Raw genomic sequence first — 72,089 nt, 5'->3', positions numbered from 1 at the left:
CATCACGGAGCCATTGACACTACGGGTCAGAGCTCTTCACTCGGAGCTTCGCCTACACACCCCGGTTCTAGACTGGAGTTCCGGAGAAATTCTTCAATGGGGTCCCAGATGCCATAGCCATTGCCAGTCACAAGTTCGTCCCGTTATGCCCCCTCTGCCTCAGTCACTCTCCGATCTACCATCTCAGTATGCCAGTTTTGCGGATGTCTTCAGCAAGTGAGAGGCTGAGACGTTGCCTCCACATCGGAATTAGGACTGTCCCATTGAATTGGTTCACGACGCTTCTCTTCCCCGTGGACGGGTATATCCTCTCTCCTTGCCAGAGACTTTATCCATGTCAGCCTATATCAAGGAGAATTTGGAGAGGGGTTTTATATGAAAATCTTCCTCCCCGGCCGGGTTCTTCTTCATTAAGAAGAGAGACGGATCTTTTCGACCCTGCATTGACTACCATGGTCTCAACCAGATCAAGGTCAAGAACAAATACCCGTTGCCACTTATATCCGAGCTGTTTGACCGTATACAAGGAGCCAGTATTTTTTCAAAATTAGACTTGCGTGGGGCTTATAATTTGATTCGAATCCGTCACGGGGACGAGTGGAAGACGGCGTTCAATACCCGAGATGGGCAGTACGAATACCTGTTGATGTCCTTCGGACTGTGTAACGCTCCCGCAGTCTTTCAGGAATTCGTTAATGATAAGATCCGAGATCTCCTCTTTATCTGTGTTGTCGTTTATCTCGATATTTTGATTTTCTCCTCAGATCTGATTACCCATCGGAGGCATGTCCGTCAGGTTCTACTGCGACTAAGGGAGAATCGCTTATATGCCAAGTTGGAGAAGTGCGTCTTTGAAAATAAGTCTTTGCCCTTTCTGGGTTACATCATCTCGGCTCAAGGTCTTAAGATGGATCCTGAGAAACTAAAGTCTGTCCTGGAATAGCCACATCCTCAAGGCCTGAGGGCCATACAGCGGTTCCTGGGATTCGCCAATTTCTACCGGCAGTTTATTCCAAACTTCTCATCTCTGACGGCTCCCATCTCTACCCTTACCAAGAAGGGTGTGAACTCCAAGGTGTGGACTCCAGAGGCAGGTGCACTTCTGTTCCAGAGGAGATCCAAAGGAAAGGCAGTAGTATGTGTCTATTACGCAAGACTTTTTTCTTCTGCAGAGCGCAATTACTCTATTGGGGATCGGGAGCTACTGGTCATCAAATTGGCTCTGGAGGAGTGGAGACATCTTCTAGAGGGCGCAGCTCACCCCATCTTGCTCTACACCGATCACAAGAACCTTGCCTATCTTCAGTCCGCTCAACGACTAAATCCCCATCAAGCCAGGTGGTCGCTGTTCTTCACCCGTTTCCAATTTGTGCTCCACTACCATCCCGCTGATAAGAACGTAAGGGCCGATGCCCTGTCCAGGTCATTTGAGACGGATGACATGGTGGAGTCCCTTTAAAGTATCATAGACCCGTCCTGAATTGTCACTGCTAATCATTTGCGGGTTAGAGACATCCCTCCGGGGTTGGCAGACAGGAGAAGAATTCTCCGCTGGGGACATAGTTCTAAACTGTCTGGGCACGCTGGTGTTCGTAGAACCCGAGACCTGATTGCTCGTCACTTTTGGTGGCCCACGTTACCCAAAGATGTTGTGGACTTTGTCTCTTCTTGCACGGTGTGTGCTTCTAACAAAGTTTCTAACTTCAAGCCTGCCGGCCTTCTTCGACCTCTGCCTGTACCCAATGCCCCCTGGCAGCACATTGTGATGGACTTTGTCACAGACCTTCCTCCCTCAGCAGGATGCAACACTGTCTGGGTGGTGGTGGACTGGTTCTCGAAAATGGCACATTTTATCCCGCTGACCGGCCTACCTCTGCTCCCCGACTGGCGAGTCTCTTCATTCAGCATATATTCCGCTTGCATGGCTTGTCCCTTCACATTGTGTACGATCGGGGGGTTCAATTTACCTCAAAGTTCTGGAGAGCCCTCTGTAAACTCCTGGATGTGAGATTGGACTTTTCCTCAGCCTATCACCCCCAGTCTAATGGGCAAGTCGAGAGGATTAACCAGATCATGGAGAATTATCTCCGCCACTTCATCTATCAGCATGATAACTGGGTACAGCTTCTTCCATGGGCCGAGTTCTCGTACAACAACCACACAAGTGAGTCCACCACTTCCACTCCGTTTTACATTGTGTACAGTCAACATCCTAGAGTCCCTCTTCCTGTCTCGACTACATCCCAGGTACCAGCTGCTGACTCTGCATTTGGGGACTTTCTGCAAATCTGGCAACAGACCCGGTCCTCTATTTTGCTGGCAGTCGATCGCATGAAGCGAAAGGCGGATACAAAAAGAAGAGAGCCGCCTCACTATCTTCTAGGTACCAAAGTCTGGCTGTCCTCTCGGAACATTCATTTGAAGGTGCCTTCATACAAGTTTGCTCCCAGGTTCCTCGGTTCTTTTGAGATTCTGCAACAGATAAACCCTGTCTCCTATAAGCTGCGGCTGCCTCCTACCTTCAGAATCCCCAACTCCTTCCATGTGTCCCTCCTGAAACCAGTGGTCCTGAACAACTATATCAAGACTTCCAGTTCCACAGTTGCTCCCAGCGGTTCTTCTGATGTGTTCGAGATGAGGGGGATCCTGGACTGCAAAAGGGTAGGAGGAAGGACTTTCTATTTGGTGGACTGGCGAGGGTTTGGTCCTGAGGAGATGTCCTGGGAGCCAGAAGAGAACCTCAGTGCCCCTGCTCTCATTAAGAAATTCCGCTCTGGCCCCAAAAAGAGGGGCGTAAGAGGGGGGATACTGTAGCGTCCATGGCCACGGGCCGTCGGGTTTACTCACCTCCTGATGCCCGCAGCCATGGATCTGTGAGCGCTGGCCTCCATCTCCTTCCTTGGAGATGCCAGCGGTCACTTCCGCTCCGGTCTGCTGTGTACCATAGGGTGCGCACACACGCTCGTGCCCGCTCTTAAAAGGCCAGCGTGCGCACATGAAAACAATCATCATCATCAACTCACATGATTTCCTGGACTATAAGAAGATCCCTGCCTTTCTGGTCCTTGCCTGAGGGTTAGTATATCCCAATGCTGACTTGCAAATGGTCCCTTCGTGTTTTCCCATTCCAGTTGTTACCCGTGCCCTGTTACCCGTATCCTGTATTCCGTGCTGTGTCCTACTGCACCTTTGCAACATCCAGTGTCTTCTGCCACGTCCAGTATCGTTTGCCACTTCCAGGGTCTTCTGCTATGTCCAGAGTCTTCTGCCATGTCCAGTGTCTTCTGCAACATCTTGTACTGTCCGCCACATCTGGCGCAACCTGCTGCACCTACCTCCATCTGTGCTGAAGCCACAGCCACTGTCTGGACTAGTTCAGGTACCCGTGTGTTACGAACTGCTATAGACTTTTGTATAGTCTCTGACTAGGCCAGCTGCCTCTCCGCTACGGCGGAGCGGCCTAGTGGGTCCACATACCCTGTGATCGTGTCAATAATGTTATTTGTCCCGCACAGTGAACACCAAAAAAAAAAAACAATGGCAGAATCGCTATTTTTTTATCACCACCCCTCCCAAAATATAGAATAAAAAAAGTGATCAAAAAGTCGCATGTACCCCAAAATACTAGCAATAAAAACTACAACCCGTGCCACAAAAAACACAGCTTACACAGCTTTTTTGACTGAAAAATAAAAAAAGTTATGGCTCTCAGAATATGGTGACAAATAAAATAGTCGCAATAAGAGTGATTTTATTGTCCAAACGCTGCAAAACAAAAAAAAACTATATACATATGGTATCGCCGTAATCGTATCAACCCGCAGAATAAAGTAAAATTTCATTTATAGCGCACGGTGAAAGCTGTAAGAAGTAAAGAACTGCTGTTTTTGGTTATTTTAGCACTAAAAACGTTTTAATAAAAAGCGATCAAAAGGTGGTATGTACAAAAAAATAGTAGCAATAAAAGCTACAGCTTGTCCCGAGAAAAATAAGCCCTAACACCACTCAATCGACCAAAAAATAAAAAAGTTATGGCTCTCAGAATGTGGTGTTTCACATATATTTTTTTTTTACAAATAGTTTTTTTTTGTAAAAGTAGTATAATATTAAAAAATGATATACATTTGGTATTACCGTAATCATATTGAACCGCAGAATAAAGTTAAGGTTTCATTCACATCTGTGTTGGGGTCCCGTTTTGACGTTCCGTCTGAAGTTTCCGTCAGAACGGGGCCCTGAGCAGACACAAACTGACACCGATTGGAACACAAGACCTCTTCAAACCTGAAATGGTGCCTAAAATATATTCTAAAAAAATGAAGGCCCCAAAATCCACTAGGTTCTCCTTTGCTTTTGACACCTGTGCTTCAGTCCATAAGCACACTAGGGCCACATGTGAAATATTACTAAAAACGGCAGAATCTGGGCAATAAATGTTGAGTTGCATTTCTCTGGTAAAATCTTCTGTGTTACAGAAAAAATTGTATTACAAATGAATTTTGGGAAAAGAAAGGCTGATGAAAAAATCCCATTAACCCCTTCTCGACATCTGCTGTATATATACGGTGGGAGTATGGAGTGTGCTCACGTGCTGAGCCAGCTCCATAGAACGGGCATGATGACTGTATGTTACAGCCGACACTTTAGTATAACGAGCCCGCTCATTTAACCCCTTAGATCCCACTGTCAATAGCCGGCAGATCTCAATAGAAGCCTGTGAAATTTACAATATACTGCAATACATTAGTATTGCAATATATGGTGCAGGCAATCCAATGATCACTTGTTCAAGTCCCCAAAGGAGACTAACAAAAACTTTATTTAAGTGTTTTTATTAATGTACCAAAAAATAAAATGTAATTTTTTTAAAAATAATTTGCATTTTTTCCAATAAAGCAATGTTAAAAATAACAATACTTAATGTAACTGGTATCGATGCATCCGTAAAAGTCCAAAATATCACAATATACGTTATTTCACCCGCACAGTGAACTTTGTAAAACGAATAACACCAGAATTGCTGTATTTTGGCCACCCCATCTCCAAAAAAAATAAAATTATAAAAAGTGATCAAAAAGCTGGCTGTACCCCAAAATAGTACCAATAAAAACTACAGCTTGCCTTGCAAAAAATAAGCTCAACAGAAAAATAAAAAAGTCATGGCTCTCAGAATGTGGCAACACAAAGCAATTATTTTTTAACAAATGGTTTTTTATTTGTAAGGGCATGGCCCCACGTGGCGGTTTTCCTCCGCAGCTGTCCGCATTCAAGAGCAATTCCGCCACGTGGGGCTTTGCCCTAAAAGTGCTAAAACATAAAAAAACTATATCAATTTGGTATCACCGTAATCATATCAACCCGTACAATTAAGTTAACATGTTTTACTTCATGACGAACACTGTAAAAACAAAATCCAAAAAACAATGCCGGAATTGCTGTTCTTTGCCCATTTCACCCCACCAAGAATTTTTTCCAATTTCCCAGTACATTATATGGTATATTAAATGGTGCCATGAAAAACTAGAAATTGTCCCGCAAAAAACAAGCCCTCATACGGCCATGTTGACGGAAAAAATAAAAAAGTTACAATTTAAAAGGCGGGAAGGAACAAACAAAAATTAAAAACCCAAAAAATTGGCCTGGTTGTTAAGGGGGTTAAAGAAGACAACCCCTTTTCTAAAAGCGGCTGCCCCAGCAATCAGCTCATTGCCCTGAATGCAGCTTCTGGAACCTCCAGCCATTCCCTGCCGGCCATTTTAATAAATGTAATTATTTAGCAGCTCTGCACTCCTCCTATATGACGTTCATGTTCTCTATTATGGCAGAAATTTCATATAGACAACCAATTTAGCATTACTTAGTCCCTTTGGGACCCATTCACAAACTTTTATTGGAATTCTCAAAAACTTTCAGCAAAAATTCAGCCTTCTTCCTGTCCAAATACAAATTAAGCTCCTCTCAATTTAATTGTTTGTCTTTTTTCCTGACCCACATGCCTGCTTTAATTTCCAACAAACCTTCTTTCACAGTTCCTTTCATTGTTTATCCAATATAGCATTTTGCCCCTACCAGAAGACGCCCATGGCCTGTTATCTGACACGCCTCATTGCATTTCTCCCTTCCAATTAATCTGCACAAATGGGGAATTTATCAACTTTTGTATGCTAGGTTTAGGGTGTAGAAAAGAGCCAAATGGTTCAAAAGTCGGAATAATTCAGACTTTCGGGCCGTTCCAGCTGCTTTTCTAAAACGTAGTGGGGCAGGAACATTTTCAGCCCGACGCATTTGCTATAATTTATGCCAAAAACTAGCACAAATTTCACTCAGTGGTGCATGGAGAGCCGAAGATACAACAAATTTATTTAGAGGCATGTGTGTAATGGATCTGCCAGGCACAGCTTCAGGGTTAACGCCTATAGATAATCAGTCTGCACCTGCTTCTATGTCTGTGAGACTGACTCCATCTTCCACCACTCAGGGTGGCAGGCTTAGGAGTGGGAGAACCTATCACAGCCTGGCCAGACGGAGCTAGCTCCCGCCCTCTGTCTATTTATACCTGCCTTTCCTGTTCCTCCTTTGCTTGTGATTCTTCTCGTTTGGTTTCCTGGCCTTGCTGCAGCTTCTTGTACCATTGTCCTTGCTTCATATTGACCCCGGCTTGCTGACTACTCTCCTGCTCTGCGTTTGGTACCTCGTACACTCCTGGTTTGACTCGGCTTGTTTTCTACTCTTCTGCTCTGCGTTTGGCACCTCGTACTCTCCTGGTTTGACTCGGCTTGTTCACTTCTCTTGTTGCTCACGGTTTTGCCGTGGGCAACTGCCCCTTTCTCCCCCTAGCTCTGTGTACCCTTGTCTGTTTGTCTGTCGTGCACTTATTGAGCGTAGGGACCGTCGCCTAGTTGTACCCCGTTGCCTAGGGCGGGTCGTTGCAAGTAGGCAGGGACTGAGTGGTGGGTAGATTAGGGCTCACTTGTCTGTCTCCCCACCCCCGTCATTACAATGTGCCTCTTAATAAATGTCTTGTGTCTTACTCCAGCTTGTTTCCTATTAAGACTGGCATATGAAATGCCAGTCTAAAGTGTAGCTAAATCTTTGACAAACGTCTGACATGTCAGTCACATGCCAGAAGTTTGGATTGGTGGAGGTCCGAGCATTGAGACCCCTACCAATTGCTAGAATGAAGCAGCTGAAGCGCTCCGTGTCTGTTCGGCTTTTTCCGGAAAGCCGATGTATCGGAGTACAAGCTCATAGACTTTCTATTGAGTCCGTACACCGATACATTTATTTCCAGAAAAAGCTGAACAGACACGAAGCTGCTGAGCGCTCACACGAGCGTTTCAGCTGCTTCGTTCTAGCGATTGGTGGGGGTCTCAGTGCTCGGACCCCCACCAATCCATGTCAGAAGTTTGTCAAACGTTTAGCTACACTATAAATAATTCCCCCCTACAAATCTAAACCCTTTGGACCAAAACAGTACATTATTACCAACCATTTACTTCCTAAATTCATGTTCTGGTAGCACATCTTTCCACCATCTCTCCCCCAACTATTGTTTCACCGAATACACAACCATTTTACCTTTTAAAAAAAAAAAAGATTAGATCCGCCGGGTCCCCTACCTCCCATTACGGACAACCGGGCCTTCCCTGCCGGCTAGGCTCGCCTCTACCTCCTCGGTAGATTATCCCGCAACCCCATGTTCTTTACCCATGTTCTTTCTGACTCTTCCTTACATTCACTAACCACAATTCTTCCATCAGACCCTCCTTCTGCACATAGCCTTTATGAATATCACCAATTGAAACATTTCTATAGTACGATTAAACGCCAAGCACACCTTCACTGCACTTTATCGGACTTTGAGCACTTGTGTGTCGCTGCCCAACCTCCCACACACACCATCTTTATATTATACAAGTTGCTCCTTTACCAATGCTCACAACACTTACCACCTCTCTGCAAGGCCTGGGAAAGAGAACTAGGCAAACAATTTACAGAAGTAGAATGGAAAAAAATGTTTCCTCCTTTCTCAGAAGGCCTCCATTGCAATAAGGGCACAAGAAGCTAGTTATAAGCTCATATCTAGGTGGTATAGAGTCCCTACTTCTCTACATAAATGGTACCCCTCTGTGCCAGATAACTGCTGGCGCTGCAGGTGGGTCCATGTCTCATATTTGGTAAAGTTGTCCCTCCTTTTTGGAAAGCAGTAATTCAAATAATATCAGAGGTCACTGGGGTCTTAATCCCCGACTCTCCTGAGGCGACACTACTATTTATGTTCTCTATGCCGTTCTCCACATATAAATGCTCCCTAATTAGGCATCTCCTTCAAGCTGCCAAAACAGTTATCCCACTTAAATGGAAATCGATGGATCCCCGGCTCTTGACGAGTGGTTCCAGGAAATTGCTTTAATTCAGAGAATGGAAAACTTGTTGCCACAATCTCTCACTGCCTCCGCACGATACATATCCATCTGGTCCCCTTGGATCACGTTCCTCTCTTCATCTACGTACCTTACCCTGGTAGGGTGATACGTAGTTTTCCTTTAGGGGTAGCCAACATGACGATAGGGAGATTCACCCGCTTTCACATATTCATGCCATGTGAATTGCTGCTCTCGAGTTTCTCTTTTTTCATTATATTATTCCGGATCTGGAGCCCAGGCTCACCGCGCAGACCACCCACCAGGTACCCTTTCCTCCCTTGTTTTGTCTCCCTCTTGTTTTCCTCCCTTTTAGGTGGTGTTTTATGTCCTGTAACTCATTGCAATTTAATATTGTTGTTTATAAAAGGATGTAATTCTCACCTTCCGGTTGGGGTTATGCCCCTATTCTGGTTTCCTTCTTTTAAGGAAAAATTTACTTCCTCTGTATTTTGCTTTTTGTCTGTTTTAAAAATCAATAAAAACTTTGAATAAAAAAAAAAAAAAGATTATAATTATTGTAATGGCCACGGTCGCGGACTGCCAGCATCACTTACCCTCCAGCTGCCGCGACCACAGACCAATGAACTCTAGCCGGGGTCTCTCTCCACCCGGAGATGCCAGTACACACGGCTGCACTGCTCCACTGCCTCTCCTAGGGTGCGCACGCGCTCGTTCCCGGCCTCATAGGGCCAGCACGCGCATCTGTATAATGCTCCCTACCCAATCCCAATGCACCCTGGATTGTAAAAAGGACTCTGTGCTCTTCCTCCTTGCCTGGGCGCGTTGTTGTGTCATCCCATGTTCGTTTGCAAATGGTCCCTTAGTTGTATCCTGTGTTTTCTTGTATCCCGTATCCAGTAATTGTGTTTATTCCAGTGCGGTTTAGTGTCAGAGACGTGTTCACCATCTGTGTCAAGAGTCATCTGTGCCAAGTGTCTGTCACGCCTGGTGTCTGGCAAATCTTCTATCCAGGTACACTTGTCCTAAAGACTACCATTGACTGTTGTTTGGCCAGCTGCTAATCCGCTACGGAGGAGTGGCCTAGTGGGTCCACGTACGCCATAACCGTGACACTTATCCAGATTTCTCTGGGTCCAGCCCGGACTCCAGGGATGATGTTTCATCCCACGTGACTGCTGCAGCGGTTACATAGGATGAAACGTCACCCCAGGAGGCCGGGCTGCAGAACGTCAGAGGGATGTGTCGCAATGACGACGGTAAGTATAGGCTTTTTTTTACCTGCTGTTTTCTGCAGCGGACATTCCGGGCAAAAAACTGCACCACAATGTGGTGCGGTTTTTGGCCAGAATTCCCTGTGGGGACCGGGGCGGATTTTTACACAGCGCATCCGCCCTGTGTGAACATAGCCTACTGAGGCCCCACTCTTTATTTCAGAGCTCAACCTAAACATATAAAGGAGTCCAGTAAAGCCACAAGAAATATAAATAAAAATGTCTTTATTATGGATCATAACTATATAATGAAACAAGCAACACTGGGGCAACATCACGTGGACCTAATCAGATGGATAGTTGTTATATAAGTCTAGTAGTAAAGAGATGAAATACTAATACATATACTAGTAAAGAGCAATGGTGCATAAGCAATGTAATTATAACATAGCAGTCTAAACCACAGAAAAAATTAGACATGTTTTCACTTACCCCAAGTAATGGTAGTCACCCGGATGATGCCGACCCCAAGGTATGTTTTGGCACAAGCCTTCATCTGGGAGTGGAGTCATGCTGGTACCAGTCACTTATTTAAATCTGCACTGAACCAATTCAAAAAGAATATATACATATGTGTCATATGATTACTTTTGGCCATTGGCGCCCATATCGCTCGTGGCGCCTTCCATCCCGGGACTCTGCGCTTCTTCGTCACATGATAGGCGCCATGACATGGCATGTTAACAGCACGTGTCACGTCACAAGCGCCCTCAGCATGGATACAGAATACCAGAAAAAAAGTAAATGGAAAAAGAAGCACGGGAAAGGCAGACAAAGAGGCCGCCTCAGAAGTGATACATCAGCACATACCTGCCTGTCACGATGCGGGGTGTGGACCCACTTGGCCGTACCGCGTAGTGGGATGGCAGCTGGCCAAACAGGTATAGTACAGAGTCTATAGTCCAGAAAGGGTACCTGTGGCAACTCGGACAGTAGAAAGGCAGGCTCGGCTGGGACCAGGCAGCAGGTAGACGTCAAGCGTGGAGTAGCAGAACAGGGGTGGAATACAGCACAACACGTCAACAGCTCAGCACGGCACTTGACCAGGATAGCACAGGATACAGGAACAGGGAACACTTGGGAACTGGAAGACACTAGGAGACCATTTGCAAGACAAACTTTGGGTAACGAACAACGCTCAGGCAAAGAACAAGAGGGCAGAGCCCTTTTTATAGTCCAGTAGCATTCTGGGCTTGATTGCAGACTTCTTGCAATTATGCGCGCACTGGCTCTTTAAACCGTGCGCGCGCCCTCCGGGAGACAGTCTCGATACCAGGAAGTGAGTGCCGGCGCCTCACAGGGGGACGACGCTGCAGAGAACTCACATGTCCATGACCGCGGCCGTCGAGGGGTAAGTCAGAACGACGGGCCGCGGCCATAGACGTTACACCGGCTAGGACCATCTGTTCCTAGACCATGTGACGGTATACGGCACGTCAGTGGAGAAGGCTGAAAACGTGACGTGGAAAGTCACGTGACGAGCGGGGAGAGCGGAAAACAGCAGAAAATTAACAACTGTAAGTTTTTTAACAAATTAGAAAGGAGGGCAATAGAGACAATATGAATATAAAAATATATATTGGAAAACCCCTGTAACTAACAATATAGCCCTTAATAACATTCTACTAGGGGGCACATGGCTTCCTCTTGTGGTTCCTTGCATGTAGCCATCAGCTCCACCCATCATAAAGGGGTTATCCCATTAATCATTTTCAAAACAAAAGTCAATAAATGCTGTTAATAGTTGTTTTAAGTAATTTGTTTTTAGCATAGTGTTTCTAGCATAAAAAATACGGTTCTCTTTTTTTTTTTCCCCTTGGTGCTGCTGCTGGGAGGGGCTCTGAGCAGAATCAGTCACCTTCCCCCTCTGGCAGCTGATAATATAGTCCCTTCTTACTTCGCCAGAAGAAGGAGTCCCCTCAGCTATAGTGCAATGCTACTGCATAGGCTCTGCTCCTTCCCTGACAAGCAGGCCAGAAAGCTATTTCTATTGTTTGCTCTGTAGTTAATATAGGATCAATATGCAGAGAAGTAGAGAGTGACTGAGAATCAGTGTCCACCAGCACTTAGGTCAGTATTTGGTATGAACATTGCTATACTCTTTGAACACCAGGTGGGGGTCATACTATGTAAGTAAATGTCCCAATGTCACTGGATCTTTTTTTTTTTTAGCAGCATGAAAAGAATAAAAAAAGTGTTTCTTTTTTATTATCTATGAATATGATATTTAATGGTGGGGCAGCCCCTTTTTAATCAAATTCACTGTAGATCTAGGCACTAAACTTGTACAAAGCACTAGATCCCTTTGTGGCCTGAGCAGACATCTTCCTTAGGGTATGTGCACACGATAACTGCAATTACGTCTGAAATTACGGAGCTGTTTTCAGGAGAAAACAGCTCCTGAATTTCAGACATAATTGCATGTACTCGCGTTTTGCGGGGCGTCTTTTACGGACGTAATATGGAGCGGTTCTTCATTGGAGTCAATGAAAAACGGCTCCAATTACGTGCCAAGAAGTGACATGCCCTTCTTTTGACGAGGCTGTAATTTTACGCGCCGTCTTTCGACAGCGACGCGTAAAATGACAGGTTGTCGGCACAGTACATCATAAAGCTCATTGAAAGTAATGGGCAGATGTTTGCCGACGTATTGGAGCCGTTTTTTCAGACGTAATTCGAGGCGTAAAATGCCTCCATTATGTCTGAAAATAGGTTGTGTTAGGCTACATTCACACGAATGTGGCAAACCTCGGACGTGAAAATCTAGTTTTCCACATCCGAGGTGCACCAGACCATATAAGTGAAATAAATAAATAAATAGACCAGTGCAGGACGCATTATCACGCATCCCCCATAGACTAGAGTCTATGGAGGGATGCGTGAAGTGCAGTAAAATAGGACATCTCCTATTTTTTCACGGACCCTTCACACGCTACGTTGAAACAATGGTTGTGTGAACGGCCCCATTGAATTACATAAGTCCGTGTAACAGCCGTTGTTTTAACGGCTGTCACACAGATTAGTTACACGCTCATCTGAATGAGCCCGGCTATGTTCACACAGAGTTTTTTTACAAGTTTTTTGACGCGGAAACCGCGCCGCAAAACTCGTCAAAAACGGCCCTAAAATGCCTCCCATTGATTTCAATGGGAGGTGGGGGCGGTTTTCTCCCGCAAGCGGTAAAACCGCCTCGCGTGAGAAAGAAGAGACATGCCCTATCTTCGGGCGTTTACGCCTCTGACCTCCCATTGACTTCAATGGGAGGCAGAGAAAGCGTATTTGTCAGCGTTTTATGCCCGCGGTGCTCAAAAAACGCTGCGAAAATCGGCGTGCAGGGAGAGGAAAATCTGCCTCAAACTTCCAAACAAAATTTTGAAGCGTAGCCATAGCCGGGATCAGATTACATTCTTCCACTCCTCTCCATACAAATCCCTTTCCTGTCCCGGACCAGCCAACGTTTCTCTACATCTCACCCATCCAGGATTAATAAATGTGTGTGTTTAAGAACATTACTTTAACATATTTGCCTACAGAGGTATCAAAAACGGACAATGTACTATTTGTTAAAGGGGGTGAATACAGAAGAGATTTCGGTGTAAGCAAATCTAAAATGAAGATCTATTTCAGGGTGGGTCCTAGATCTGGGACTTTCCTGATGAATTTCATCTTGCAGTTTAATGGACTGGGCACTAGATCCTTTGTGGCTGAGAAGACACTTTCCCAAGTGTGAAGTAGTGTGAGATGTAAAAGTCAGGAGGCAGAGAGTGGAGGAGGAGGCAGCAGCGCAGCCATAGCCGGGATCAGATTACATTCTTCCACTCCTCTCCATACAAATCTCTGCTACAAGTTTTCTGGATGGGGGCAGAAGTGGGTTGTAGTAACTAAACAAGCTCCATGTTCCAGCGATTTGTGTGGGAGTTCAGGGCTGGATCTAAGTTGTACTCCTGAAAGTTGTGCTATAGGATCGTGTGCACTGAATAAGAGGAGAGCAAAATGGAGGAGGGCAAGAGAGGGGGATAGACGTGCACCCATCCTGCTGAAGAGGAGACAAAGCAAGGCTGCACTGAATGCAAACTCAACACTGTCTGGAGAGTTTCTCTGCTCCCATCCTCCCCCCTCTTCCTTCTTGTAAAGATGTCCTCCATGGTGCTGTGGATGTGCTGCATGATGGGGCTTTGGTTTTTCGATTGTGGATCTAGAGGGGCTCAGTTCAATGAGTCTTTTTACATGGATAGGTGTAAGAAGAGCAGCACTTGTGAGTCCCTGAAGTATAATATGTGCCTCGGATCTACTTTACCCTATACATTGACATCCACTGTCCTGGCTGAAGATTCCTCCTCTCAGGAAGAAGTTCATGATAAACTCCTGCTTTGGTCCGGTGAGTACGAGCTTCTGGCAGGACTGAGGCGGCTCCATTTCCATACATTACATTCGCTAGTTCCATACATTGCACTGAGCCAGATGTTTACTAAGCTAATTAGCAGCGAGTTGTTAATTATTTGTGGTAAACTTTGTGTATCCTTTGTGAATAGCCGCTTGGAGCAGTAACTTGTCTATTGACCGATCTGGTGTTCACTATGCAGAGTAGTGTGTACGTGTGTGTAGTATGGTACACTTATGGGATGATTTGTCACGTGACGCTGTAGCGCCCCTCATGTAAGAGAACTGCTGGTGACACTTCCGGTGGGGGAGAAGGGGGCACTTTGTTTACTGTGACATGTAGGGTCTTACAACAACCAACCAATTCTTTCATGGTCTAATTTGCACTGGAAATGGTGGTTGCTGTGGGCAACTGCACTACTTTTTTTGCCTTCACTAGTTTTTATATCAGGCATATTTACTGTAGATAATTAAAGGGGTTTTCTTACCATGTTATGGTATAAAGCAGGTAATAAAACAATGGCGAAGATGTATCAAAACTAGTGCAAAGGAAAAGTGAATTAGTTGTCCATGGCAACCAATCAGGTTGCTGCTTTTATTATCCAAAAGGCCTCTGAAAAATGAGTGGAGGAATCTGATTGGCTGCCATGGACAACTACTCCACTTTTTCTTTTGCACCAGTTTTGATATCTCCATTGATCATAGGAGTCTAACCATTTGTGCATTGTCTGAAAATGGGCTGGTTTTAGTCCCGTTCGTTTGGAGAGAGCAGGCCGCACGTGGACTGTATTTCGCCATTGAATTGTTTATGGAGGCAAGCACTTGCCAGTCTCTGCTAAATGACATCTACATGGACAGCATGTAGCCGTGACCTATGCATATGACCAGGAAATTGCAGCATAACAGGCACCTATGGATTCTCTTTTACTATATGCAGAAGGGTACCATCCCTATTTTACTTTGTCTGTACTTACAGACATGTCTGTGAAGTTCAATACATTCTATTATTCCCATTTATCAGCCATTTCAGCCTGGGAAGAGGCTACCATATTGTAATAAATGTAATGTAATAAATGTTTTTTGTTTATTTTAGAAGTTAATTGGTAAATTGGAGCAAAGGGGTTGTTGTGCCCTTTGGGCCACTGTATGTGTGTGTATATAAGTTAATATATGTCACAGCAGGTCATAGACATCCCTTGTTGGACATGGGGCTACTTACATGTAAATTCCTGAAAGTGGAGACTGGGAGCAGCAAGGAGACAATAGTGCACTTAGTTATACAAGTAGCTGTGATGGGGGCACTGAGGCTGTAGGAGTACATTCACAGGTCACTTTTTTTTTTGGTATTTTAGTGAACATAGTTTTAATAATCCTCTTAACACAATGTAAATAACTTTTTTCTTTAAGTTGTGGCATTTCCTATCCATGTGATAGTTTCGCAGTTTTTACCCCACTTACAGCTCTTGCACACGATCGGGATCAGGCTGTGAAAAACAGTCCATGTGTCGGCTGGATTTCCCGGCCCAACTACGGTACAGGTGAACAGGAATCCAGGCGTCATAGACATTTATGATGCTAGAAGTCCCTGCCTCCCCACAGAACTGCTGTTCCGTACTGAATGATACAGAGACTCCTAGCATCCTAAATGTCTGACGCCAGAAGTCCCTTTCACCTGCACCGTGGTTGGGCCGGGAAACCCAGCCGACACACGGACCGTTTTTCCCGGCCCGATCTCGGTCGTGTGCAAGAGCTGTTTCTTGGATAGTGAAAATCATGGCATTGAAAACCGCATGTAAAAACGTTGATGGCGGTGTTTATATTTAATACCGCAATTCATAGAACCATTTATGTTTTTTTTGGAACATTCTGTAGAACTGCCTCTTTGGGCCAAAACGCTATGGCGTTTAAACACACACACTAAATTGCATTGCGATATGTGTCCGTGGTTTAGAGACTGCAAAAAATCTAAATGTTGGATTTTTTGGCAATTCTTGCAGATACCACATTATAGTCTCCCCCCCCCCCCCCCCCCACCAGTGCCGACAAACGTGAGTTTGCGCGTGAGATCTCAGTGCACCACATCACAGGTGATTTGTCACCGTGAAGCCATGGCCTTAAAATGTACTTATCATTTAAACTAAATTTGGACAAGTCGTAGCAGTACTAAGAGTGAGGGTCTGGGTCCTTAGACCCCCAGAGATTCCTAGAATGTAGGGCTTGGAGCGATTCGCTGAGCGCCACTTAAGAAAGATGAAGATAGGCATTATACTGTCCTTGGTCAATTTCTAGCTCTCCATGTGCAGCCGAGGGTTACAGCTCTGAGTGAAAGGCTTGGACCATTCCTTCTATCGATCGCTAGGGGTCTAAACTATATTCAAGTCCACTACATCCAGTGGCTAGAATACCATTACCATTACTACTGTATATCAAACTGACACAAGTAACGGGCTAGTTATAACATAACTTTGATATACAGTACAAGTTATTAACCTTTGTCGGATGGATATGATCAGGATACGCTTTCAGCACGTTTTCATACGTTTATAGATAGAGGGGAGCCAGCATTGCATGAGTCCGGGTTCTGGTTAGGGTGGCGCTACAGGCACCAGCAACAATAGATAATAAAGTATTAATAATAACGGGCATACTTACTACTTTGGCAGTAATAACTTTGCATGGTGGAGGTGAGCAGAGCAGCCAATATATGCAGTGGTAGTGCTTGGGGAGGGTAGGCTGATGTTTGGCCCACTGAACTACAAATCCATGTATACACATCAGCATACAGGGATTTGTATGCATTACTTTTTGAGGGAATAGTGCCAAAAAGAATCTTCGTTTTCAGCCTCTTGATGTAAATAGGAATTTTCCCATTATAGGGGTTGTCCTAGAATTACTAATAAAAAAAAGAAAATGTATAAAGAAAGACATAATATAGATCATCACAAACTCTTTCTAAGAAAGCTAGAACCGGCCCTGTATCTTACATGGTATCTGAGATTTTCCCATTCATTGCTCTGATAGATTTTCTTCAGGCTGGTAGCTCAGGGGATGTGTCCGTATGCTGCAGCCCCTCCCCCTCCCTGTCATAGCTTGTGTTGGCAGATCATTCTGTTTTACTGCCTCCTCTCTAGTAGAAGCTTTACAAATGCCCTCCATTACATGTGTTTTTAGAGGGAGAACCCAGCCCTATGTAACTAAAGAAGAGGGAGAGCCTGCAACTTACACACAGTGAGAGGATAAGCAGGAGAGGGGAGAGCTCAACCCTGTATGTAAGCAGTGCTGTATGCAGGCTCTGTTCATCTGCAACCCCCTCTAACAGCTCATCGCGCCCCCCCGCAATACAATCGCAGGGTAGCGATGGTAGCTTTGGCTGTCTGGGGGCCTAATGAAGGCCCCCAGGTCCGCCATCTTTGTGCTCTTTTTAAGCGCTGCCTCTGGCAGGGCTTAATAGAAGCCTGTCAGAATCACGATATACTGCAATACATCAGTATTTATGTAAAAAAAAAAAAAAAAAAAAATATATATATATATATATCCAAGAAGAAATTGAAGACATTGAATTAGAGTGCTGCCGTTTTTCTACTAGTGTATGTATATATATATATATATATATATATATATATATATATATATATATATATATTAAAAGTTACAAAAAAAAACCTTTTCCCATTTTCCCCCTACAGCATAGTAAAAAAAATAAACATAATTGGTATTGCCGCATCCGTAAAAGTCTGAACTATTACAATATATAATTATTTAACCTGCACAGTGTACGCCGTAAAAAAAAAAAGTAAAACACCAGAATCTCTATTTTTTGGTCACCTTGTAACCCACAAAAAATGAAATAAAAAAGTGATGAAAATGTCTCATGTACCCCAAAATGGTATCATTAAAAGCTACAGCTTATCCCGCAAAAAATAAGCCCTCATACCACTTAATCGATGGAAAAATAAAAAAGTTATGACTCTCAGAATTTGGCGACACAAAATAAATAAACATTTTTACACTTAGGTTATGACCATTTTCGTATTTATGCAAATGAGGCTTGCAAAAGTACAACTGGGCGTGTTGAAAAGTAAAAGTACAACTGGGCGTGTATTATGTGCGTACATCGGGGCGTGTTTACTACTTTTACTAGCTGGGCGTTGTGTATAGAAGTATCATCCACTTCTCTTCACAACGCCCAGCTTCTGGCAGTGCAGACACAGCCGTGTTCTCCAGAGATCACGCTGTGACGTCACTCACAGGTCCTGCATCGTGTCAGACGAGCGAGGACACACCGGCACCAGAGGCTACAGATGATTCTGCAGCAGCATCGGCGTTTGCAGGTAAGTCGATGTAGCTACTTACCTGCAAATGCTGATGCTGCTGCAGAATCAAGTGTAGCCTCTGGTGCCGACACGATGCAGGACCTGTGAGTGACGTCACAGATCTGCACTGCCAGAAGCTGGGCGTTCTGAAGAGAAGAGGATGATACTTCTCATCAGAACACCCAGCTAGAAAAAGTAGTAAACACGCCCCGATGTACGCACATAATACACGCCCAGTTGTACTTTTACTTTTCAACACGCCCACTTGGACTTTTGCAAGCCTCATTTGCATAAATACGAAAATGGTCATAACTTGGCCAAAAATGCTCGTTTTTTAAAAATAAAAACGTTACTGTAATCTACATTGCAGCGCCTATCTGCTGCAATAGCAGATAGGGGTTGCAAAATCTGGTGACAGAGCCTCTTTAAACACGTTCGTGTGAATAAAGCCTTAGCCATATACACTCAACATTGAAATTACAACACCAAGAAGGGCAAGCCGTAAGGTTATGCAAATCAAGGAAGTGGCAGGTGTTGCTAAGATCTGCAAATGATCACATTTTCAAGCACCTAGCTCCAATCTGTGGCATGTGGGAGGGCTATAAAAGCCAGATTGAAAGAACACCTCAAATTTAACCCCTTCCCGCACCTTGATGTAACTGCACGTCGAGGTGTGCAGTAAATTCGCCCACCTCGACCTGCAGTTACATCAGTGCTTTGACAGTTAACCGCTACGCGGCGCTACACCGCAGCGGCGGTTAACTGTGCAGGGTGTCTGCCCTGCATTCCCCGTTGCCGATCAGCGGCCCATCGCCGCTGATTTTGGCAGTTAACCCGTTAAATGCGGCGTTTGATTGCGATCGCCATATTTAAGGTGTTTAGCGCAGATCGGCAGCCCCCACGTGAAACCACGGGGGCTGGCGATGGTACCCATGGCAACCGGAAGCCAGACAATGGCTTTCGGGCTGCCATGTAGAGAAGCCTATGAGGACCAGCCGGAGGGTGGTCGTCGTAGGCTTCCTCTCAGTGTGACTGTCACGTCACAATGACAGTTGGAATTCATTACACTACGTAGGTTGTGTAATGTATTCCAGCAGCGATCAGAGCTGCAAGTCTAAGTGTCCCCTAGTGGGACAAGTAAAGAAAGTAAAAAAAAGAATAAAAAGGTTTTAAATAAAGTGTAAAAATAAAAGTTATAAGTGACATAAGCAAGAACTGCTTTTTTTCCTATAATAAGTCTTTTATTATAGGAAAAAAATTAACACGTTAAAAAAAAGTACACATATCTGGTAACACCGCGTTTGTAACGACCCCAACTATAAAACTATAATATTTTTCCCACACGGTGAACACCGCAAATAAAATAAACTAAAAACAATGCCAGAATCACAATTTTTTGGTCACCACCCGTCCCAAAATATACAATAAAAAGTGATCAAAAAGTTGCATGTACGCCAAAATAGTACCGATACAAACTACAACCCGTCACGCAAAAAACAAGCCCTTACACAGCTTTTTTGACTGAAAAATAAAAAAGTTATGGGTCTCAGAATATGCTGACACAAAAAATAATTTATTTTATAAAAAGTTACTTTATTGCGCAAACACTGCAAAATGTAAAAAAAACTATATACGTAATCGTATCGACCCGCAGAATAAAATATAATGGTCATTTATAGCCCAGGTGAACGCCGTAAAAAATAAATAAAAATCATTGTCAGAATTGATGGTTTTTGGTCACCTTGCTTGCCGAAAAATTGAATAAAAGGTGATCAAAAAAATCGCATGTACCCCAAAATGGTACCAATGAAAACTACAAATTGTCCCGCAACAAATAAGCCCTCACACGGCTCCGGTGGTGAAAAAAATAAAAAAAGCTCTGGCTCCCAGAATATGGCGATGCAAAATGTGCAGTGTTCCAAAAGCGGATAAGATCGGGCTCCATTTATAAGTGCGACACTGGCCACATATCTGTGGATTATTTTTTTATTTACCCCATTATTATACCCTTTTATTATGCCCCTGATGTACTCTGCCCAGCCTTCATATGCCCCCACATTATAAGGGTATGTTCACACGAGGGCGTCCGTTACGGCTGAAATTACGGGGATGTTTCAGCCTGAAAACATCCCCGTAATTTCAGCCGTAACGGCATGTGCAGGCGCTTGAACGCCGCGTCCATTACGGCCGTAATTGGCGCTGCTATTCATTGGAGTCAATGAATAACGGCTCCAATTACGGCCAAAGAAGTGACAGGTCACTTCTTTGACGCGGGCGTCTATTTACGCGCCGTCATTTGACAGCGGCGCGTAAATATACGCCTCGTGTGAACAGACAAACGTCTGCCCATTGCTTTCAATGGGCAGATGTTTGTCAGCGCTATTGACGCGCTATTTTCGGGCGTAATTCGGGGCAAAAACGCCCGATTTACGTCCTTAAATAGGCCGTGTGAACATACCCTATACTGAAATACCATCAAAACGCCAGAGCTACTACCAAGCTAAATCTGTGCTCCCTAAAGCCAAATGCCGCGCCCTCCCTTCTGAGCCATACAGCATGCCCAAACAGCAGTTTATGTCCATCGATATGGCATCGCCATACCCGGGAGAACCCTGTTAATATTTTATGAGGTATTTGTGGCACAAACTGGGCACAACATATAGTGCACAAAAATAGCACATCATTGGAAAATTTTAATTTTCACTCTGCACCATCCGCTGTGAATGAAACCCTTCGCGCACCACTACTTAATAGCATGTCGTAGTGTGGGGGGTGATATATGGATCGTCTCACGCGCTGAGCCCACGCCATACGCTGCGGGTGTCAGCTGTGTATTACAGCTGATACCCGGGACCAACGGACTGAAACCGCGATCGCGCTGTAAGGGTATGTGCACACGACCAATTTTCGGGCGTAATGGAGGCGTTTTACGCCTCGAATTACGCCTGAAAAGACGGCTCCAATACGTCGGCAAACATCTGCTCATTGCTTGCAATGGGTCTTACAATGTTCTGTGCAGACGAGCTGTCATTCTATGCGTCTCTGTCAAAATACGGCGCGTAAAAAGACGGCTCGTCAAAAGAAGTGCAGGATACTTCTTGGTATGTTTTTGGAGCCGTTTTCTCATAGACTCCAATGAAAACAGCTCAAAAAACGGCCGTAGCGAGTTGCTCAAAAAACGGCTGAAAATGAGGGGCTGTTTTCCCTTGAAAACAGCTCCGTATTTTGAGACGTTTTTGACTCTGCGTGTGCACATACTCTTACAGGAGCCTGTAAAAATCACAATATACTGCAATACATTAGTATTGCAGTGTATTCTACCAGTGATCTAATGATTGCTGGTTCAAGTCCCCTAGGGGAACTAATAAAATGTTTAAAAGCAAGAGTAAATAGTTATTATTAGTGGAAAAAAAATAAATAAATATTTAAAGTCCAAAAAGAAACACTTTTCAATTTTTTTTCTCTAAAGTAATGTAAAAAAAATACACAAAATTGGTATCGCTGCGTCCGTAAAAGTCCAAACTATTACAATATACCATTATTTAACTCGCACGGTGAACGGCGTGAAAAATAAATCATTTTAAACGGCAAAATCGCTGTTTTTTGGTCACCTTGGCTCTACCAAAAAATTTAATAAAAAGTGCTCAAAAAGTTGTATGTACCAAAAAATTATACCAATAAAAACGACAGCACGTCCCGCAAAAAATAAGCCCTCACACCACTCTATTGACGGAAAAATAAAAAGTTATGGCTCTCGGAAAGCGGGGAGGAAAAACGAAAAAGAAAAAGCAAAACATGGATCAGTTCGGAAAGGGTTAATTACTTTCTAATGAAAAAACATTTATGACCACGTGTGGGGTCTTGCCGTACTCGGGAGAAATTGCTTTACAAATGTTGGGGTGCTTTTCCCTCCTTTATCCTTTGTGAAATTGAAAAAATTCAACATTTTAGTGGAAATAATGTTGATATTAATTTTCATGGCCTAATTCTAATAAATTCTGCAAAAGACGTGTAGAGTCTAAATGCTCACAATACCCCTAGATAGATTCCTTAATTGGGGCTTCCACTGTTTTGGTCCCTTCAGGGGCTTTGCAAATTCGACATGACACCCAAAAACTATTCCAGCTAAATTTGAGATCCAAATAGCGCCCCTTCCCTTCTCCTTACCCGGTGTGGGTCCAAACAGCACTTTATTACCACATATGGCGTATTTACGGAATCGGGAGAAATTGTTTGACAAATGTTGGGGTGTTTTTTCTACTTTATTCCTTGTAAAAATTAAAAATTTCTACGTTTCTTGCACAAAAAGAGTAGATTTTCATCTTCACATGCTAATTCAAATAAATTCAGCAAAACAACTGTGGGTTCAAAATGCTAACTATACCCCTAGATAAATTCCTTGAGGGGTGTAGTTTCCAAAATGGGGTCAATTTTGGGGGGGCCTTTACTGTTTTGGTACCACAAGACCTATTCAAGCCTGACATGGTGCCTAAAATATATTCGAAAAAAAAAAGGAGGCCCCAAAATCCACTAGGTGCTCCGTTGCTTCTGAAGTCGGTGTTTTAGTCAATTAGCACACTAGAGCCACATGTGGCATATTTCTCTAAACTACAGAATCTGGGCAATAAATATAGAGTTGCATTTCTCGGGTAAAACCTTCTGTGGTACAGAAAAAAATGTATTACAAATGAATTTTTCCCAAAAAAAATGAAATTTGTAAATTTCACCTCTACTTTGCTTTAATTCCTGTGAAACGCCTAAAGGGCTAAAACACTTACTGAATACTTTGAGGGGTGCAGTTTTCAAAATGGGGTGATTTATGGGGACTTTCTAATATATAAGGCCCTCAAAGCCACTTCAGAACTGAACTGGTCCCTGAAAAAATAGGGTTTTGAAATTTTCTTGAAAATATGACAAATTGCTGCTAAAGTTCTAAGCCTTGTAACGTCCTAGAAAAATAAAAGAATGTTCAAAAAACTATGCAAACGTAAAGTATACATATGGGAAATATAAAATAGTAAGTATTTTGTGTGGTATTATTTGTTTTACAAGTAGGTACATTTCAATTTAGAAAAATGCACATTTTTGCTAATTTTCTCTAAATCTTGGTGTTTTCTTACAAATAAATATTGAATTTATGTACCAAATTTTTTCACTAACATAAAGTACAATATGTCACGAGAAAACAGTCTCAGATTCACTTGGATAGGTAAAAGCATTCCAGAGTTATTACCACATAATGTGACACACGTCAGATTTGAAAAATCGGCTTCGTCCTGAAGGCCAAAACAGGCTCAGTCCTGAAGGGGTTAATCAAGTATTGTGCGATGCCTCCTGTTTGTTGACGTGCCAGTTATCGCCACTTGTCGCAAACTGAGAGGGACAGAATCCTTAACCTGAGAGACCTTTGGTTTATCACTCCGGCATATCGCTACGTGCCTAGGCCAAGATGTCAGCCCTATTCAACATTGCGTGTCCCAGAGGTTGGGAGAACAGTAACGAACTACTGGTCCTACTCCCGGGATTATGGTGTGGAGTGGCGTAATGTACGGTAGCCGGACCCCTCTAGTCTTCAGTTCAGGTACAGTAACAGCTCAGCGTTACATTGATTTGGTCGTGGAACCAGTGGTACGACCATTTCTCCAAAGTGTACCAGAAGCAGTTTTTTAACAGGACAATACCAGGCCGCATGTTGCTCGTACTACTGTGAGCAGCCTGTATGGCCTAAACGTGCTACCATGGGCTGCAGCATCTCCGGACTTGTCTCCCATCGAGCACATATGGGACGTCATTGGTGGGCAATTGCAAAGGAAGCTACTAGCAGCCAATCTTGATGATTTGCATGCCCAAGTGCATTCAGCGTGGCATAACATTCCTCAGACAACCATTTATCACATGCCAAGGCGCAAGTGTGTGTATTTCTGCGAGTAGGGTATGTGCAGACGTAGTGTTTTCAGGCGAATTTTGGGCCATTTACGCCTCGAAAAACGCCTGAAAAAACGGAAGCTGAACGCCTACAAACATCTGCCCATTGAAATTTATAGGAAAAATAACATTTAGTTCATACGGGGCGTCTTTTTACGCTGCTGTTTTAAAAAACAGCGTAAAAAGTCGCTCCGTAAAAAGAAGTAGCGTGTCACTTCTTGAGGCGTGTTTTGGAGCTGATTTTCCATTGAACACTATGAAAAACGCCTCAAAAAACGCCTGAAAAGTAGCCTCAAAAGAAGCTCCAAATTAGAGTATGTTCACACGGCTTATTTACGGACGTAATTAGGGCGTTTTACGCCTCGATAGCGTTGGCAAACATCTGCCCATTGAAAGCAATGGGCTGACGTTTGTTCACACGAGGCGTATATTTACGCGTCACTGTCAAAAGACGGCGCGTAAATAGAAGCCCGCGCCAAAGAAGTGTCAGGTCACTTCTTCAGACGTAAATGGAGCCGTTTTCCATGGACTCCATGGAAAACCAGTTCCGTCCGTAAGGGACGCAGCGTTCAAGCGCCTGCACATGCCGTTACGGCTGAAATGACGGGGCTGTTTTCTCCTGGAAACAGCCCCGTAATTTCGGCCGTTATGGACGCTGCTGTGTGAACATACCCTTAAAAGATTTTGGTTAAGCGTGTGAACATACCCTTACTCGATACAGAATAAATCAAGATGTTTGGAATGTTTTGTTTCCATTTTTTTTTTTTTATAATTTGCAAGTCAACTATCGATCCTGTAAATTCCAAAACTTTCCCTTCTTGGTGTTGCAATTTCTTTTTCAAGCCCTCATAGGAGGGTGAAACGTTGTGGTGGTGTTTGGTGAATAAACCTCTAATTTTTTGTTTTTGAGTGCTGCTTCCTTGCTCTTTCTTTGTACATGATTGTGAGGAAAAGGGTTGTTCCTCTGAAGATTGCACCAACCGTGAGGTCGTTTCTGCTACTGTGCTGTTCCATCTTGTCCTATTTGATATATATATATATATATATATATATATATATATTACATAGTTACATAGTTACATAGTATACATAGTTAGTACGGCTGATAAAAGACACATGTCCATCAAGTTCAACCAAGGGAAGGGAAAAGGAAAGGAAAAATTTCTACACATAGGAGCTAATATTTTTTTGTTCTAGGAAATTATCTAACCCTTTTTTAAAGCCATCTACTGTCCCTGCTGTGACCAGCTCCTGCGGTAGGCTATTCCATAAATTCACCGTTCTTACTGTAAAGAAGCCTTGTCGCCGCTGCAGCTTGAACCTTTTTTTCTCCAGACGGAGGGAGTGCCCCCTTGTTTTTTGAGCGGGTTTTACAAGGAACAGGATATCACCATATTTTTTGTATGTGCCATTAATATATTTATATAAGTTAATCATGTCCCCCCTTAGTCGTCTTTTTTCAAGGCTAAATAGGTTTAATTCTTTCAATCTTTCCTCATAACTTAAATTCTCCATGCCCCTTATTAGCTTCGTTGCTCTTCTTTGTATTTTTTCCAACTCCAGGGCATCCTTTCTATGAACTGGAGCCCAGAACTGAACTGCATATTCTAGATGGGGCCTCACTAATGCTTTGTAAAGTGGCAATATTACATCTCTGTCCCGCGAGTCCATGCCTCTTTTAATACACGACAATATCTTGCTGGCCTTTGAAGCAGCTGATTGACACTGCATGCTGTTATTGAGTTTATGATTTACAAGAACACCCAGATCCTTCTCAACAAGTGAATCCGCCAGTGTAGCGCCCCCTAGGACATATGATGCATGCAGGTTGTTGGTACCCAGATGCATAACTTTACATTTATCTACATTAAACTTCATTTGCCAAGTGGACGCCCAAACACTTAGTTTGTTTAAATCTGCCTGCAATTCACAAACATCTTCCATAGTCTGAACTATATTACATAGCTTGGTGTCATCTGCAAAAATAGAAATAGTGCTATTAATCCCATCCTCTATATCATTAATAAATATGTTGAATAATAGTGGTCCCAGCACTGAACCCTGGGGTACACCACTTATAACCGGTGACCATTCAGAGAAGGAATCATTGACCACAACTCTCTGGATACGGTCCTTGAGCCAATTCTCAATCCAATTACAAACTATATTTTCTAAACCTATAGTCCTTAATTTACCCATTAGGCGTCTATGGGGGACAGTGTCAAATGCCTTTGCAAAGTCCAAAAACACTAAATCCACAGCGGCCCCTCTGTCTAGACTTCTGCTCACCTCTTCTTCATAAAAACAGATTAGGTTAGTTTGACAACTTCTGTCCTTAGTAAAACCGTGCTGGCTGTCACTTATAATGCTATTTATTGTCACATAATCCTGTATATAGTCCCTCAATAGCCCCTCAAACATTTTCCCCACGATGGATGTTAAGCTTACTGGTCTATAATTACCCGGGGAAGACCTAGAGCCCTTTTTGAAAATAGGCACCACATTTGCCCTGCGCCAGTCCCTTGGCACTATACCAGTCACTAGAGATTCTCTGAATATTATGAAAAGGGGGACAGAAATAACTGAACTAAGCTCTTTAAGAATTCTAGGGTGTAACCCATCTGGTCCCGGAGCCTTGTGCACATTTATTTTATTTAATTTAGCTTGGACCATCTCTACATTCATCCAATTCAGTATATCAACTGATATATTAACAGCACTGGCACCGGCTACATCAGCTGCTCTTTCTTCAGTTGTATATACAGAGCTAAAGAACCCATTTAGTAACTCTGCCTTCTCTTGATCCCCTGTGATCAACTCCCCATTACCATTATCTAGGGGTCCTACATGTTCAGACCTTGGCTTTTTTGCATTTATATGCTTGAAGAATTTTTTAGGATTTGTTTTACTATCCTTGGCCACCTGCCTTTCATTTTGTATTTTTGCTAATTTTATTACATTTTTACAGATTTTATTAAGCTCTTTATATTTTACAAAGGCTACAGCTGTACCCTCAGATTTGTATTTTTTAAATGCCCTTTTTTTGTCATGTATTGCCCCTTTCACAGAACGTGTAAGCCATGTGGGGTTTAATTTGAGTCGTTTATACTTATTACCTGTAGGAATAAATTTTGCACTATAATAACTCAAAGTAGATTTGAAAATCTCCCATTTATCATTTGTTCCATTATTTGACATTAGTTCTTCCCAGTCCATATCCTGAATTGCAGCCCTCATCCTGGGGAAATTGGCTTTCTTAAAATTAAATGTTTTTGCCCTCCCAGCCTGCGTTTGTTTTTTACAGTATAGGTAAAATGTAACTATATTGTGATCACTGTTACCGAGGTTTTCACGAACATTGACATTCCCAACAAGATCTGCATTATTAGAAATGACCAGATCCAACAGAGCTTCACCTCTAGTCGGGTCTTCCACAAACTGGCCCATAAAATTTTCCTGCAACAGGTTGAGGAAATGTCTCCCCTTTGCAGTTGAAGCCGAACCATGACACCAATTAATATCCCGGAAATTAAAATCTCCCATTATCACTACAGTACCCGCCTGTGCAGCCCGCTCCATCTGTTTATATAGCTGAACTTCCATCTCCTCAGTTATATTGGGGGGTCTATAGATTACACCAAAAGTAATTTTTTCAGTGTTTACCTCCCTTTCTAGTTCCACCCACAAGGTTTCAACCTCCTCACAGTCTTCACCCACTATTGTCTCTTTCACACTCGCCTTCATATCACTTCTCACATACAGACATACACCACCACCTTTCCTATTTGTCCTGTCTTTACGAAAAAGTGTAGAACCCTGTAGATTTACAGCCCAGTCATGTGAAGAGTCCAGCCATGTTTCAGCAACACCAACTATATCTATATTTTCTTCCAGTATCAAGGCCTCCAGCTCCCCCATTTTACTTGCTAGACTTCTGGCATTTGTGAACATACACTTTAACTTGCCTGTCAGTTTTTCACTTTTATTATCAGAAATGTGATTTGACATTAATCGGTCCTTTTTATTTACACTGATGTTTTGTAACGAAAGGATCTCCTTATCCTGTTGTCTAGTCCTCTCCCCACATTCTGTTTCTCCCCCCACCAATATAGTCTGACCCCTCTCTAACCTGGCTACCCCTTTTTTTTCTACATTGACCTCCCTCCTCAGCCCTAGTTTAAATACTCCGCCACCCCAGCTAGAATTCTCTCCCCCAGCACAGCGGACCCCCTTCCATTTAGGTGCAAATCATCTGCAGAATACAGTTTGTACCCCAATGAAAAGTCAGCCCAGTGCTCTAGGAACCCAAATCCTTCTCCTCTACACCAAGACTTCAGCCATGCATTTAACTCCCTAAGCTCCCGCTGTCTTTCCTGTGATGCGCATGGCACAGGCAGTATTCCTGAGAATACTACTTTGGAGGTCCTTCCCTTCAGCTTGTAGCCTAGTTCTTTAAAATTATTCTTAAGGCTCCTCCACCAAACACAGATGAACGCAACACTCCAACACAGCTAAATATTGGGCCATGTGCACGTTACCAAAGGATGAGTCACTACCCCAACTTTAACCCCTTGGCCACATACGACGTACCATTACTGAAATGTCGCCAAGGGGAAGTATGCAGCGGGTGGAATCAATGTTCACTTTGATTCCGCCTGTTTAACACCTTAAATGCCACGGTCAATCGTGACCGCAGCATTTAAATTGTTAGAATCGAGGGCGCCCCCTCAAACACGCCATCGTCCCCCCCCCCTGCAGCGCGATCGGATCTTTACAATGGTTGTTATGGCAGACTGGGGGCCTAATGAAGGCCCCCAGGTCTACCATATTTGTACTCCTTTGAAGCTCTGACTTTAGCAGGGCTTCAAATAGACTGTCAGTAACACGATATACTGCAATACATTAGTATTGCAGTAAATCATGCAAGCGATCCACCGATCACTGGTTCAAGTCTCCTACGGGGACTAATAAAAAAAAGTAAAAAACTGTTAAATCAAGGTTTTATGTTTAAAAAAAAATATTTAAATTGAGGGTTAAAAAAAAAAAAAACCTTTTCCCATTTTTCCCCTAAAGTAATGTTAAATAAAAGTTAAAATAACTGGTATCGCCGCATCCGTAACAGTCCGAACTATCACAATATAGCATTGTTTAACCTGCTCGGTGACAAAAAAATTAAATAAAAAGTGGTCAAAAAGTCGCTTATACCCCAAAATGGTATTGGTGAAAACTACAGCTCGCCTTGCAAAAATTAAGCCCTCAAATCGCTAAATTTATGGAAAAATAAAAAAAGTTATGTCTCTCAGAACATGGTGTCACAAAACATTTCTTTTTTTTTTTTAAATGTGGTAAAACTTAAAACAAAACATATAAATTTGGTATCTCCGTAATCGTATCAACCTGTAGAATAAGGTGCACATGTCGTTTTTACCACCTGATGGACACCGTAAAAGCAAAACCCCCCCAAAAATTGCGTAATTGCTGTTTTTTCCCATTTCACTCCACAAAGATTTTTTTTCAGCTTCCCGTTACATTATGTTGTACAATAAATGATGCCGTGACAAACTACAACTTGTCCCGCAAAAAACAAGCCCTCATATGGCTATGTCGACGAAGAAATAAAAAAGTTATGGCTTTTGGAAGACGGGGAGGAAAAAACTAAAATGAAAAAACTCTAAGTGGCCGTGTCTCCAAGGGGTTAAATGTAGAAGAAACCATAGGAGAGAGGAACGGCACTAGGACTTCGATACAAATGATACACGGTTGTTTTATTCACCTCAAGTGAGCGATGTTTCGGTTCACCACAGAATCTTTCTCAAGCTTTCACCACAGAGCTTGAGAAAGGTTCTGTGGTGAACCGAAACGTCGCTCACTTGAGGTGAATAAAACAACGGTGTATGATTTGTATCGAAGTCCTGGTGCCGTTCCTGGGACCTACGGTTTGTTTATATATATATATATATATATATATATATATATATATATATATATATTATGTATGTATACATATACACACAGGGTGGGCCATTTATATGGATACACCTAAATAAAATGGGAATGGTTGGTGATATTAACTTCCTGTTTGTGGCACATTAGTATATGGGAGGGGGGAAACTTTTCAAGCTGGGTGTTCACCATGGCGGCCATTTTGAATTCGACCATTTTGTATCCAACTTTCGTTTTTCCAAGTGTAAGAGGGTCAGGTGACACATCAAACTTATTGAGAATTTCACAAGAAAAACAATGGTGTGCTTGGTTTTAACGTTACTTTTTTCTTTCATGAGTTATTTACAAGTTTCTGACCACTTATAAAATGTGTTCAAAGTGCTGCCCATTGTGTTGGATTGTCAATACAACCCTCTTCTCCCACTCTTCACACACTGATAGCAACACCGCAGAAGAAATGCCTCCCGATCTGACCCCCTTAGACTTTTATCTTTGGGGTCATCTGAAGGCAATTGTCTATGCTGTAAAGATACGAGATGTGCAGCAACTGAAACTACAGATACTGGAAGCCTGTGCTAGCATTTCTTCCGCGGTGTTGCTATCAGTGTGTGAAGAGTGGGAGAAGAGGGTTGCATTGACAATCCAACACAATGGGCAGCACTTTGAACACATTTTATAAGTGGTCAGAAACGTGTAAATAACTCATGAAAGAATAAAGTAACGTTAAAACCAAGCACACCATTGTTTTCCTTGTGAAATTCTCAATAAGTTTGATGTGTCACATGACCCTCTTCCCATTGAAAAAACTAAAGTTGGATACAAAATGTCTGACTTCAAAATGGCCACCATGGTCAACACCCAGCTTGAAAAGTTTCCCCCCTCTCATATACTAATGTGCCACAAACAGGAAGTTAATATCACCAACCATTCCAATTTTATTCAGGTGTATCCATATAAATGGCCCACCCTGTATATATACAGTGAAGGAAATAAGTATTTGATCCCTTGCTGATTTTGTAAGTTTGCCCACTGTCAAAGACATGAACGGTCTAGAATTTTTAGGCTAGGTTAATTTTACCAGTGAGAGATAGATTATATATAAAAAAAAAAGAAAATCACATAGTCAAAATTATATATATTTATTTGCATTGTGCACAGAGAAATAAGTATTTGATCCCCTACCAACCATTAAGAGTTCAGCCTCCTCCAGACCAGTTACACGCTCCAAATCAACTTGGTGCCTGCATTAAAGACAGCTGTCTTAAATGGTCACCTGTATAAAAAACTCCTGTCCACAGACTCAATTAATCAGTTCGACTCTAACCTCTACAACATGGGCAAGACCAAAGAGCTTTCTAAGGATGTCAGGGACAAGATCATAGACCTGCACAAGGCTGGAATGGGCTACAAAACCATAAGTAAGACGCTGGGTGAGAAGGAGACAACTGTTGGTGCAATAGTAAGAAAATGGAAGACATACAAAATAACTGTCAATCGACATCGATCTGGGGCTCCATGCAAAATCTCACCTCGTGGGGTATCCTTGATCCTGAAGGTGAGAGCTCAGCTGAAAACTACACGGGGGGAACTTAATGATCTCAAGGCAGTTGGAACCACAGTCACCAAGAAAACCATTGGTAACACATTACGCCGTAATGGATTAAAATCCTGCAGTGCCCGCAAGGTCCCCCTGCTCAAGAAGGCTCATGTACAGGCCCATCTGAAGTTTGCAAATGAACATCTGGATGATTCTGAGAGTGATTGGGAGAAGGTGCTGTGGTCAGATGAGACTAAAATTGAGCTCTTTGGCATTAACTCAACTCGCCGTGTTTGGAGGAAGAGAAATGCTGCCTATGACCAAAGAACACCGTCCCCACTGTCAAGGATGGAGGTGGAAACATTATGTTTTGTGGGTGTTTCTCTGCTAAGGGCACAGGACTACTTCACCGCATCAATGGGAGAATGGATGGAGCCATGTACCGTCAAATCCTGAGTGACAACCTCCTTCTCTCCACCAGGACATTAAAAATGGCTCGTGGCTGGGTCTTCCAGCACGACAATGACCCGAAACATACAGCCAAGGCAACAAAGGAGTGGCTCAAAAAGAAGCACATTAAGGTCATGGAGTGGCCTAGCCAGTCTTCAGACCTTAATCCCATCGAAAACTTATGGAGGGAGCTGAAGATCCGAGTTGCCAAGCAACAGCCTCGAAATCTTAATGATTTACAGATGATCTGCAAAGAGGAGTGGGCCAAAATTCCATCTAACATGTGTGCAAACCTCATCATCAACTACAAAAAACGTCTGACTGCTGTGCTTGCCAACAAGAGTTTTGCCACCAAGTATTAAGTCTTGTTTGCCAAAGGGATCAAATACTTATTTCTCTGTGCACAATGCAAATAAATATATAGAATTTTGACAATGTGATTTTCTGTTTTTTTTTTTTTATATAATCTATCTCTCACTGGTAAAATTAACCTAGCCTAAAATTTCTAGACTGTTCATGTCTTTGACAGTGGGCAAACTTACAAAATCAGCAAGGGATCAAATACTTATTTCCTTCACTGTGTATATATATATGTGTGTGTGTATGTGTGAGTTATCTATAATACATTGAACTATTGCATAGGAACCCTATTTTGAAGTATAATCAAATATGTAACACAGTTCTCATCAAAGAAGAAAAATCAAGTTGGTAGTGTGAGAGAAAATGTTAATTTTGGACATTAACCCCTTGGTGCGATGCCCCATACATTTACAGCACTGGAGGCCTGCTGCCAAAGACCAGTGCCATAAATGTACGGCTTAGTGATGACTGTGCACAAGCCATCACCCACGAGACAATAAGGGTATGTGCACACACACTAATTACGTCCGTAATTGACGGACGTATTTCGGCCGCAAGTCCCGGACCGAACACAGTGCAGGGAGCCGGGCTCCTACCATCATACTTATGTACGATGCTAGGAGTCCCTGCCTCACTGCAGGACCACTGTCACGTACTGAAAACATGATTACAGTACGGGACAGTTGTCCTGCAGCGAGGCAGAGACTCCTAGGATCGTACATAAGTATGATGCTAGGAGCCCAGCTCCCTGCACTGTGTTCGGTCCGGGACTTGCGGCCGAAATACGTCCGTCAATTACGGACGTAATTAGTGTGTGTGCACATACCCTAATTGTGATTGACAGCCGGCAAATGCTGAGATCGGAGCTAACTGAAAACAAAAGGAAGAGGACCCCTCCCTTTATCCAACCATCGCCAAACCCACAACAAGATCATGGCGGCTGCAGCTTAAATATGGCAGCCAGAAACCTTCGAAAAGCTCTATGACTGCCCTATGTTGTTGCCTATTAGGCACTAGCCTAATAGCGGCCTGTCCGTTTTTCAATGCCGGGAAATAATTAAACATTTGAAATAAATAAAAGTCACCTAGTGGAAGAAAAGAAAGTTTAATAAAGTTTTTAAAATAAAGAATAAAAAAGTGAAGTGAGTTGATATTCCCTTTTAATACAATAAACTGCTAAATAAAGTAAGCACATTTTCACCACACAGTAAAAAGTGTAAAAAAAAAACAAACCTCTGCAATAAACAATGGTGGAGTTAAATGCTAGATCTGTGTACCCTAAAATGGAACTATTAAATAATGCAACAAGTCCTGCAAAAAACAAGCTTCATATATGTATGGAAATGTGAAAACAAAAAAGTTACGGCTGTCAGAACACAGCTAGACAAAACTTAAAAATGTGTTGGTTAATGCTCTGTTATGGTGTCATGGGTCCAGCTTTTACAGGATCCATGACAGATAACACTGAACCATACTTACCAAGATTTAAATACCAAATCGTGGGACATATGTAAGCCACGCCCCCCCCCCCCGCCAACTTGCTAGTGTGAACACAACCTTTTTCTGATAAGTCATCGATATATCTGATTTCCAGAATGAAAGAACTCTATAGAAAGCTTTTGGCACTTCTCAGGAATTTCTGTTAGGCTAAATTTACACCAACATACCTATAGACTTTATTGGCCAAACGTATGTTAAAAGGGTGTCCACACATTTGGCCAGTATACGTCAAGATAGCACAGCCCCAACTGTATTAAAACGAATAGTCTATATTCGTGTCATATTGTAAATTTGGTATCTAGTTGTTTTTTTCCCACAGGTAGAATAGCGCAGCAGAGTATGTTACTGTACTCGGTAGGGAAAACATAAACCTGATAGAAAAGAACCATGATGCCACTGAATAAAGCCATGCTGAGGGCTCTCGTATCTCTGTCTACTTGGTTATATGGTACGAATATTTATTTTACCTTTATCATTCACTCCATAGGTTTAATGTATTATTCCTAATTCACACAGAGTTTCTTGGCATTGATTTTGACGCGGAAACCGTGCTTAATTCAGCACCAAAAAACGGACTAAACCGCCACCCATTGAATTCAATGGGAGGCGGAGGTGGGTTTTTTCTGCGGCGGTAAAAAAAGCAGCATGCTCTTTCTTGCCACGATTCCGCCTCTGACTTCCCATTGAACTCAATGGAAGGCAGAGATAGCAATTTTTGCTGCATTTTTTTGCACGCGGCGCTCAATGGTCGTGGCCAAAAATCACAGCAATAAATTGCAGGCAGGTCAAAATTTGCCTTGTCTGCCTGCAAAAAAAACCTGTATTTTAAGAAAATGTATTATTGATCCTGTTGTGCTAGAAGTTGTTGCATCTTTGGTACAGTATATCTGTCAGAGTGTCCATTTACAAAGCAAGTAATAAAACACCTTGGCTCAGCACAATTATAGAAAAAAAAAATCAAATTTATTAGCAAAATTAGTTAAAAGAAACAAGGTAGCAGGAATTGCAGTCCCTTGTATAAACAGCAAAATGAAACAACACAAAAAACAAACACATACATGAATTTACAAACATAAAAGATGTCACATACATGCATGAGTCATAGGTGCTTACACTTCAACTAAGGCCTCATGCACACTTCAGTTTTTTCCTTCAGGGTACTATCCGTTTTTGTCACTGATGGCACCCTGAACCCATTCATTTCAATGGGGCCATGCACACTTCAGTTTTTTTTGACGGTCCGTTGCTCCTTTCCGATCCAAAGTAGAGCATGTCCTACTTTGGTCCGGGATTCCGTGACCGTGAGACCCATGCAAGTCAATGGGGCCGTCAAAAAAACTGAAGGCACACGTTGCCTAGCAAACGCCGGGCGGGCAGAAAAACATTAGAAATATATTACACTAATCGGCAGCCACTTGTCTCTATCAATAACTGATAGAGAAAAGAGGCTGCTGATTAAAAATAAAATAAAAAGCATTTCATACGTACCCGGTCGTTGTCTTGGTGACGAGTCCCTCTTCTTCCTCCAGTCCGACCTTCTTTTGTGACGCGACAGCCTGTAATTGGCTGCAGCGGCCGCGGCAGCCTGTGATTGGCTGCAGCGGCCTCGGCAGCCTGTGATTGGCTGCAGCGACCGCGGCAGCCTGTGATTGGCTGCAGCGGCGACATGGATTGAACGTCATCGCTGGAGGCCGGACAGGAGGAATGTAAGTATGAACTTTTAATTTTTTTATTACATTTAAATTGTATTTTCCACGCGCCGAGCATGGTACTGTCACCCTGGACAGTACCATGCTCGGCGCACGGAAACGGAAACAGAGTGCACACGGAAACCACACGGCCGCTAAAACGGGTTCACAGACCCGTCAAAAGCGGCCGTGAAAACGGTGACGTAAGTGTGCACGAGGCCTAAGTATTCTTGTATGACTACACTCTGTGCTTTAAACTTGGTTGCAATTAAATGCATTGTGCTTTGAGCATAATCTACATGCTCTTATATATGGGCTCATTTACTTATGACCCGGCCGGGTATGTGACGTCTTTTATGTTTGTAAATTCATGTATGTGTTTGTTTTTTGTGTTGTTTCATTTTGTTGTTTATACAAGGGATAGCAATTCGTGCTACCTTGTTTCTTTTAACTAATTTTGCTAATACATTTGATATTTTTTTCTATAATTGTGCTGAGCCGAGTGCCTGTTTTTCCAGAGGTTATTCTCACTTTTCCCTTTTTTCTTTCTGTTTTTTCTTTTATTTCTTATTTATCCTTTTTCCTTTTCTTTGTCTTTTCATGTCTTTAATATACTAGTTTTCTCTCCCTGGTTGGCACAGTACTGACTGTACTGAGCTCATGCCTGTGTTATTTGGATCTGGAACTATTTTTTTTATTCCTAATAAAACACCTTCCTTTTCTTACTTCCAATGAGGCTCTGTTCACGGATCTATAATACTATGGAGCCCAATGGCCTTCATTGCCAAGTGGTTTGTCCTTAAATTCGCATATATTGTTTCGATGAGTCGGGACAAGCAATGACTGTCAACTAACAAACTTTATTTAAAGAGGCTCTGTCACCAGATTTTGCAACCCCTATCTGCTATTGCAGCAGATAGGCGCTGCAATGTAGATTACAGTAACGTTTTTATTTAAAAAAAACGAGCATTTTTGGCCAAGTTATGACCATTTTTGTAGTTATGCAAATGAGGCTTGCAAAAGTCCAAGTGGGTGTGTATTATGTGCGTACATCGGGGCGTTTTTACTACTTTTACTAGCTGGGCGTTCTGAAGAGAAGTATCATCCACTTCTCTTCAGAACGCCCAGCTTCTGCCAGATCACACTGTGACGTCACTCACAGGTCCTGCATCGTGTCAGACGAGCGAGGACACATCGGCACCAGAGGCTTCAGTTGATTCTGCAGCAGCATCGGCGTTAGCAGGTAAGTCGATGTAGCTACTTACCTGCAAACGCTGATGCTGCTGCGGAATCAACTGAAGCCTCTGGTGCCGATGTGTCCTCGCTCGTCTGACACGATGCAGGACCTGTGAGTGACGTCACAGCGTGATCTGGCAGAGGCTGGGCGTTCTGAAGAGAAGTGGATGATACTTCTCTTCAGAACGTCCAGCTAGTAAAAGTAGTAAAAACGCCCCGATGTACGCACATAATACACGCCCACTTGGACTTTTACTTTTAAACACACCCACTTGGACTTTTGCAAGCCTCATTTGCATAACTACAAAAATGGTCATAACTTGGCCAAAAATGCTCGTTTTTTAAAAATAAAAACGTTACTGTAATCTACATTGCAGCGCCTATCTGCTGCAATAGCAGATAGGGGTTGCAAAATCTGGTGACAGAGCCTCTTTAAAGCCGAAAAACAGAGTGCTGTTCGTTCTTTCTCTTCTATTGTTGATGTATTGTCCTCCGATAGTGAAGCCATGAACATGCACCCACTATACTACTTAGGTTTACTTCGGTTGTACTGCCATTTCCTTGGAATAAACTATGCCGGGTACAACCTGGTGGCTTTCAGCTATGTGACAAATCTCACAAGCTCTGCTCTGCAGTACACTAGTATTAGTAATTGTGCCACATTATACGACACATATCATCAGCTCTGTTCATAGGCCCTGCTTCACTATTTTGTCAGTCAAAACGATGGACACCTTGATGGAAATCTGATTAAACGCATTAGGGTATGTTCACACGCAGAGTCAAAAACGTCTCAAAATACGGAGCTGTTTTCAAGAAAAAACAGCTCCTGATTTTCAGACGTTTTTTGTGCCACTTGCGTTTTTCACGGCCGTTTTTGGAACTTTTTTCAATAGAGTCTATGGAAAACGGCTCCAAAAACGGCTCAAGGTGTGTTCTGCACTTCTTTTTCGCGGCCGTTTTTTTACGCGTAAAGAAACGCCGTCAAAAACGCTCCGTCGGAACAGAACGACCTTTTCCCATTGAAATCAATGGACAGATGTTTGGAGGCGTTCTGCTTCCGATTTTTGGGAATGGGTTCAGTAGGGTGCCATTGGTTTCTGTCATGCAACAGATCCGGCGGATCCGTTTTTTTCTTTGTTCTACCCCTATGGCGGGGCAGAACAACAGAAAGATGTGAACCGAGCATAAACAGGCGCAACACTATGTCGCTACAACACGTTATGATTTGCTGTAACTTTTTACAACCGTTGATGTAAAACGATCAAGACCGAGGTGGATGTCACTAACTTTCCAATCCTGCCATAGGTGATCTTCTTTATAAGATCCTTATCAAAAGGGAAATGTTTATTGCCCTCCACAAAAAACGGTGGCACAATTCTCAATAGTCTCATAAGGATCAAACTTTACAAAGGAAGTAAGGTACATGTTATGTTATTTGTTTGACACAGCTAGTAGACACTCATGCCATCTCATTGATGCTGTATACGTAAGCCAGTAAAAAAATATATATCAAAGTCAATAAATCTGATTTTTTTCATACATATGGCAGACGTCACTTAATCCATTTTCTAATGCACATTACACCACTCTTTACATCTCAATGACACTTTTCTAGCGATTTCTACGTGTGTAATGTACCTAGGGCTGGGTGATTATGACCTAAATCTTAATCACGATTAATTGAACATGAAACCTGTATACAACTGTCTATAATATACCCCCTGACCTTGTATATTGCCCCCATAGTACTCCCACACAGTATAATGCCCCAGCACATTATAATGCCCCCATAACTGCCCTCCACAAAGTATAATGCCCCCATAGCTGCCTCTACATAGTATAGTGCCCCTATAACTGACTTCCACGCAGTATATTGCCCCTATAGCTGCCCACACACAGTATAATGCCCCCATAACTGCCACCATATATGCACCCCACACAATATAAAGTCCCCCATAGCTGCCCCCACGCTGTTTAATGCCCCCACAGCTGCCCCAAAAATAATATAAATTCTCACTTAACCCCTTTTCAATGACAAGTAGAGGAGTGGTCTGTGCAGCACAGCGCAGGCAGGCGAGATGACATCACTGCCTCGCGTGCAGCGATACATAGTGAATGGTAGAATGCTCTACCATTGGATTCAACTGCATCAGTGTCCTGAAGATGCAGATACAGTTTAAACTGGGGAAAAAAAAATGATTAAAGCAAAATTCACAAGATAACGTTGATTACTGTATTTTTCGGACTATAAGAAGCAGTTTTTAGCAAGAATAAATCTTGCTAAAAAGTCCCTGCGTCTAATAGTCCGCAGTCAAGGGACCCGGCGTCGCTGCTCTAACGGCTAGGAACCACAATTTCCCTGTTCCTGGCAGCTTAAGGGTATGTGCACACGACCTATTTTCAGACGTAATTCAGACGTTTTATGCCTCGAATTACGCCTGAAAAGACGGCACCAAACATCTGCCCATTGCTTGCAATGGGTCTAACGATGTTCTGTTTAGACGAGGTGTAATTTTACGCGTCGCTGTCAAAATACGCCCGCGTCAAAGAAGTGCAGGACACTTCTTGGGACGTTATTGGAGCCGTTTTTCATTGACTCCAATGAAAACCAGCTCCAATTACGTCCGTAAAAGACGCCGCGAAAAACGCGAGTACATGCAAAAACGTCTGAAATTCAGGAGCTGTTTTCGCCTGAAAACAGCTCCGTAATTTCAGATGTATTTTGCGTTGTCGTGTGAACCTACCCTAAAGGGGTTGTTCTATAAAACATGTGTCCCCTATCCACAGGATAGAGGATACGTGTGATCGCTGGGGGTCCGACCCCCAGCGATAAAGAGAACGGGTACCGAACGTTACCAAGACCGCTGCATGAGAAGCTTTGACTTCCGCTTTCTGTGTCTGGCAGCTTCATAGAGATCAATGGGATTCTTCTGCGCATGCGCGAGCGGCTCTCCATTGATCTCTATGGAGCTGCGTAACAGATAAGCCGGACACAGAACCCGGAAGTCCAGGCTTCCCATGTAGTGCTTTGGGTGACTTTCGGTCCCTTGTTCTCCTTATCTCTGGGGATCCCAGTGGTCGGACCCCCAGAGATCTCACATGTGGCCCCTATCCTGTGGATAGGGGATACATGTGTTTTATGGCAAACCCCTTTAACTAGTTAAATGCCGTGGTCAATAGCGACCATGGCATTTATAGGGGTTTTTCTATGAAGGACATTTATGACATATCCTTTGGATATGTCATAAATGTCAGATAGATGCAGATCCCACCTCTGGGACCCGCACCTATCTCTAGAACGGGGCCCCCTAAACCCCGTTCTAGCTTTCTGTGCTCTCCCGGCCACTTGATTGCATGTGGAGTTACTGAAACAGCGTAACTTGCTGAGCTACGCTGTTTCTGTAACTCCCATAGAACTGAACAGTAGTTACGGAAACAGCGTAGCTCGCATGCTACGCTGCTTCCGTAACTGCCATTCACTACTCTGGGCGTTAGGGAAACAGGATAGCTCAGCGAGTTACGCTGTTTCAGTAACTCCACATGTAACCAAGTGGCCGCTGGCTCAAGTCCACGAGGGGAACTAATAAAATGTGTAAAAAAAAATAAATGTTAAATACATTTTCAGGAGTGTAAAAAATATATATATATATATATATATATATATATATATATATATTAAAAGTTGAAAAAACCCCAAAAGCTTTTCCCATTTTTCTCCAAGCACAATGTAAAAAATAAAATAATTTTGTATCGCTGCGTCCATAAAAGTCCCATCTATTACAATATATAATTTGGTCACCTTAGCACTTAAATTAAATGTAAAAAAAAAACTGGTAAAAAAATGGTGCCACTAAAACTACAGCTCGTCCCGCAAAAAAATAAGCCCTCACACCGCTCAATCGATGGAAAAAATATAAAAAAAAGTTTTGGCTCTCAGAATGTGGTGAAACAGAATAAATTATTTTCTAAGAAATAATTTTTTTCCTATTTTCTGTTGTCTAAAACGTGGGTGCGTCTTATAGTCAGAAAAATATGGTAATTGGGCTGAATTTTTAATTTTTTTTTCCCCATTAAGTGTCCAGCCCTAAATGCACCCCATTGCATGGACATACAGTGGTTAAATGGCAATTCTGTTGTGAAGCAGGTGGGTCCGCATGTTAGGAGTATCATATATAATTTTTTTAACTACTGTTATCATTAGTATCCATTAGTGTATACTGCTTGTTTAATTAAATATATTATTATTTTTTTGTCAGGGTTACGGAATGCTCCCCGCTGCTGGGAGGCGATACAACCCCTGCTGTGTGCTGTGTACATGCCAAAGTGTGAGGCGGGCAAAGTAGAGCTGCCAAGTCAAGGCCTGTGTCTAGCTACACGTGGCCCTTGTGCTATTGTAGAGCGTGAGAGGGGCTGGCCAGATTTTTTAAAGTGCTCTACAGATCGATTCCCTGAGGGATGTCCGGTAAGCAAATACTTATCTGCTGTTCGTACCTACTTTCTACATATGTATATTCCACCGAGAAAATATTTAAACGTAAATGGGCAGTTTTTGCAAAGCAAATTTAGTACAAAGAAATAGATTAGTGTGAAAAACTGTTCTTAATCTTAGGCTTCCATATCTCCCATTGCACTACCTGAAAGTGTACAAACTAGCTACAGGAGGAAGAGAACAGCCTCTTTAGTGCCACCTATAGGCCACTACCCTGAAAGTCAATGTCCAACCCTTTAAAGAGCCTTGAAACACAACTCCGGTTATCAGTCAAACCAGAGACACCCATCTGTAGACAGCGCTGTTTCAGAGAATCCGTTCCATTCATGAGGCAGTACACATGGAATCTCACACATCCAAATAGAACCCTACTCTGATGTGGAGCAATACCTCTGAAACAGTGCGGTCTACAGATGGGTGTCTCTGGTTTGGCTGATAACTGTAGGCATGTGTCAAGGCTCTTTAAAGGGTTGGACATTGATTTACATGGTAGTTACCTATAGATGACACTACAGAGACTGAGAGAAAAGTGGCGAGAAAACTCAGGCAAATATTTTAGTGCAACTATGGCATGCACCAAAATTCACGACTCTTTTATGCCAGAAAACTAGCATAAATCTGTTTGATATATTCCCCCAATGTTCTCTTCCTTCTGGAGGAGAGCTATTTTGCATACTTGTTCCCAGCGAGCATTATCCTAAAGACTCCCTACCACCTGGATCTCTGCAAGGAGAATCCATACGGTCTGTCCGAGGGGCACTACATGAAAAAGTTCTCTTTGTTAAGATCAGTACATGGACAACAGTTGTTTAGTATGTTAGTAGGGGTGCCAGTTCTTGAACCCCAACCAATGTAAAATATTAACATGTTAGAATGACAACATGATGATCAGAAAACCACCAAAAAGTATATAAAAAAAGGGAAAAATACATTCTCTAGAACTAGGTCCTATTCTTCAGTCTCTAAACATTCAATATAGCAACCACATTTTTTTTATTTTGCTAATTCATCTACTGATATTTATTTTTAAAACGGTGCTGAAATCTTTCTTCCACTAAATGATAGTCAGATCTACTCTTGCATGAATACATCTCTAAGCATGCTTGTCCTTTGTTTGCAGAATGAGGTGATAAACATCAAGTTCAACAGCTCCGGTCAGTGTGAGGCTCCGCTGGTCCGCACAGACAACCCTAAGAGTTGGTACGAGGATGTGGATGGCTGTGGTATTCAGTGTGAGAACCCACTGTTTACCCAGAAGGAGCACCGTGAGATGCACGTCTACATTGCCATATTCAGCTCAGTCACTATATTCTGCACCTTCTTCACTCTGGTAAGCTGGTTAGCAGTTTCTTCTTGTTTTTTTTAGAACACATCAAGGATGGTTTCACATGGTTGGAATGTTTCTGCATTTTAATTTTCATATTACTGCCCTAAGACTTGGACCACCTACCATAGTTCTATTGAACCAAACTTCTATGGTGATCTAAGTTTGGTTCAGGTGTTGCCACCTTAATACGGACGCGAAGATGTGGCCGCATTACAGCGGTGTAAAAAAAAAAGACCTAAAAATCATTACCGACAGAGATGGCCGAATTTTCCAAAATTAGTTTCAGGTTTGACTTTGCCTGAATAAATTTGCCATGAATCGCAAGTTTTGCCCTGAAAACTCGTGTCTGTGGCCCTGATGTCTTCTAGGAGTGAATCCAACCTCTTTAAATGATAGGTTTTCTAACCTAATCTGCGCTGTGTGCAATGTACAGTGTAGTAAAGATCAGTGTTCCCCATTAATAGTATTCTGAAAGAATGGCTGATACCTTCAGTAATTAATTGCAAAGTTTTCCTGCTCTATATGTAAATGAAGTATAAGGAGTCCACTGAGCATTTCAGCTTTCAGAGAATTCCAACGTATTTATGAGATTTGGCTGCAACATTGCCTCCCTTGTGTTTATTGACACCGCTGCCTCCAGGATGTGCTCCTGAAATTCCGCACATGTGCAGTGGAAAGGTGTACTCCAGCCTGACGTCAAACACCTACTGTGAATGATCCTGCTCCGTGCTACAGGTACAGATATAAGATGTGGTAAGGGAGGAGTGGTGCTGCATGGGGAGAGGGAAGATCATGTCATGGTAATAAGTTGTTCTGTGAGGGAGAACAGTGGGGCTGCCAACACCTGCCAGGCTATATGATCTGCACACACCAGCCAATATAAGTGGTAAAGACTGAGCTCAGTAGTAACTCCGCTTTCCCATTGCTCGGCAGCAGCTACTGATGAGTGGCCGTGACTAACATTATAACAATTAAAATAAGGATTGGGAAAGGAGTAGCTTGGACAAGCCAAGCAGGTGGCACGTAGTATTTTACTGCGCAGGCATGGGATTTATTGCGTGCCGCAAATCCCAAAAGTTTTGGATTTTGCAAAATCGGACTGAATTCATGTAGAATCAATTCACTCACCTCTAATGACTAATGCTTCAAACTACCAGGTTTCTTAACACTATGCAGTTGAGAAGAACATTGATTATTTCTTTCTCTTTTCCCCTTTTTACCAGGCTACATTTCTTTCAGATTGGAAAAATTCCAACCGATACCCCGCTGTCATCCTTTTTTATGTCAATGCCTGTTTTTTCATGGGCAGCATTGGATGGCTTGCACAATTCATGGACGGTGCCCGGAAAGAAATAGTTTGTCGTGGAGATGGCACAATGAGACTTGGAGAACCCACGTAAGCTCTGTTAATTTTGTAAACTTTTTTTGAAGTTTCTAGTTCTGGATGCTTCCAATTGATAAGGGTGAATAAACCCACAGATTAACTAGTGATGGCTAATGCATGACCAAGCCAAGAGAAAAGTTAACTCAAATCCTTAGGTTCACATAGATGGATTCAAGAACCACCTACTCGGCTGCTTTCTTAATTCCCACAGAAATGAATGGAGAAACCCACACACATTCGCAACCACTTTTCCATTCATTCTTCAGCTCGATGCGGTGACCACCTGACCTGGCATGATGGGGGCCAGATGACCCCTGTTCTGGAGATGGTGCGGGTCCCAGAGCACGGATCCACATCGATTTAGTCATTTGTGGCGTATCCCGGTGTATGCCATTAATGTTTAACCCTTTAGTGACCAGCCTATTTTGGGCCTTAATGACCAAGCGCTTTTTTTGTTGTTTTTGTTTTATCATCGTTGCATTCCAAGAGCCATGACTTTTTTTTTTATCATCAACATAGCCATGCGAGGGCTTGTTTTTTGCGATATGAATTGTACTTTTAGTGGCACCATTTTGGGATACATGTAACTTATTGATTAAGGCCGGATTCACACAAGCGTGTGCGTTTTGCGCGCACAAAAGTTCAGTGTGGCATCTATATATGGTGCGTGGCTGCGTGATTTTCGCACAGCCGGCATCATTATGACACTCTGTTTTTATGTTACGACACAGTAAAGAAGGAGGGGCTTTTATGTTTCCCTTCTCTTCTTTAACAACTGTAGCGCGAATCACGCGCGTCACCCGGAATTGCTTCCGTGTGCTGTGCGCGATTTGCACCCACCCATTGACTTCAGTGGGTGCGTGCTGCGTGAAACACGGGCAAGTATAGGACATGTCGTGAGTTTTACGCAGCGGACATACGCTGTGTGAAAATCACGAACTGTCAAAACGGCCCCATTGACTTACATAAGTCCGTGCGACGCGCGTGATTTTCACGCGCGTAGAATGGACGTAATACACGTTTTTCTGACTAAGGCCTTACTTTTTTTCCATTCCACTGGAAAGTTAATAAAAGTATTTGTTTTTGTGTCGCCATATTCTAAAAGCCATAACATTTTTATTTTTCCGCAGCAGATGTAACTCTAGGAGGGCTTATTTTTTGCAGGACAATTTGAAGTTTTTCTTTGGTATCATTTTGGGGTATTTGGGGACTTTTTGATTGCTTTTTTTTCTGCTTTTTTTAAAAGGTGGGATAAACAGAAAATGGCAATTCTAAAATAGTTTTTCTATTTGATTATTTTTTTTTCTTATGGGTTTTACCTTGCGGGTTAAATTATGTTTTTTGTAGCTCATGTCTTTACGTTCACTTACCAATCGTGTAGCTTTTATATTTTTACATTTAGTTTTATAATCAAATATTTTGTAAGGGAAAAAAAATGTATTTTTATTATAAATTCTATAACCAATTTAAAAAAATTTTTTTTAGAGTCTCATTAGGGGACTTCATTATGCGATAGTTTGATCGCTTTTATAATACACTGCAAAACCTCTGTACTGCAGTGTATATAGCCTGTCAGTTTACAACTGGCTGGCAGACTATTAGGCCCTAATAGGCATATACTGTTGGCAGACCAGGGGGCTTTTTTATGCTTCTGGCTGCCATGAAAACCATCAGCATCCCGTGATCGTGTCACAGGTGGGTGATGGGGTGACAGAGGGAGCACCCTCTCTTTGCAACCACTTAGATGCCATGGTTGCTATTGACCATGGCATCTGAGGGGTTAAACGGCTGGGATCAGCGGTAACGCTTTTCCTGGCCATTAGAGCAGGAGCCCAGCTGTCATTAGGCCATGAAAAGGCAGCGCTGTGGCATAAGTACCCTTAGTGACCATTGTAAAGAGTCGTATTGTCGCCCATTAAGGGGTAAAGTTGTGAATACCCCCTTTCAAAACAAGATCTATTTAGCACAGATGGACAGCACAGACCATGTGCAGGTTTAGATGCAAACACACCATATATTCTATTCATTCAAATTTGACATATCATTATCCATTTTTAATTTCAGATCAAATGAAACTCTCTCCTGTGTGATCATATTTATCATCGTTTATTACTCCATGATGTCAGGGGTGATCTGGTTTGTCATGTTGACTTATGCTTGGCATACATCCTTCAAAGCCCTGGGCACCACTCACCAGCCACTCTCTGGCAAGACCTCATACTTCCATTTGATCACTTGGTCCATTCCATTTGTGCTGACTGTGGCTATCCTGGCAGTGGCTCAGGTAAGAAGACCAGATACCTTATGATGATCTTTGTCTTTCTAAGGAATATTTTAGTGTTTCTTGGATATCCGTTCTTCGGTTTTACTACATTCTTAAATACCTGGCCTCTCAATAGTTTATGTATTATCCATCTAGTAATATTAGAGATGCCGTCTTCAGCATTGCATAACTATAACATAAGGATTTTAATATGAACGCTTTTCTCATAGTCTTCTAATATGACCCATTCCAGGACCATAATGCAAAGGCAAAGGCCTGAATTTGATCATTTTTGTACTCTTCATTCACCCATTAAAAGTGACAAAATATATGATTATTGGCGCTATATGCTGTAAAGTAATAGCAATGAAAGTGGCTCCATCGACTGAATAAAACGTATTACACTGTTTTATTTTTTCTAAATGCTGCTATTTAATGTACATGGTATGGATTATTTACGCTTCAATATTCAGAGTAGGCAGTAATAATTTCACAGAGATGCAGTATAAGTGCAGGTGTTGGGTATAAGTGCAGCCTCACCTACAGTGAACCTCCTTATATATACACGTGATATACTCATCAAGAATACTTATCCTTGTAGGCAGAAAACAGGCTGTGGTAAATGGTGACCAGCATTTGGCTGATGAATCCACAGGGCAACGGCGGGAGATATTGATTCCCACTGGCAACAATGTGCTTTTATTGGATTGGTATTTATGCAGTCCCTTAATATAGATCACTAGCTTCACAAAGGGTGAAGACTACGCTTTAAGGGAAATATATTGTCCACAAAATGTTATAAACATGGAAAATGTACAACTTACAAATTAGAGTAGTTGCATAGAAATCAATCAGATTCTAGCTGTCCTCTGTCTAGCATAAGTTAGAAACAGAAGGGATGATTGGTTTCCAGGGACAACTCTTCCACTTTTCAACTGCATTAGTTTTCATGAGTCTCTACATCTATTCTCTACAATGACCACAAGGTGGCGGTCTAGAGCCAAGCGTGACAAATGAACACACCTGGTATTAGGCCACATTCACATGGATGTTTAGGGGATCTATATGCCTTTGTGCATACTGAATTGCCATGTATATGGAGCCTTGATGCCTCAGTGTTTGTTTGTTTTATCTTCTGTTCACTATACTAACAAAATGCAAAAAGAACACACTTGGAATATTTATGGAAAACACTTATGATATTTATGTTTTGTCTCAACAGGTGGATGGTGACTCTGTAAGTGGGATCTGCTTTGTGGGGTACAAAAATTATAGGTATAGAGCTGGCTTTGTCTTGGCTCCAATTGGAGTTGTCCTGATTGCTGGAGGTTACTTCCTTATCCGAGGTGAGACTATGTCAAATAGAATATGTGAATCTGTTAAAAATATATAAGGGCTTATTAATGTATGAAAACCTATGTGCCTGTATTAAAGCAGTTCTGCCAAGAGAGGGCTAAGATACCAGGTGGCTTTTTTGGATCGTGTACTTTTTATTTGTTTTTTTTACTTTTTTTGTTCCTTATGAAGCTGCCAAAACAACAACCAAAATAGCTGCCATCACCGCACTCACAGGGGTTGTCCTCCATCTTTCCCTCACTCCCTCATAGTTATGCAGCGATGTGGGAGCAGGAGATATGCCACTGTATAACTTGGCAGATTTGCCATTCATAATTCTGGGAAAGCTGGGGGACAATCACTGTAAGAGCTGTAATGGCAGCAATATTGGATGTTAACCAGAAGAGAAGACTGAAGAGAATTGTTAACAACTTGATAGAGGACAAATCAAGGACTTAGATTTACTGGTGATTTTTGGTGGAAAGGTTCTGTAATCTTAGATGGACAGAACATAATCTATATACTTCTCATCGACTTATGATTCCGTTTTTTTGATGACTTGCAGCTGCCTGTCTCTCGATACATTGTGGAGCTATCCATGTGATAATGGAGATTCTCTGTTTTAATGAACATACAATTCTCTTTTAGGTGTGATGACACTATTTTCCATCAAAAGCAATCACCCTGGACTACTTAGTGAGAAAGCAGCCAGTAAAATCAATGAAACCATGCTGCGACTAGGTAATGTTTTTTCATTCAATTTCAATTCAAATAAAGTCAGTTAGGTTGCTTTTTTGTAAGGATATGGTGTCATGCAGAGAATATGCTTTATAAGCAGCTCATGCCTCTTATTGAAGTAGAATGTAAAAAAAACTGACAAAGTAAGGCTCTGTTCACACTTGAATTCTGGAGTTTCCTGCTGTCTGCTGTGCTATTCTTGCCTTCAAAAATACCGGAAGACTGACCCTAAAATAGTTAGTTTGGATCCATTGCAAAACAGATCTATCACAGTGTCATGGCTGCCGTTATAAACAGAAGCTATGGCACTAGTGTGAACAGATCCAAAAGTAATGTCATAATGTATATAAATTACATTGGTATAGCTGTAGTGTTTTTATGTACAGTATGTCTTAGTTCGGTTTTAATTCTTAAGAAGAAGGCAAAAATTGGATCCAGCGCTGGTATAGATATAAAAAGGAAACTTCTTCCAAGTTTTATTAAGTGGTTAAAAATGAATTCAGCAGGATATTTTCCTTGGTACAAAGGGTGATTCAGGAAATATGCAATGCCTACGCGTTTCAGACGCTTGCTGCGTCCTAACTCATGGCTTGTACTCAAGTACAAGCCATGAGTAAGGACGCAGCAAGCGTCTGAAACGCGTAGGCTTGGCATATTTCCTGAATCACCCTTTGTACCAAGGAAAATATCCTGCTGAATTCATTTTTAACCACTTAATAACATTTGGAAGAAGTTTCCTTTTTATATCTATACCAGCGCTGGATCCAATTTTTGCCTTCTCCTTCTTATCCATGCCGTGTGCCGACACGAGAACCCGAGCACTACAAGCAGTATAAGTCTGCGCCAAGGTGAGCTGGGGGATTCCTCCAATTTTTTAGTTTTCAGTTTTAATCCTTGCAATAATTTATAATTCCAATACAGTCTAAGGTAATAAACATTTATAATACATGTGCAAATGTGCTTCCTGCTATTTGTCTTTGGGAGAGAAAACCCTTACAAGATACACTATATGGCCAAAAGGATGTGGACAACTGACCATCACACCTATATGAGCTTGTTGGACGTCCCATTACAAAAAACGTGAGCATTAATACGGAGTCGGACTATAACAGCTTCTACTCTTATGGGAAGGCTTTCCACAAGATTGTGGAGTGTGTCTGTGGGAATTTGTGCTTATTCAGCCAAAAGAGTAATTTGTGAGGTCAGACACTGATGTTGGATGAGAAGGTTCGGCTCACAATCGGTGTTCCAATTCATCCCAAAAGTTTTTGATGTGTTAAGTTTAGGGCTCTGTGCAGGCCCCTCGACTTTCTCCACACCAATCTCGTCAAATCATGTCTTTATGGGCCTCGATATGTGTGCGGGTCATGCTGAAACAGGATTTCCACAAACTGTTTCCACAACATTAGAAGCATACATAAGATAGGCTATTTTTACGGCACTCTTCGGCACTTGGCAGCACCACTCATTTACGTTTTCGCAGCCTACCTCTTAGTTGCTGAACTATTGATACTCCTAGACACGTCCACTTCACAATAATAGCCCTTACAATTCACTGGGGCAGATCCGATATCTCAGGAACTGACTTGTGGCATTGATTGACAGTGCCACGTTTAAAGTCACTGAGTTATTCAATACAACCCATACTACTACCAATGTTTGTCAATTCTGATTACATGGCTGTGAGCCTGATTCTATGCACCTGTTTGCAATAGGTTTAGCTGAAACACCTGAACTCAATAATTAGGAGGGGTAACTTTTTGCCATATAATGTACATCAACTTCGTTAAAAATATAAATAAAAGGGTAAATTTGAGGGACCCAAGAACGGGTACTTACAATGTTACAGAGAAAAAAAAAAGGAATTTAGACAATTGAAAAACATCATCTTGCTGTACAGTTTTAATCGCCTTTGAATGGGTAGTTAACCAGTTGACATCTCATGATGAGTATGCTTATGCTGAGCGACAGGCAGTAGCTACATCATGATGAGCATACTCATCATGCTGATCGTGCGGGCACTGCCTATGCAATAAGGAGCAGGGCAACAGCTCTAAATCAAAGCCGCAGTACCGTTCTAAAGGCGGAAATCAGCAAAACCTCTGATCTCAGTTGTGTAACTATTTGTATGCTGTAATCTTAAAATATTCCCTAATGTTAGGGCATACCTAAGTAAGCCCTAACACTCGCCTATGTACTAGCAGTACAAAGGCTAATGTACTGGCATATAGATATATGCCAGTACATTATAGTTGAAATCAAAATGAAAAATATCCCTATGTGACAAAAAGTTAAATTAATTAAAAAAGTAACATTAACAAAAAATATATATACAAACACATTTATTACACTAAATAAACGTTATTCAAATATACTGTACGTGCCAAGAGATAAACTAATATATACATATTTGGTATCCTCACAGCCGTAACAACCTATAAAATAGATTTAGAACATCATTTATGATGATCCGTGTATGGCGTAAAATAAAAACTGCAGTGGAATATGCTGTTTTTTATGCATTTTTCCCAAATTAAAAATTTATATAAATTAAACACTAATACATACTGTACAGTATGTACCAAATAATGTCACATAAAAATTGGCCAAGTCTTCAAGGGTTTAATGAAGTGTAGCTCTGTTTTCATCCATTGTCATTTTGGTGCCTTTTGTATACTGATTTGAAAATAATTTTAATACAGAAGTTCGGAGGTTTCAATATAGCATGGCAAACACTGATGTTCAGCTCCTTACAACTACACATCCCATTGTTCCTTGCATGGGCCTGGGACTACTGCATGTGAAGGCCATCACTCACTTCCTTTGAAACATTTTTACCAGTATATAGAAACCTTGTTACCCTGGAACTGTGCCAGGAAAATTAGACTTATTGCATGTACTTTAGCAAATGACCAGAGTAGATTGACTCTCCATATGTTTACAATTAAAAAGCATTTGATGCCTGTTAAGCCGGTTTAGGGAATCCTGTACACATATAAGTCTCATAATGTATATGTATTACTGATATACCCAGCCAGGATTAGTATCATAGAGCTATCAAATATATTACAGGAAAAATAAACCAACACATGAATAGTCCTGAGCTAACTTGAAATTTAACCAGTTGATGGTGTACCAAATAAGATGCAGAGAAATAAAATGGTCATATTACGCTAAAATAATGTTCATTAAGGCGATGAATTTATTTGCTACCACCATACTCTGTGAGAGATCCCATATTCAGATGATTCTTGACACTATCAGCACAAGCATAGGGGTGTCATGAAGTTGCCCCAGTTATCTGTATAAAGAAATGCTCACTGCCAGGCACAACTTCTGTGTATACGCCCATGGGTAATCAGTCTGCACCTGGTTCTATGTCTCTGAGACTGACTCCATCTCCCACCACTCAGGATGGCAGGCTTAGGAGTGGGAGAGCCTATCGCAGCCTGGCCAGATGGAGCTAGCTCCCGCCCTCTGTCTATTTATACCTGCCTTTCCTGTTCCTCCTTTGCTTGTGATTCTGGGTTTAATCCACGGTTCTCCTTCGTTTCACCTGGTAGTTCCAACAATCCCGAGGTAGAGGTCGTTCATCGGGAACTGTGCACAGTCTGGGCCCAGGTTCAGAAGAACCTAGAGGCGTCTCAGAGCATACAAAAAACTCAGGCTGATAGAAGACGTTCTGCTAACCCCTTGTTTATGGTCGGGGATCTGGTGTGGTTATCGTCTAAGAACTTGCGCCTTAAGGTCCCGTCCAAGAAGTTTGCTCCCCGGTTTAGAGGGCCGTATAAGGTCATTGAAGTCCTCAATCCTGTCTCCTTCCGACTGGAGTTGCCCCCATCTTTTCATATACACGACGTGTTTCATGCCTCCCTCCTTAAACGCTGCTCCCCGTCCTTGGCTCCCTCGAGGAAACCTCCTGTTCCCGTTCTCACCCCTGAGGGGGTGGAATTCGAGGTGGCCAAGATTGTGGACAGCAAGATGGTCCAAGGCTCCCTCCAGTACCTGGTCCATTGGAGAGGATACGGACCTGAGGAGAGGACTTGGGTACCCGCCCGGGATGTTCACGCTGGGGTATTGGTCAGGAAGTTCCACCTTCGTTTCCCCAATAAACCAGGTCCACTTAGAAAGGGTCCGGTGGCCCCTCATAAAAGGGGGGGTACTGTAAAGGATCTGCCAGGCACAACTTCTGTGTATACGCCCATGGGTAATCAGTCTGCACCTGGTTCTATGTCTCTGAGACTGACTCCATCTCCCACCACTCAGGATGGCAGGCTTAGGAGTGGGAGAGCCTATCGCAGCCTGGCCAGACGGAGCTAGCTCCCGCCCTCTGTCTATTTATACCTGCCTTTCCTGTTCCTCCTTTGCTTGTGATTCTTCTCGTGTGGTTTCCTGGCCTTGCTGCAGCTCCTAGCTATTTGACCTTGCTTCTTACTGACCCCGGCTTACTGACTACTCTCCTGCTCTGCTGCTCTGCTTTTGGTACCTCGTACACTCCTGGTTTGAATCGGCTCGTTCACCTCTCTTGTTGCTCACGGTGTTGCCGTGGGCAACTGCCCTATTTCCCTTTGCTTATGTCCCCTTGTCTGTTTGTCTGTCGTGCACCTACTGAGCGTAGGGACCGTCGCCCAGTTGTACCCCGTCGCCTAGGGCGGGTCGTTGCATGTAGGCAGGGACTGAGTGGTGGGTAGATTAGGGCTCACTGTCTGTTTCCCTACCCCCCTGTCGTTACACTCACTCTACGAGATATTCATTCGTTAGAGGAAGTATTTCTTTATATAGAAGACCAGGAGGTTCAAGACGACACTATTACTGCCAGCACAGAGTGGTATCATGTACTAGCAAGTATGGTTTGTAGGAGTCTGTATATCTCCATATCATAGGGGCTCACGTAAGGCTGGCCAAATACTCAAGATTCGGATCGACAGCAATTTAGTCGATCAATCGTATGTTGGATCGTTTGCATGAACAATCTGACTATAAATATACTAGACTAAACTGGCAGATTAGGGACATAGTTAAAGGGAACCTGTCCCCAATATTTCACCTATTGAACACCCCTCGCTGGTCTTTGCGGTCAAACGCTCATTGCCGTTATCCTCTCTCAAACTCCTTCTCCGCCCATAAATAACTGTCTGCAAACTCTTTGCGCCTTTTATGGTAATAATACAGCAGTCTCGTTCGTTCCTCTTGTTATGCCCGCCCGTCGCCAAAAACTGGCCCGCCTTCATTCCCTTGTCATGTATGGCCAGACACCCCTCCCTGCTTCGTCCTGGCCTCAAAGCTAGTTACTGTGCATGTGCCGCTATGGTGCCCCGTTGTGCGCACACACCAGAACAAAACATTGATGTTCAAGCGCGGGATTTAGTGTGTGCTGGGGGGAGGCGAGGAGTTGCCAATCAAAATTAAGGAGGCTAGGTAAACTCGGAAAGGCTTTCGGAATGAAGATGTGACTCTTTTCAAACGATGATATGACTCTTTTATGCTCATTAGCATACAGCGCAGACACACTAAAAAACGGAATACTAAAGGTACAGAGCCGACTTCGAAAATCATTATAGTTTACAGAAAAAAAAAATTTCACCCACTTCAACCAGGTATTGCTGGTTTAATAGGTGAAATGCTGGTGACAGGTTCCTTTTTAAAAAAATAAATAAAAAAAATTGTCACACAACAGAATGCACTCGTGCAAAGTGGTGAATGGACGATCATGCCATACATGTCTGGTTTCAACAAATGTCTATTTCGAACAATCGTTGGCATATAACAATACAACGAACATCAGCCGCAATGGTCAAAATCTGCCATTTCAGGCTACTTACATCTTGTGAATGGCCAGCTTAAGTGTTATGGTGGTGGAATATATATATTCCAGCACTGTCACATGCCTAATGTTCTTCTTCATCTATTGTGATATAGGAATATTTGGATTCTTGGCATTTGGTTTTGTGCTCATCACCTTTAGCTGCCATTTCTATGACTTCTTCAACCAAGCTGAGTGGGAACGGAGTTTCCGTGAATATGTCTTGTGAGTATTGCAATTAGCTAGTTAATTGAGAGTTTATTTGGGGCGATAGCACTTTATAGGTAACTGCACATGCCATCCATTATGATGACCATAATGCTTCGCCTGAATGGCTTGGTCCATTTGTCTTGGTCCAGGTAAAGGCCATCTCTTGCAAAATGGAAAAAAAGTTTTGAAGGTATAATGAAAAAAATGTAATAGAATATTATTACCTTCCATTGTATTAGGTATTGTAACAGGGCGATCAAGGTATTATTATTCAATAAAAAGGGGGAGGGGAATGAGTAAGGCCCCGTGCACATGACCGTATTTATCATCAGTAATTACTGACCGTAATTACGGACCCATTCATTTCTATTGGCCACGGACACCTTTCCGTATTTTTACTGATGGGTGTCCTTGCTGAAAAAATTATAGAACCTGTCCTATTCTTGTCAGTAATTACGGCAAGGACTCTCCCATAGAAGCCTATGGGAGCTTCCATAAAAATGGACGGCTACGGATGTGCATCCGTATACCGTCCGTATTTACAGAAGCGTTGCTATGCAACTTGCTGATGACATCATTTGCATCCTCCCTCTGTTTTTACGGATCTGTATATAAGGATGGAATACGGATGCCTAGGGATCCGTATTTACGGACTGTGTTTCAGGATAGATGAAATTACGGTCGTGTGCATGGAACCTAACAGTTTAAAGGTTTTTTTTAGCAATAAATTAACAACTAAATCAGAATTAATCTTCTCTAGAGTTAACGCTTTTTTGGATATGCATACCAGCTAGACAGAAACCTGTGAAATCACAGATCACGAGAAAGCAAGGTGGATAGATATGCTACCGATTTAGTGTATACATATTACGTATATTATTTATTTCTGCTGTGTTTTAGATGTGAAGCCAATGTGACCATTGCTGCTCAGACCAACAAGCCAATTCCAGAGTGTGAAATAAAGAACAGGCCCAGTCTCCTGGTAGAGAAGATTAACCTCTTTGCCATGTTTGGAACTGGCATATCTATGAGCACATGGGTGTGGACCAAAGCAACAATTATTATTTGGAAGAGAGCCTGGTGCAGGTGAGGCCTGAGATCAGAGATTCACTGAAACGCATGAATGTTCAATTTCTCATATTTTTCCAACATTATATAAATCTAAAATTTGACTCAAATCATGAATATATTTTTATCAGTATGTATAGTAGTTGCAGCTGCTGTCTTATCTGTTTCGATCAACATCCAAGAAAAAGTTTAGTAAATAAGTATTCTAAAAAAGGGAAAGCCCTTAAGCTGGTCATACGGATAAGATGTCATACTAATATTTACAGGCAAACAATGTAAAACTCTGCTTTATTGCGCAGCGGTTCGAACTAATAAATGGTTAGACTCTTGTCCTGTTCTCAATCTCTCTACTTAGGCCATATGGCTACCATAAGACAGGCCTGGTCAGTGCCGATATCATTCAGCTCTGTTTTTACAATTTACCAGTTTTGTGGGTCAGCACATTGGTTTGCATGCCACAGTAATGATACCTAGTTATTTACCCACATTTTCATTTAAAACTTGAAACTTATACATATTTGAAAACCTATTTTACAAGAAGTTCCCTGGTCTGTGAAGTATAAAAGTTCCCTTTGGCTGTAGTGATAAAGCTTTGTATTATACTTTCAAATACATGTACAGACAGACAAGAGATGCGACTAGCGCTTATGTCATCACTGGGTGACAGCTGAACATTTTCTACACCCATTTTTTCAATCATGTAGTTCACTGCAAACAAATAGCTTGAAGAACTTGTACAATAATAGGTTGTCTGGTACATTAAAAAAAAACATTTACAAATAACCTAGAGCATTCTGAGCTAATAAAAGGGAGGCCCTCACGTGGCACCTACATCAGAGAGGGGCCACAAATCGTGTCTCTTGCCCCAGAGTTTTCCGCACATTAAACAGACACTACACATTGCTTTTAATCAGCCCCATTTTAAACTGAACAATAAAACTTTTATTTATGTAGAACGCAAACATAAACCCAAATTTTAGATATGAGGTATTGGATGTAAAAAAAATATATAAATGAAGAGCACAAAACATTAAAGTGTCTGTATGTTCTTCAGTGGTCACTGTTCTATAATAATAAAGGAGTACGTCCACAGAGTAACAAATGCATGCTATAAGAAATGTTGCACTTATAAAGTACCATATCAGCAAATCGGCCCCATTTAATTCTTTATTTTTCCTGTGGTGGAGCTGCAGGGGAACTGAACACTTGCTGCCACTTTCCAACAGATTTCACTGACTGCTGGGGGTCCTAGCAATGGGGCACCTTGCGACCAACTTATGGTCTGAGGACCCTTCTTACACAAATTAATTGTCCAAAATGAACAACTCTTAACCCGTTAGTGACCGCCAATACGCCTTTTAACGGCGGCCACTAACGGGCTTTATTCTGATGCATATGCCTTTTTACGGCACTGCATCAGGATAAAGTAAACAGAGCAGGGAGCGTCAAATCTCCCTGCTCTCAGCTGCCAGAGGCAGCTGAGGGCTGGGGGCGTCCCTGCTCTGCCGGGTGAGATCGATATTAGTATCGATCTCACCCGTTTAACCCTTCAGATGCGGTGCGCAATAGCGTGCACCGCATCTGAGTGGTTTTGGAGAGAGGGAGGGAGCTCCCTCTCTCTCCCACCGACACCCGGCGATACGATCGCCGAGTGTCTGTGTCTCCAATGGCAGCCGGGGGTCTAATAAAGGCCCCCAGGTCTGCCTGGAGCGAATGCCTGCTAAATCATGCCGCAGGCATGACCTAGCATATGCCTGTCCGTTTTAAACGGACAGGCAGTAATACACTGCAATACAAAAGTATTGCAGTGTATTACAATAGCGATCGGACCATCGCATATTAAAGTCCCCTAGTGGGACTAGTAAAAAAGTAAATAAAAAGTTTAATAAAGTTCATTAAAAAAAAAAAGGGAAAAAAATGAAAAACCCAGCTTTTCCCCTTACAAAATGCTTTACTATTAAAAAAGCAAAATAAAGTAAAAAAGTTACACATATTTGGTATCGCCGCGTCCGTAACGACCCCGACTATAAATGTATTACATTATTTAACCCGCACGGTGAGCGCCGTAAAAAAATTAATAAACTATGGAAAAATTGCTGTTTTCTGTGAATCCTGACTTAAAAAAAAATGTGATAAAAAGTGATCAAAAAGTCGCATCTACTCCAAAATGGTACCGATAAAAACTACAAGTCTTCTCGCAAAAAAAAAGCCCTCATACAACTGCATCGGCGAAAAAATAAAAACGTTACGGCTCTTCAAATATGGAGACACAAAAACAAATAATTTTGAAAAAAATGCGTTTTTACTGTGTAAAAGTAGTAAAACATACAAAAACTATACAAATTTGGTATTGTTGCAATCGTAACAACCCGCTAAATAAAGTTATTGTGTTATTTATATCACACGGTAAACGGCGTAGATTTAAGACGAGAAAAAGAGTGGCGAAATTTCAGGTTTTTTTTCTATTCCCCCCAAAAAAAAGTTAATAAAAGTTAATCAATAAATAATATGTCCCCAAAAATGGTGCTATTAAAAAGGACAACTTGTCCCGCAAAAAACAAGACCTTATACAGCTATGTCGACGCAAAAATAAAAAGGTTATAGCTCTTGGAATGCGACGATGGAAAAACGTAAAAAATGGCTTGGTCGTTAAGGTCTAAAATAGGCTGGTCATTAAGGGGTTAAAGGCAATGCATGTCTGTACTTGTGTGGACATTAGATAAATCACTGTAATTATTGTCTGTTCTTTATTGTCTGTTCTTTTTTGATATGTGTGGACGTTTACCATAACGTTTATAGTTAGGTCTGGTTCTATATAGGTATTCATCATTCGATAAATCACGTTGTATTTCAGGAAAGCAGTGTAATGGCAGAGAATACACCCTCATTTTTATTAAGAGGAAAATGACCAGAAAAATTATAAAGCTGAATAATGGGTTAAGATAAAATACATGTTTGTTTGTTTTGTTTTTTAATATGATATAAAGCTCAGATGTCCAATATTTCATTACATATAGTAAGCTGTTTCTAAAGACGTATAACCATGTGTGTGTGTTTTTGTTTTGCTCGTTTTAAATTTACATGTCAATCTATTTTTGTCAGGATTTTGGGGCGTAGTGATGATGAACCCAAGAGAATCAAGAAAAGTAAGATGATTGCAAAGGCATTTTCCAAGCGGAAGGAGTTGCTCAACAACCCTGAGAAGGAACTATCCTTCAGTTTGCACACCGTATCCCATGAAGGACCAGTTGGTATGTACACAATTTAAAAAAACACTTTGTCTGTCTGCCATGTATTTGGACATTGCATATACTGTAAATGGACTCACAGGGCATACATTTCCCCACACAGGGGATACCATATAGGCAACACTATTGATCGCTCATGTCCAAAATGTTGGAAACCTCATCCTTCACTCCATGTGGTCGTGCACCCCCATATAAAAATTCTAGGAACAAGTTAGATCTTTTGTCACAGATTGCTTACTGAATGCCCAGTAAACATCCAATAAAAGCACGAGGGCTATTAAAGCTACCCTTTTTTCACCTTGACATTGGAGTGCTGCCTATTATTGGATGTTTACTGGATATGGAACTGATCGGGTTCCAAGGGCGTGCATCCATCTATATCTTTAAAGCTGGACGGTGGGCTTCCCTTACTGAATGCCTAAACACATTACTGTGCTGCCTATTTGGTCTTCTACCCCATGATACCTCCATCCAACTTATACATGGGGGGAAAAAAACACTCCTCTTCTATATTTCAACAGCTACTTGGAAAACAATATTGCACTCCCCTCCCACTATACGTATTGTCCTAGCAAAACTGTGTCCTTCTTCATATGACCTGAGTAGAACTCTTTAAATGTATGCGACTCCTACCTGCCCATGTAAAGACTTCGCTAAAACAATACTTTAGTCTTGGTATCTTGAACTGTGACTTACTCGCAGGATCAGACATTTTAGAGTTTTCACCTCTTTTCTGTTACACTACATGTGAGGGGATGTTGCACAAGCTTCTCGGAGGATGTCCGGTTGTCCAGAGATCCTCCCCTTTCTCCCCATTGCTCCATCTACCACTGCTTTCACGACCATCTGGTGTTGATGATCGTCATATAATGCTGTTTTTTTTCTTAACTGGCATGCTGATTTGATTGTACTTTATTGATTTTGATCTTTCACATCGTGATACCTGACATCTTGGATTGTTTTGTGCACTCCCTATTTTATCTCTCTACACATTGGTAGTGTAAAAGTTGCATTCCTACAATGACCAGACACATATAATAATTTTACAATTTGTTTTAGTTTATTGACTATAACTTTATAATGGTATTTAATTTCTCATGCACGGTTCCTTAACTCTGGGGCTGCATCAGGTGATTTAAGCAAACATTGTTATACTCCATGAAAACCACTATAAGTTTTTTTTAATCATATATTCATTTATTTTTTTATAGTTAACTTTGCATTAGTAAATAAAAATAGCAGAAATATAAATGTGATTTTTTTATTTTTTTTTTTTAAAAGATGGGGCAACTTTAACATATTTTATCTATATGTAATAGACCGGCAGATGACCTGGGTCACAAAATAACATGAAACAAATAGTTTGTAAATGGACCTATTCCTGATAATTATTAATATGCGATATGAAGAAAATGAACAAGTAGTCACTTAAAATGCAGATTGTAACCAGAGAATGACACACTTTTGTCATCTTCTGGAGGAGTTAGGCTGGGTTCACACGACCTATTTTCAGGCGTAAACGAGGCGTATTATGCCTCGATTTACGCCTGAAAATACGGCTACAATACGTCGGCAAACATCTGCCCATTCATTTGAATGGGTTTGCCGACGTACTGTGCCGACGACCAGTAATTTACGTGTCGTCGTTTGACAGCTGTAACGACGCGTAAAATGACTGCCTCGTCAAAGAAGTGCAGGACACTTCTTTGAAATGTAATTTGAGCCGTTTTTCATTGAAGTCAATGAAGAACAGCTCAAGATTACAGGCATCAAAGACGCCTCGCAAAATGCGAGGAGGAGCTTTTACGTCTGAAACGACGCAGCTGTTTTCTCCTGAAAACAGTCTGTCTTTTCAGACGTAAAAGCCACTTCTCGTGTGCACATACCCTAAACTCTCATACTGAATACCACTTCTGCTCCAGCGCTGGTGAGCTGCAGAGATTAAGATTGCTGCCTTACCAGTTCGGATAAGTAGCTAACTATTTACATTCATAGATTGATTTTTTTTTAACCCTTTGCAGACCAATAAATGATTCAATATATTGCAGAAAATGTCAGGAAAGTTTATGTAATTGCATGGTGCCCACTGCAAGGCACAGTTGCTCAGACCCATCATAGTGCTGATACTACTGTCACAATATTCCCGCTGTAATTTTTGGTCACATAGCTGCCCCAGTTACAGAAGTGAATAAAATATAAAGTTAATGTTACATCATCACTCATAGTTCTTTCCTAACTTATTCTATTTAAAAAAAAATCTACATATGCTTAAAATCATTAGGATATCTTCAGAAACTAAAAAGTTTTATAGCAAATAAAAATTACTTAAAGAGGCTCTGTTACCACATTATAAGTACCCTATCTCCTACATAAGGAGATCGGTGCTATAATGTAGATGACAGCAGTGCTTTTTATTTAATAAAACAATCTATTTTCACCACTTTAAAGGGACCCTGTCACCAGCATTTCACCTATTGAACTTTACTTGTCCCTCACTGGCCGCTACTATAAAAAGTTCATTGCCGTTATCCCCTCTCCTAAACTCCTCCTCCGACTGTAAATAACGGTCTGCAAACATTTTGCGCCTTTTATCGCAATAATCCGGTGTGCCTTTGTGCGGACACACCTAAATAGGACATCAATGCACAAGCGCGGGATTTTGTGTGCTGGGGGAAGGTGAGGTGCAGTCAATCAAAAGTAAGGAGGCGTGGAAACTCGGAAAGACTTGAGGAATGAAGATTTGACTCTTTTCAAACGAAGATCTGACTCTTTTCAAACAAAGATTTGACTCTTTTATTCTCATTAGCATACGGTGTGGGAACACTAAAAAACTAAATATTAAACCTACACAACCGACTAAGATGACAATTACAGGTTATATAGAAATTATTTTTCACCCACTACCACCTGGTATTGCTGGTTTAACAGGTGAAATGCTGATGACAGGTTCCCTTTAATAGCGATTTTAGATTTATGCTAAGGAGTTGCTTAATGTCCAAGTGGGCGTATTTTTACTTTAGAGCAAGTGGGCGTTGTACAGAGGAGTGTATGACGCTGACCAATCAGCGTCATGCACTTCTCTCCATTCATTTAGTCAGCGCATAGGGATCCTTTTAGATCTCTATGTGCTGTCTTATACTAACACATTAACAATACTGAAGTGTTTAGACAGTGAATAGACATTCCACGGGATGTCTATTCACAATCTCTGCACTTCGTTACTGTTTTTGTGGTAGTTACAGCAGAGGAAGCGTAATCTCGCTGTAACCTGTCATTTACCACGTAATCGCTCGAGATTACGCTTCCTCTGCTGTAACTACCACAGACAAAGTAACAAAGTGCAGAGATTATGAATAGACATCCCGTGGAATGTCTATTCACTGTCTAAACACTTCAGTATTGTTAATGTGTCAGTATAAGACCGCAAATAAGGATCTAGCAGGATCCCTATGCGCTGCCTAAATGAATGGAGAGGAGTGCATGATGCTGATTGGTCAGTGTCATACACTCCTCTGTACAAGGCCCACTTGGTCTAAAGTAAAAATACGCCCACTTGGGCATTAAGCAACTCATTAGCATAAATCTAAAATCGCTAATAAAGTGGTGAAAATAGATCATTTTATTAAATAAAAAGTACTGCTGTCACCTACATTATAGCGCCCATCTCCTTATGTAGGAGATAGGGCACTTATAATGTGGTGACAGAGCCTCTTTAAATATTACTGCCAACCCAAACCCATGCCCCATCCCGTAAATTACTGAACTGTCTGGTCTTTATTCATGGGCATGGGGGTGTTCTTTCTAGTTATTTTTTGCATTTTTTTTTGTGTTGCTGTTATTCTATATAGTTGGAATAATTATGATTGATCCTTTTTAATCCCCAGCTGGTTTGAATTTTGATATCAATGAGCCGTCAGCTGACATGTCTTCAGCATGGGCACAGCATGTCACAAAGATGGTGGCTCGAAGGGGAGCCATTTTACCACAGGACGTTTCTGTAACTCCAGTGGCATCTCCAGGTAATAAACAACTTTTATTTGTGCTACAATATTTTTCATTATACCCATTGTCATATAGCTTCTGTATGCAAACCATCATATGCCAGAAAGATAAATATCTGTCCAAAGCTACCACTGTTAACGTTTCCGGGCCCGTTCAGATCACGGTCCAGTCATTATTTCAGTCTTTAATGTTCAACAATGAAAGTAAATGCGGTCTTGTTTATTGAAACACCATAAGACCAAATTCTGTACCAGCACTTTCAGTGAAAACCGATTATTGTGCAAGAGTGTGCACTATAATCGTTTTTCTAAATCACTTGTTTGAATGATTTGGCTTCTAGCAGCAGCTCGGACTGTGCAATGTCTGAGCTGATGGCTGCTTATAACTCTTTAGTGGGAGACAGAGCATCCTGCTTGTCTCCATATCCAGGACGGCCGTTAGCGCTGTAGGCTTCTATAGCATTGGCAGCCGTTCTGGATACGGGAGGCATGGAGACAAGCAGGATGCTCTGTCTCCCACTAAAGAGTTATAAGCAGCCATCAGCTCAGACATTGCACAGTCCGAGCTGCTGCTAGAATCCAAATCATTAAAACAAGTGATTTAGAAAAACGATTATAGTGCACACTCCTGCACAATAATCGTTTTACACTGAAATTGAAAGTACACTTTAAATGCTACGTACACCTTTTGTTAGCAATTTTTTCTTTTTTATTAAATTTATTTCGTGCTTTAAAGCAACTTTTAACCCCTTCCCTCTTTGGCCACTTTTGACCTTCCTGACAGTGCCTCATTTCTCAAATCTGACATGTTTCACTTTGTGGTAATAACTTCGGAATGCTTTTACCTATTCAAGCAATTCTGAGATTGTTTTCTCGTGGCACATTGGACTTTATGTTACTGGCCAAAATTTGCTCGATACATTCAGTATTTAACCCCTTCCCTCTTTGGCCACTTTTGACCTTCCTGACACAGCCTCATTTTTCAAATCTGACATGTGTCACTTTATGTGGTAATAACTCCGGAATGCGTTCACCTATCCCTGCGATTCTGAGATTGTTTTCTCATGACACATTGGACTTTAAGTCGCTGGCAAAATTTGCTCGATATGTTCAGCATTTAATTGTAAAAAACACAAAAATTTTGCGAAAAATTGCAAAAATTAGCATTTTTTTAAATTTAAATGTATGCTTGTAAGACAGGCAGTTATAACACACAAAATTGTTCCTAATTAACATCCCCCTTATGTCTACTTTAGATTGGTATCGTTTTTTGAACATCCTTTTATTTTTCTAGGACGTTAAAAGGCTTTGAACTTTAGCAGCAATTTCTTACATTTTCAAGAAAATTTCAAAAGACTATTTTTACAGGGACCAGTTCAGTTGTGAAGTGGCTTTGAGGTTCCTTATATATTAGGAACCCCCAAAAAGTCACCCCATTTTAAATACTTCACACCTCAAAGTATTCAAAACAGCATTTAGAACATTTCTTAACCCTTTAGACATTTCACAGGAATTAAAGCAAAGTAGAGGTGAAATTTACAAATTTCATATTTTTTTGCAGAAATAAATTTTTAATACAATTTTTTTTATAACACAGAAGGTTTTACCAGAGAAATGCAACTCAATATTTATTGCCCAGGTTCTGCAGTTTTTGGAAATATCCCACATGTGGCCGTAGCGTGCTACTGGAATGAAGCAGCGGCCTCAGAAACAAAGGAGGATTTTGGGGCCTTATTTTTATTAGAATATATTTTAGGCACCATGTCAGGTTTGAAGGGCTCTTGCAGTGCCAAAACAGTGAAAATCCCCCAAAAGTGACCCCATTTGGGAAACTACACACCTCAAGGAAATTATCTAGGGGTATAGTGAGCATTTTGACCGTACAGGTTTTTTACAGAAATAATTGGAAGTAGGCCGTGAAAATTAAAATCTAAATTTTTTCTAAGAAAATGTAAGTTTAGCGATGTTTGTTTTTTCTTTCTCATTTCCACAAGGACTGAAAGAGAAAAAGCACCGTAAAATTTGTAAAGCAATTTCTCCCGAGTAAAACAATACCCCACATGTGGTAATAAACGGCTGTTTGGACACACGGCAGGGCTTAGAAGGGAAATAGCGCTATTTGGCTGTTGGAGCTCAAATTTAGCAGGAATGGTTTGCGGAGGCCATGTCACATTTACAAAGCCCCTGAGGGGACAAAACAGTGGAAACCCCCTACAAGTGACCCCATTTTGGAGACTACACCCATTGAGGAAATTATCTAGGGGTATAATGAGCGTTTTGACCCCACAGTTTTTTTGCAGAAATTATTGGAAGTAGGCCCTGAAAATAAAAATCGCTAAAAAAGTCGCTAATTAACATCCCCCATATGTCTACTTTAGATTGGCATCGTTTTTTGAACATCCTATTATTTTTCTAGGATGTTACAAGGCTTAGAACTTTAGCAGCAATTTCTCACATTTTCAAGAAAATTTCAAAAGGCTATTTTTACAGGGGCCAATTCGGTTGTGAAGTGGCTTTTAGGGCCTTATATATTAGAAACCCCCAAAAAGTCACCCCATTTTAAAAACTTCACCCCTCAAAGTATTCAAAACAGCATTTAGAAAGTTTCTTAACCCTTTAGACGTTTCACAGGAATTAAACCAAAGTAGAAGTGAAATTTACAAATTTAATTTTTCGTTGAACATTTTGACCCCTGAGGCGGGGGCTGAAAGTTTTCCGTGCTAGGCACACCAGGAGGCCAGTATTAGGCCTCCGGTTGCCATTGCAGCCACCGACACACCGGCGATTTCATTTCTGGAGTGTCGATGAGCTGCAAACCGCTTAACCGGTTAAGGACTATGCTGTTTTACAGCTAAATGACGAGAGCAAATTTCACAATTTTGCTATGAGTTTCATTAGATGACTAACTCTGCAGGTGAATAAAGTTCATCTTTGAATTTTACACTCTTTTTAAAAGACAGATAGGGCTTTGTTTTAGTGGCATTTGTCAGTATACATCATTTTTATTTTTTTCTCTAAAGTGGGCAAAATTGAAAAAAAATGCAAGAATTATGCTAGCATTTTTCACACACAGTATAGACCACGGACAAAATTAATCTCCTTTCACATTCTTCCACTTCTTCCGTGCATGGGGATACCAAATATGTGTGCTTTATTCACGGGCATGTGCCAGGGCTTGGCATAAAAGGAGGCTTTTGCTGCATTTGATTTTATAGCAACATACTGTTATATTTCTCACACACAGTATAGACCACGGATAAAATTCATCTCCTTTCACATTCTGCCACTTCTCCTGTGCATGGGGATACTAAATATACGTGTGCCTTATTTATCACACAGAGATCTAGGACGGCTTACGATAGAAGAAGCTTATTTCACAAATCGCCTTTTTTCAAAGCTGGTTTTACAAAACTCAACAGAGTTTCTATAACACTTCCAAAATATCTGCTCTTGAAGCAGAGATCCCAAAATATTAATCTAGGGGTATAATGGGAATTTATTTTTGGGGGTTTCCTAAAATAAGAAATTGCAGGTTTATGCAAATGGAGCTCTCCAGCAGATGAACTTTAGAAAATATGCAAACATGACATCCACCCCCACCCATTCTCTCCCTCACCCTTGGAGTAAAATCAGGGGAAAAATAAAAATGTAATGTAGGGCAAATATATTTTCAACTAATTAACTAAAATTTAATAATTAAGAACAGTATGGCATTTTTTAAAACATGGGTCAATGCACAGGCCTGGTTGCGAGGGACATGAGGGACAGAAATATCGTGAATCTTTGCGGTGCCCGTCTTTTCTGCAGACACGGCACTTTTTCTGAGGGTTGCTTCTAGTTGGTGTTGGGGGAATCCGAGTGATGAAATGTCTTTCAGTCAGTCGCTTGACATCCTCAGACTGGGGGCATTCTCTGGTGTCCTTAAAGGCATGGTGTTGCCCGAAAAACATGTTTTTTTTTTTTAAATTTAAACATTTAGTGTGTGGGTGATTAAACATTGTTCAAATTTTTTTTATTTTTTTCGCGAGTCAGGAAATATTATAAATTTTTTCTAATTTATAATACTACCCATTTTTGGTCACTAGATGGAGCTAGTTCCCAAAATTGCAGCATTGCAACATTGGGTTAAAAGCTCTCGCTCTAGTGAGCTCTCAGCATCCCCCCCTCCTTTATCCTGGCTAGTGCCGGGATAAACGAGGGGTTTGAAAGGTTTAACCTCCTACACTGTGTGTCGCCATTTTTTGAGGTAACCCACAGTGTAGTAGGTTTACATACAGTAGTAAACACACACAAACACTAACATACATTGAAATCTCTTACCTGCTCCTGCCGCCGCGGCTCCCTCCGGCCCGTCCGCTCCCTTTGCTGCCGCTGTTCCATGTGCACAAGTCCGGAAGCCGCGACCGGAAGTAGTAATATTACTGTCCGGCCGCGACTTCCGGTCCACAGGAAAATGGCGCCGGACGGCGCCAATTTAGAATAGGACTGTGTGGGAGCGGCGCATGCGCAGTTCCCACACAGACGCCGTACACGGACGTGAATGGGACGGGAGCCGTTCACAGTCCCTATGGGACTGTGGCTGCCGTACTCCATGTCTGTGTGTGTCGTTAATCGACACACACAGAAATGGAACAAAAAATGGCAGCCCCCATAGGGAAGAAAAAGTGTAAAAATAAGAAACAGTAAAACACAAACACACAAATGAATATAAACGTTTTTATTAAAGCACTAACATCTTTAACATATAAAAAAATTATTTGTGATGACACTGTTCCTTTAACGTCAAAAATGAGGCCTTCAATAATTTTCTCCTGGAAATTCAGGTATGTGTGTCTGCCTCTGTCTTTTTATAGAGCACAAATGAATTGTGGATTGCCACCTGTAACCGATAAATGTCCACTTTTTTGCACCAGGTTTTTGTTTTGCGTTTTATTAAATAGGGCTGTAAAACCTGGTCGCTTAAATCCGCCACCCCCCCCCCCATGTACTTGTTATATTCGGACATGCTCACTGGTTTCTGCTTGTCTGATGTTACCCCTCTTTCCCTCACTGCCACTGTTCCTGCGGTATGTATTGTGCTTAGTACATACACATCTTTGCGATCCCTGTACTTGACCGCCAGCAATTCTTCAGATGCATAAGCTCAGGAGTCCCCCTTTACCATGCGCTTCCCCACTAATTGCTGCGGAAAACCAATTCGGTTTTTGCGCATGGTACCACATGCCCCAGTCCTTGCAGCATGCAAATGCCTAAACAGGGGCACACTGGAATAAAAATTATCGCAGTACAGGTGGTACCTCTTGTGAAGCAGAGGCTGCATTATCTCCCACACTATCTTACTGCTGGTGGAAAGATCAGGGGGGCATCCAGGAGCATTTATTGTGCGGTCCCGCCCTTCATAAATTCTGAAGGCAGTAGTATATCCTGACCCGCTTTCACACAATTTGTAAAGCTTAACGCCATATCTTTCCCTTTTTGTAAGGTAGATATTGGCGAAAGCTAAGTCTTCCATGAAAGTTGAGGAGGGATTTGTCCACGCTTACATTCTGCTCAGGGGTGTAGGGTTGCAGGAATAAATTATTGAGGGAATTTGTCAGTGGTCTTATTTTGAACAACCGATCACGGTTTGCATCGGTACTTGGGGGGGCCTGTGCGTTGTCATTGAAGTGGAGGAACCTCATTGTCTCATAACGAGATCTGGACATTACTGCAGAATACACTGGGGTGACTTGGGCGGGTCTTGTTGACCAGTAAGACCTAATGGAGGGCTTTTTGACAATACCCATATTTAGGGTGAGCCCCAAAAAAATGTTTAATTCCTGCAAATTGGTGGGCGTCCAATCTCTGACATGGGTGGATGAAGGTTTCTGTCTTACGTACTGAGCGGCATATAAATTAGTTTTGTGGACAATCATATTTAGGAGGTCGTCTGTAATAAATAAATGGAAGTAATCCATTTGGATAAAATTTGTATTGTCCACAGTTATGCCAGGAGTGGCAGTAAATCCGTAGATTCTAGGCCCAAAAGATGGAGCAGGTGCCCATACAAGAGCCTGAACTGGAGGGACCAGGCTGTCCCATGCTACAGCGCTACTAGGCCCTGCGCTTCCATGTTCTGCAGTTTTAACTGCGTCAGGGATAACGTCCCCTGAAGATGAACCTGAAGTGACGCGATCATCGTCACTGCCTACTACAGGTTCCATCTCTGACGCCATCTCTGATGCGGTCTCAGACTCTGACTACAGCATAGTGTATGCCTCCTCAGCACTAAAAAAACTTCCTCGCCATGATGTCACTAATACTAACTAAACACACAATTTTTTATTTATTTTTATAAACAAACACAAAGTATATATATATTTACACTACCGCTAATAAAAAAATAAACCGCTATTGCTATATATATATATATATATATATGTGGATATATATAATTATATATTCCCTACCTGCCTATTCTAATATAATAAAAGATATAAAGGTAGATAGATAGATGGATAGATTGTATAGATAGATAGAAATCTATCTATACAGAGAATGTTTTACAATGTAACACTTTTTTTTCCAACAGTATTCTTCTGGCAGCAATTCTCTCGAGTCCCTTCTTCTCCTCACACTGAAACAATGTGTGAGGAGAAGAAAAGAGGCAGGAGATTTGCTTCCAGAAATGTCAAAATAAAAACAAATGTGATCGCTGTGATCACATGTTCAGGGACCATCAGATTGGTCCCGGATACTCTGCCCAGTGCCCAGAGCTGTTAGTAACAGCGTGGGCACAGGGCTGTGAGCACGCGATTGCGTGCACACTATATATTTACATAGAAATGCCATGTGATTGGTTGTCACATCAATTACATGTTCAGGAACCAAAAGATTGCCCCCCGACACTCTGCCCAGTGCCCAGGGCTGTTAGCAACAGCCAGAGCACAGGGCTGTGTGCACGCGATCATGCGTGCACACTCTCTGAAGTGCCGCCGTAGTCTATACGGCGGACTTCAGAGAACCTGACCGCTGGCCGTAAAAACACAGCCAGCGGTCGGGAACCTGTTAAATGCAGCGATTACTTTTGACGGCTGCATTTAAGGGGTTAATGGCGGGGATCGAAGTTAACTTCGGTCCCCGCCATTACAGCAGGATGTCAGCTGTAAGATACAGCTGACATCCGGGGGTGATGGCACCGACTCAACTTCTGAGCCGGTGCCATGCATTTGTCGTAAGTATAGGACATTTTGCGGGAAGCACTGGCTTTCCATGATGTATACTTACGACAAATGTCGAGAAGGGGTTAAAATCGCTTTTACTTAAAAAAAAAAAAATGTTTACTTTTGAGATACAACTTCTATGTATCCTGTATAAATGCCAGCTGTATCTTTCTGTCCCAGACAATTCTGGCAGTTCAGCTGAACTGACGGTTCGGCTGAGAGCAGGTCCTGCGTGTCTCACAGGATCCAGCTAATGTCACATAACATCATAACTTAGATGTGATCGTTATTAGTTGGTTGCCCCCAGGCTGCCATGACAACAATTGGCAGACTACAATTGTGTCCTGCTTAGATGCCGCAGTTGCTATTGACTGTGGCGTCTATGTAGTGAAATGCCAGAGATCGGAGTTATCTCCCATCCTGGCCATTAGTGAAGGGTTGTTAGTTGTAATACACAGATGACACCTGCAGTGTATGAAGCTGGCTCAACCCGTGGGCCAGCTCCATACTTCCCTTTCAAATATAGTGAAAGCCTGAGTGCCCCGAGATATAGTGACAGCTAGAGTTCCCCCAAATATAGTGACGGCTAGAGTGCTCCCAAATATAGTGACGGCCACAGAGCCCCCAAATATAGTGATGGCTGCAGTGCCACCAAATATAATGAAAAATACATTGACAAGTTGACAGGTCCTCCTTATAAATACTGTTAATGCAGTATTTTTTATTTGCATTGTTTATGGTTTTTATGATATTGTGATTACATTTTACCTAAAAGAAAATTTGTTTCTTATTTTATAGTATTTCAAACCGTAAAATATATTTTAAGCATTTTTTAAGTTTTTTTATTTAATATAGGTGACTTTAATAACCAGAAGTATTTTCTTGTTTGTTAAAGAATTCTATAAGGGAACTTGTCACTATGTTTGCAGCCACTAAACCCCAGCTACACAACGGCAAGCTGGTGGTTTAGTGTCTTCAACCTAGTGACACCCTTAAATGTTTGCCTTGTTCTATCTTGTGTGCATTAAACTATTATCTGTTTCATACTGTCAATGTATAAAAACATATTTGTTTTTCTCTAGTACCACCTGAAGAGCGAGAGAACATGTGGCTGGTAGAGGCAGACAATCCTTACGGCCTAGAAAAGAAAACAAAGAAGAAGAAAAGGAGAAGGAAGAAAGAAATCAGACCGATGGAGGAAACAAGGGGTATGAACAGCCATCCACCTCGGACATCAACTGCTGTACCGCGTCTACCAAAGCTTCCTGCTAAACCTGGTCTAGTGACTAGGTCTAAAGAACCTCAGGAAATAGAAGAGGTTCTTCCAGGATCATACAGAGAGTACAGGAGATGGCCACCTCTACAGGGAAGTCTATATCATGTTGAGAATATGGATGACCGCCATGGATACAGGAGATATGCTCACACTAATTTAATGTCTCATCCCTATTCTGCTGATGAGTTTCCCATTGCTGAACAGAGCAATGTTCATTTCATCCCTCAACCAAAACGTGATGGAACATTCCAGCTTTCAAATGGGAATCCCCAACTGTATAACATAGAGAATGGGCCTCGTAGTGAAAGAACTCAAACTAGAAGAGCAGGGATTGCCCCAATGCATTCCAGGGCAAACCTGATGGATGCCGAGCTAATGGATATGGACTCTGATTTCTAGTGACTAGTTAGACATGTTACAAATGTTTGCTGAACTCATTTCAAGGGGGGGGGGGGGGGCGGGGAGTATAGTTTCAGACTGAGCTCTTTAGATTCTTTTTGTGCTCATTAACAATTGTCAGAGATGGAAACACATGCAGATGTCTATTGAGACCTGAACATGGATATTTTTCATGGATGAAAGTTTTTCATCTAAGGTTTTAAACATGGATGGAATATGTGAAAAAAAACTGTCAAGGATTGGACATGAGAAAAATCCTTTTTACTGTTCATTCACAAAGCAGCTATGCGGGGCGCTCTTCTACAGTTGCTCTCACTTTTATAGCTTATCTGTTGGAAGATGCTCTGCTGGAC

At 41.9% G+C, this 72,089-nt stretch overlaps 1 protein-coding gene across 1 annotated transcript; it reads left to right on the top strand.

The window, feature by feature from the left end:
• The first annotated feature begins 13,417 nt into the window (after positions 1-13,417).
• On the top strand, positions 13,418-71,782 carry SMO (smoothened, frizzled class receptor). The gene is made up of 12 exons (XM_075857546.1): positions 13,418-14,036; positions 41,250-41,455; positions 42,603-42,812; positions 44,033-44,205; positions 46,258-46,477; positions 47,679-47,802; positions 48,440-48,532; positions 54,449-54,557; positions 55,443-55,628; positions 58,713-58,861; positions 62,743-62,877; positions 71,144-71,782. Exons 1-12 carry the CDS (start codon positions 13,793-13,795, stop codon positions 71,734-71,736), a joined length of 2,442 nt encoding a protein of 813 aa, XP_075713661.1. The 5' UTR covers positions 13,418-13,792; the 3' UTR covers positions 71,737-71,782.
• Positions 71,783-72,089: the final 307 nt, after the last annotated feature.

Source organism: Rhinoderma darwinii, chromosome 3, assembly GCF_050947455.1.
Source record: "Rhinoderma darwinii isolate aRhiDar2 chromosome 3, aRhiDar2.hap1, whole genome shotgun sequence".
In the NCBI taxonomy this organism is placed as follows: Eukaryota; Metazoa; Chordata; class Amphibia; order Anura; family Rhinodermatidae; genus Rhinoderma; species Rhinoderma darwinii.
The sequence above is the reverse complement of the archived record's forward strand: the minus strand, read 5'-3'. Positions and strand labels throughout refer to the sequence as shown.

Excerpts from the sequence above, each read along its gene's own strand:
- SMO (XM_075857546.1), top strand. The coding sequence starts at position 13,793 with ATGTCCTCCATGGTGCTGTGGATGTGCTGCATGATGGGGCTTTGGTTT. Across the intron at positions 14,037-41,249 it reads TAAACTCCTGCTTTGGTCCG|GGTTACGGAATGCTCCCCGC; the intron begins GTGAGTACGAGC and ends TTTTTTTGTCAG. Across the intron at positions 42,813-44,032 it reads TCTGCACCTTCTTCACTCTG|GCTACATTTCTTTCAGATTG; the intron begins GTAAGCTGGTTA and ends CCTTTTTACCAG.